Below are 72,089 nucleotides of genomic sequence, written 5' to 3'. Positions count from 1 at the left end.
CCTTTTCACAGAAAGTGTCGGCAAGCCTGCTTGCCTGTAGCTGAGGCATGCTGAACTTGTTCTCATTGTGACTCTCATTGAAGGTCCGCACTTTTGGGTCCAGATGAATTTTATTGTGAACACTGTATAAGTGGGGCAGCAGGAATAGTGTGGATCTTCTTCTTCACATACTCTATTGTCCCATCAGACTTCACTTATAAAGTTCATATGCAAAATAATTATTTTGAGACAGTTTGGCTTAAAATTAAGCATGAGGACTTCTAAATGCTGAGTTCTGTGCCACTGCACACATGGCTTGTCTAAAAATCCAACTCTAGGGTATCTCTGCTCAGGACTACACAGACAAGGGTCTTAGAACATCACATGGGTCTCCCCAAATGACAACGGACCTGGCACCTACAGAGCGAGTAGAGAATGTCAGGAAGATGCGACACTTCTCAGAGGCTATGAAAGCAACACAGAACTGCTGGCCTGGGGCTGGGTAGTTAGAGATGTTACAAAAGAGACTGAAAGATGGGAGACTACCAGAATGGAAAGGGTGTAGGGGCTAAAATCTGGGAGGAGAAAAAGGTATGTGCTGCTGAAGTGAAGGGACTGGAGGGATAGACTCACTAGAGAAGGAGAGGGTGGTCAGAGGATAGAACCGTCAGAGATTTCAATAGACTCATCAATCGATGGGAGTTATGGCCTAAAAGGAGCAGTCCCCCAAGGATAGGTCAAAGAAAGTCCTAATCTGTAGAGGGTTTTGAGCACTTGTGGAAATAATGTGTATGGCAAGTATAGATGTTTCCCAAGAAAGAAAAGACCAAAGAGTAGGCTAGTAACATAGGATTAACAAAGTGAAGTCACATATGGTTGACTATCCTGGGGTCATTCCTCAGAGCCTGGACATCAGGTCATATCATGGAGGCCTACATAAGGAAGCAGATAGGACCTAGAAACAAGATTGAGGCCCATTTCTGACAAAGAAGTGTATGGAGATTCCTTGTTTAATGGTACAAAGTTTTTGTTGTAGATAACAGGAAATGTGGGGTTTAAATGTGGGGTATAAATGATGGTGTTGGTTACATCGCATCATGCATATATGTGTGTACTGAAAAGTCAACATGATGTTATATTTATTTTATTACAATGTGCAAGTGTGTGTTTGTGTGTGTCTGTTTGAGATGCTGAAGCTCAGATTTGGGGTCTCAGACATGAAAGGCATGCTCTCTTCCACCCACCAGAATTCCATTTCAATGCATTTTTTAAACTGGAAAGAAAGAAAAAAGGGAAACAAACTGTACTATAAAATTTGCCAGATGATGCACAGAAAAGTTAAAAAATTAGTATTTTTGCATATATTATTAGGAAGTTCCAATTTTAGTGTATGTGCTGCTGAAGTGAAGGGACTGGAGTGATAGCACAGAGGGTAGAGTGTTTGCCTTGCATGTAGCCAACCCAGGTTCAATTTTTCCATCCCTCTGGGAGAGCCCGGCAAGCTACCCATGGCATATTCGATATGCCAAAAACAGTAACAACAAGTCTCACAATGGAGACGTTACTGGTGCCCGCTCAAGTAAATTGATTAACAACGTGATGACATTGCTATTATTTGGAAGATAAAACGGATGTCAAATTCCACATCACATGAATTCAAAATCTTACTAACTATCTATTTGAGATGATACAGAATCACCTAGGAACTACTCGTGTTTCCCTCAAGAAAATCAAAACCTCAGGAGTGGAGAGATAATGCAGCACATAGTTTTCTTTGCATAACAGCAAGCTGGGTTCAATTCCTGGCACCCTATTCTCTCCCCCTAGTCCTGCCAGGAGTGGTTCCTTGGCACAGAGCTGGGGGTAAGCCCTGAGCATCACTGGTCTATCGCCTCCCCCCCTCCCAAAGAAAAAGTTTAAAAAGAAAAAAGATGAAAATCAAATTCTGGAGGCAATAGCTGAGATCTGAATGGGGATGCAGGACTAAATTCTTCCTCATCCTCTTTGTAGGGAGGAAACAAAGCAGCTTGATGTGGGCACCTCTCTCTGGTGGGATTTTTGATTGCTGGGCAGATTCCCTCCTGTGAGAAGCTGCTGTTCAAGGTCCTTGGGTGGGACATGATCAGAAGACCAAAGTGTTTGAGCAAGGTGGGGATCAAATACTGACATGTCAGAGCGATGTCCCTCATACCAATCCCAGGCTGGTCGCAGTTAGAACATCTCTGAAGCCACAATGCAGCAATATCATGTGTTAAGTATGAACTTGCCTCTCAAAATCCCCTGCAACCTGCAGAATCCCACCTTAGGTACTATGTGGGACCCTGCTTCAAGTGTGGCCAGAGAAAAAAGACCTGAGTTTCCATTTCATTCTCCTCTTAGGGTCAGGTTCTTGGTCCTTGAGAAGCTGGTGGAGTATATCCAGGCATCCTTGACTTGGGAATGAGGCATACAGTGGAAATGCATAGGGGTCGGGAAGGGTGCATGAGGTGATGGATCAAGGTGAGAGATGATTGAGTTGTCACTAGGCATAGAGGAAAAAAGGATGGGTTAATCAGATTTAAAAGTTGGCATATGGGTAATATATAAAGCAGAGAGAAGGGCAAAGATATGAGGGAAATGCTGTTTAAATGATCCTGTCATCATGAATTCACAAGTGTTCATGGGTACTTCACATGCAGCAGACACTGAGCTTGGGGTTGGGTAGCAGTGAGCCAGACTGAGGCTCAAGGAACCCGTGTCTAGGGTTGAGAATAGAGCAACCCGTGATGAACATTGTGAAGGGAAACTAGGTTGAGGAAGGAAAACGATTTACACTTAGAGCTAGGTCTTCTTGTTTGTAATAGACAACTGACATAAGTGTTGCTGAAATGAGATCAAAGTTTATTTTTCACTTGAAAGAAATAAAAATCTGGGATGGCATAACCAAGGGTCATCAGAGATTGGAACTATTGTTTTTTGTTCCTCCATGCTAGCATCCATCTTTCAATTTCACTGTTGCCTCTTAGTCGGATGGGTGCTGGAGCTCCAACCGTCATTTTGGCTTAGGGCTGCAAAACAGAAGGATAAGAAAAGGACCCTCTAGTATGAATCAACTCTCCTTCCTAGAAGTACCATGCAATTTAATTTCTTCAGGAGCCTCATAACTTATCTCTACCCAATTTCAAGACCACGAACAGTGGCAATATGGCGGGCAAAAATTGAGTTTCTTAAAATAAGGAAGAAAGAGAGTATACTAGGTTAACCAGATGTTTATCACATATATTGTATTCTTATGTTGCTTTTCAAAATCATGAATATTGAGTATCTAATATTTAGAAATATTATCCTGAATTTATAAGATAATCGTTTTTGATACAAAATGTTTTAATAAAATGTAAAACATATAAAGATATAATTATAAATTATATAAGTCTTTTCTTTTAGACCAAGATTAAGACTGTTAGGCTTGGATCCCTGCTCTACTTCAAGCTATGTTTTATCCCCATCCTTGCTTCAAGATGTTTATTCCTGGAAAACATTACTTTTTGATATATGCTTTAATTTCCCCTTACAAAATTGCAATTCTTGTAAGAGGAGAATACATAAAATATCTTCTTCAGGTGAAGTTAAAATGTGATTGGTTAATAAAGTTTAGGGGAGGATAAGATAGACTAAGTGTGACAGTGGTGGAGGGTCTTGAATACTTTGTATACCAAAAGCATATGTGTTAACACTATTATAAGTACATTACTTGAGCCTGCAACCTTTTAAAAAATAAAGAAAACCTCTTGTCAAACTACTCCAACTCTATTCTTGCACTGCAAGTTTGTTTTATATTTCTGAAGAGTTACCTAATAAAGATTTCTCATTCTAATTTCAATGGAAATATACCATTTATCTCAACCTAAATCACCACTTACCTGACCTGTTTGATATACTAATTATTGTATTTTTAGTCTTTCCACATTTCCCCTCTTTTTCACCTAAGCTGCCTTCTCTTGAATCTCCTTTGCAGTTTCCAAGAAAAAATATAGGGGCACGCAAGTGAATTGAGCATTTGCTGGCTGAGAGCTGCCTCCCAAGGTTGGTCCATAGCAACGATAGAAAGACGAAGGACCGGGGTAACAGAAAAACAGGGCCCAGGCCCCAGGCTGTTAGCAGTCATTTTATTTCTCTTGCCCAGCGTAGTCCAATCTCTCCCCTTATGGTGCAATCATGGTCATAGTTTTGGTCGTAGTCCCAGTCACCATAGTTCCATCATCCTCGTCGACATCAAAGTCCTCTCATTCATTATTTCCTTCCTAGTCTTGTCGTAGATTCATAGTTCTCTACTTCCAGTCACTGTCTTCCTTCTAGTCCTCACAGACCCTCTAGTCCTCAAAGACCTCAAAGTCCCAAAGTCCCTTTCTTTTCCCCTGAAGAGCATAGTTATATAGAAGTCATGAAGGGTGGGGGTACACATAGGTGGGGTTGAACATTGCTATAACAACAAGCAGAGGTAAAGCCACTCTTTCTGGGGACATTCTAGGAGATTAACTCATGGGCAAAAATTTCATCTGAGAGTTCAGCACTCTAAATTACTGGGAGACCTGTTCAAGGCAGGATTCCATCCAGGGTGTATTATTTTATCCTGGCCTCAGCTAGTAATCCATTTAAACAATCACAGTAAATTTATTTGTTATAATATTTCTCGTCATTTTGTATGAACACAGTATGAGGTATATTAAGCTTATAGTTTGATTCTTCCTGGGGACATCTCACTGTATATCCCAGACCAAGTTATGATTTCCTAACCCTGCAGGGTTCTTATTCAATTACTTCTTTTTTGGGTCATGACATAGTTTGTTCCATGACTATGCTTATTATACTTATGGTGCTTAGCTATGATGTCAGGTAGCTTAGAGCTTGCCCTGGCTCCATCCAGCCCCTTTGTCAATACATTTATTTTGGGGGTGTTAAGAAGTAAAGAAACTGAGGTTCAAGTCAGGTAAATATCATGGATGCCCAGGAGTACATAGTATTTGGAGTCAATTAACTCCCCTATTACAAAAGCATAGAATCAACTGTATTCCCATGTCTATACAAAAACATCAAGGCCAAACCATGCAAATGACATAAGTTGGAGGTAAGATCTTAAAAGATAATTGAGTCATGAGGGTTTAGCTTGTAGCAGTAGAATGAATGTACTTACGAAAAAAGGACATCAAACATTTGCTCATCTCTTCTGCCATGAAAGATTATAGTGAAAGGTTGTGAGCCAGAAAGGTGGTTCTCACCACATACTAGTTTGCTAGTGTTTTTATCTTGGACTTCCATCTTTCAGAACTGTGATAAACTATCACAAAACGCTGTCCTTCTATACTATTGCATGTAGCAGCTCTGTTTGACAGTCCAAGACACAGTAAATTACAACTTAAATTTCTATGATTTGTTTTGATTGTAATGCTCTCACAGTTTGGAAGAACTGTGATGTGAATCATCAAATAAAAATAAATTACATTCACTGAACTTCAAAAAGCAAAGGGAAAGATGCAAACAAGGCTAAGACAAAAGGAATTTCAGTCACCAAAGTTCAATCATATTTCCTAAATTTTTAACATTTACAAATCACAGTTCTAAGATTTGTAGTCAGTGTAGGATTAAGTCAAAAAGGATTTGCCTTAATGGAATTTATTTTAAAAAGGAGAGAAATGCGAAATGTTTTTCACAAGGATGTAATAAATACTTCAATAAAGCATATACAACTTCTGCGTAAGTGCAGAAAAGTGAGTAGCAAACTATTGAGAGCCTATTTTTCAGACAAGTCAATCTCTACATGGATTACAAAAGCAATCTAACATGAAATGGGATTTAAAGACCATTTCTAGTAAAATATATGAAGGAGATTTTTTTTAAGTAAAGAGCTATTTCTGGAGCATATGTGCACAGTAGGGAAGAGAGGTAGGGATTGTGGAGGAGGCACTAGAGATACAAGTACTCTTGGAGAGAACATTATACAAACATAACTTTTGCTGAGCAGATCATGGAGAAGTGCTTAGGATGAGGAAGGAACATGACTTGAGGTTTTGTATTTTAATATAATCCCCTGGGCAGCTGTTTGGAAGCTTAATTGGAAAAGAAAGAAGGATAGCACTAGAGTCATGGAGAGAAAAACATCTGTTGCGACTTGCCGCAAACGTGTAACTAAACAAAAATGATTCACTTTCCAAATCTCTAGATTCACTACTTATAGTGTGTGTTTCTATGATAATATTTTCTCCTCTTATTTGTTATGTGGATAACTAGTGTGACAAAGAAACACCTAAAAAGATAGTATTCATTTTTAGACATATTTCTAGAAAACAATTCCTAGAAATAATAAAATCACTTTTTGAGTTTCCTCAAAAAGGAAATACAAATGGCCAAAAGGAACAAGAAAAAATGTTCCACACTGCTAAACATAAGGGAGATGCAAATCAAAATAACAACGAGATATCATCTCACACCACAGAGACGGTCACACATTCAAAAGAACAAAAGCAACCAGTGCTGGCGTGGATGTGGGGAAAAAAAGATGCTCTTTCCCTGTTGGTGGTAATACTGACTGGTCCAGCTTTTCTGGAAAACAATATGGACAGGCCTTAAAAAACTAGAAATTGAGCTTCCATAGGATCCCACAATACCATTTCTGGGAATATATCCCAAGGATGCATAAAAGCATAGTAGAAATGACATCTGTACCAATGTATTCATTGCAGCACTGTTCACAATAGCCAAAATTGGAAACAACCCAAGTGCCCTAGAAAAGATACTGGATAAAGAGACTTTGGTATATCTATACAATGGAATACTATGCAACTGTTAGGAGATATGAAGTCAAGAAATTTTCTTATAAATGGATAGACATGGAGAGTAACATGCTAAGGGAAATGAGTCAGAAAGAGAGGGACAAACATAGAAGGACTGCACTCATTTGTGGAGTATAGAATAACATCACATGAGGCTGACAACCAAGGACATTAAATACAAGGGACAGGAGGATTGCCCTATAGCTGGAAGCCAGTTTCATGAGCAGAGGGGATAAGGCAGATGGAATAGAGAAGGGATCACTAAGAAAATGACGGCTGGAGGAATCAGTTGGGATGGAAGATGTGTGCCGCAAGTAGATAATGGACCAAACATGCTGAACTTTCAGTGCCTGTGTTGCAAGACATAATGTTCAAAAGGAGAGAGAGAGTTTATGGGGAATATTGTCTGCCATGGAGGTGGGGGAGGGTGGGAAAGGGGGGTATACCTGGAATATTGGTAGTGGGGAATGTGCACTGGTGGAGGGATGGGTGTGTGATCATTGTGTGATTGTAACACAAACACGAAAGCTTGTAACTATCTCAGTGATTCAGTAAAAATTACAAAAAGAGAATGTCAGCAATCTGACTAAAGAAATTCAGGTGCATCTACACAATGGAATACTATGCAGCTGTTTGAAAAGATGAAGTCATGAAATTCACATATATATGGATCAACATGGAAAGTATCATGTTAAGTGAAATGAGTCAGAAAGAGAGGGACAGGCAAAGAAAATTGCAGTCATTTGTGGAATAATAAAGTAAGAGAATGGGAGACTAACACCCAAGATTATTAAAGATAAGTACTGGGAGGATTACTCCACAGCTTAGAAGCTGGCCTCACATACTGAGGGAAAAGGCCGTTCAGTTAGAGAAGGGATCACCAAGTAAATGGTGCTAGGAGGGTCTGCTCAGGATGGGAGACAAACCCTGAAAACAGACTATTGACCAAACATGACGGCCACTTAATACCTCTATTGCAAACCACAACACCCAAAAGGAGAGAGAGAGCAAAAGGCAATGCCCTGCCATAGGTGTGGGGTGGTGGGAGGAGGAACAGGGTGGGGATGGTGGGAGGGATGCTGGGACCATTGGTGGTGGAAAATGAGCACTGGTGAGGGATGGATACTTGACCATTGTATGACTGAAATGTTAGCACAGAAGTTTGTAAGTCTGTAACTGTACCTCACGGTGATTCACTAATAGAAAAAAAAAGAATGTCAGTAGTCTGCAAAATGTGGGGGTCGAGAGGGAGTTGTTACTTAGTTTCTTATATTCAAGCCACAGTCAATCAGGGGCTACTCACAACATGGTGTTTGGGAAACATTCTTTGTTGTACTCAGAGTACATGGAAGCCAAAGGAAAGAATCCATGCTCTCTGCATACAAAACATGCATTCCAGCCTTCTATTCTCCCTGACCTACATTTTAAATATCTTTATTATTGATAGAAATCTCTAGGGATCATTGGGAATATTTAATAAGATTACAAAAGCTGTGTTGGGAGAGAGCTAGAAGGGCCGGAACTCATGCTTTGCATCTTGGAGACCTGGATGTAATCTCCTGAATCTGCATGGTCTCCCAAGCACCACAGTGATCCAGGAACCCCAACAGATAAAAGAAACAAAAATATTACAGATACAAAGACCTTGTAATGATACTAAACTAATAAAACATGTTTAGCAACTGTTATTCGTATTGCTATCAGTAAATGTAGCTGAGAAGATAAATGTGGCTATAAATGCATGTTTCCCTTTATTCTGCCATAAAGAGAAACACAGCCATCAGCTGGTTCAAAGTCATACCAAGTATCGGTAATCAGCATTTACTTAACTCTTTCTATGGCATTTTTGTCTGTTTCTTCATCTTGATAGGTAGCCATGTTCAATGATGAAAATGCTACCCAGGCTTCTGATTGAGTTTCTATAGTAAGAGAAATTTTGCGAGGAGTGTGTGTATCTCTATTTGGAGACCGATGAATTTGAAATGAGTTGGGAAGGAAAGAATCTTCTTGTTAGATTAAACAGTGTCAGTGTCAGATTAAAGAGGAATTCAGGCTGGCAAGGGTATTTGGGGCTACCCGGAGCTGATTGCCACACTTTTCTTGAATCTTTAGGCAGACTGAACCAGACACTAATTCTGTCATCTGATCTCCTGTGACAAAGTAATAGATGAGGAGACAGGGGCTGAAGGAGCCATGTGCTGAGTTAGGGTGAGTTTCAAAAGGTGGGACGATAAATTTGGGAGCTTCTTCTCTGAACCGAAGTTGACAATTTTGCCCTTAGATGAAATCTAAAAATAAGCAACAATAAGCAAACATCAGAGTGGGTTGAAAACTGAGTCAATAGCAGAAATATTTTCATAGAGATATTTCTCTGCATTAAGCCCTCATATGAATTTATACACGTGATCATCATAACATTATTTCTTTATCTAAACCTTTCAGTAACATAGAAATTGAGGTTCACAGATACAAATGATTTATTAGCCCAAAAGTTGCTTCTCTCAGAATCAATAAACTTCTTGCTTATTTAAAAAAAATGGCTCAGCCACCATGCACAAAAGTCAGATCAAAGTGGATTAAAGACCTCAACATCAGACCACGGACCATGGGGTGCATTGAAGACAAGGTAGGCAAAACCCTCCAGGATATTGAAGATAAAGGTATCTTCAAAGATGACACGGAACTGAGCAATCTGGTAAGAATAGAGATCAACAAATGGGACTACATTAAACTAAAAAGCTTCTGCACCACAAAAGATACAGCGACCAGAATACAAAGACTATCTACAGAATGGGAAAGGATATTTACACAATACCCATCAGATAAGGGGTTGATATCAAGGGTATATGGAGCACTGGTTGGGCTCTACAGGAAGAGGGCATCCAACCCCATCAAAGGATGGGGCGAGGAAATGAACGGAAACTTTGCCAGGGAGGGGATACGAATGGCCGAGAGGCACATGAAAAAGTGCTCTGCATCGCTGATCATCAGAGAGATGCGGATCAGGGCAACCATGGGATGCCACCTCACACCACAGAGGTTAGCGCACATCCAAAAGAACAAGGGCAACCGCTGTTGGAGAGGATGTGGGGAGAAAGGGACCCTTCTACACTGCTGGTGGGAATGTCGGCTAGTTCAGCCCTTTTGGAAAACAACATGGACAATTCTCAAAAAACTAGAGGTTGAGCTCCCATTTGACCCAGCAATACCACTCCTGGGAATATATCCCAGAAAAGCCAAAAAGTATAGTCGAAATGACATCTGCACTTATATGTTCATCGCAGCACTGTTTACAATAGCCAGAATCTGGAAAAAAACCCGAGTGCCCTAGAATAGATGACTAGTTGAAGAAACTCTGGTACATCTATACAATGGAATACTATGCAGCTGTTAGAAAGAATGAGGTCATGACGTTTGCATATAAGTGGATCAGCATGGAAAGTATTATGCTAAGTGAAATGAGTCAGAAAGAGAGACAGACATAGGAAGATTGCACTCATCTGTGGACTATAGAGTAACAGACTATAAGACTAACACCCAAGAATAGTAGAAATAAGTACCAGGAGGTTGTCTCCATGGCTTGGAGGCTGGTCTCTCATTCTGGGCAACTCAGAGAAGGGAACACCAAGTAAAATGTGATTGGAGGTCATGTGGGGGAAAGATGATGCAGGCCCAATATAGAATAGAGACTGAACACAATGGCCACTCAACACCTTTATTGCAAACCACAACACCTAATCAGAAAGAGAGAACAAAAGGGAATGCCCTGCCATAGTGGCAGTGTGGGGTGGGGGGAGACGGGACTGGGGAGGGGGGGAGGGGTGTTGGGTTTACTTTTGGCAGAGAATGGGCACTGGTGAAGGGATGGGTTATCAAACTTTGTAAGGGAGAAACATGAGCACAAAAATGTATAAATCTGTAACTGTACCCTCACGTTGACTCACTAATCAAAAATAAACTATTAAATTAAAAAAATGGCTCAACAAATAAGATGTTATCAGTCACTGAAAGGAAGAGACCTTGGAATTGTTTGTATTCAAAGGTTTCCTTCTGAAGAGGAATTTATCTAGAAAATGACCGACCTCTGATCATTCAGACACAGAGTCCAAGTCTTCTTTTAGTAGAATATCATGCTATTTGCATTGCTAGCATGTACTTCAATTTTTTTTCAATTTTTCACGTTCCCCTGCCTCTAATATGGTTATTATGATCTAGTCCAGAGCTATATACACCTGGTTATGATGATTGCCAGGGTATCAACCCTAGTTTCAGTGCTCTCACCTTTTGATTTGTGATATACCCGCTTTAATACACCATGCTATTGCCAGAGATCCCAAATAACAGTCCACCAGGATGGCCATTGGTATATGGAGTTGTATTTGCCATGGAAACCTCAAACTCATACCTGCAGCCTAGGTACTGCACCATGACTTAACAAAGCCACCACTAGTTTGCATTTTAGATAGCAACGAATAATGCCTGGAAATACTACATCTTTTTTGAATACACAGTTAATATATTCCTTTTGTCAATAAGGCATGTTCTTAAAGAATGTTATGGTCCCTATGAGTCTAATCCCTGGTCATGTTCTTCATTCGCCAGGACCAATCTGGAGACTGAATGAAGGCTCTGATCAGACGTCTGGCTCACACCACAGATTATAAATCTAAGAGTTAGGAGATATCAAACACAATCTCAAAACTACCCCTGAGTACCCGTGACCAAGGCAGATTATAGATTCTCTCTACTCTACAGCGCTGTATTATGGAGTTCAGGGAGGAGTTCTGAGCCTCTGTTAGGAAGATGATTGTGAATGTGCTATTTAGACTGTAAACGGTTGTGTAGGTGTATCTACACATTCATTAAATATCACTTAGGTGTTTTTTGTCTTAGGTGATTTATTGGTTATTTACATTAATGTTATTAGTCATTGGTTATTAAATTAATGGTTACACAAAGAACTGTGGCAAGAAGTGACCTTACCAGGTAACTGTAATGTGTAATTCTGTCAACATAAGGACTTTTAGGAGTGACAGTTATGCTGAGATGTTCTCCCACAGGCAAACTCTTGTAACTGTCAGGCCAACTGAGGAAAAGGAAACTTTGGCTGTGTGTTGAGTAAGCCACTGCTTGATAGTCATTGCTAGCCTGATATTCCTCTGGAAGCTTTGGATCATCTGTTCTGACCTAAAGAACACAGTAACAAAAATGTGAAGACCAGAGTGATAGTACAGCGTGTAGGGCTTTTGCTTTGGAATCGGCCACCCTGATTTATTCCCTGGGATCCTATATGGTCCCTCAAGCAGGCCAGGAGTGAACCCGGAGCGCAGATCCAGGAGTAAGCCCTGCGCACCACTGAGTGGGGCCTCCCCAAAACAAAACAAAACAACAAAGTTCTGACACTAAACTCTGCATCAATGATGACCAGAATGAGGGTGGTGATGGTGTTAGTGATCCTCAACATTTTTCTAGCTGTCACTGGCAGATCTGCTTCTTATAATAGCTTAATAAACATATCTGGACTCACAAAGTCTTGTGGAAAGAATACCATACTAAGTTGTGGTCTGACATGTCTACATACTGTTGATTAAATACAATAAATTTAAGTATGAACATCTGGAAGTTTGAAAGAGTTCCAAATAAGTCAGAGAAGAAGGGGAGATCTGACATATGTACTCTCCCCTTAGATTACCTAGAAAAACTAGGAGTGGGGCTGGCAGGAGTGCTTAGTTTTGCATAAAGTAATGCTCATATATTTTTTCAAATATCCAATGAAAAATGTTCAGAACCAATATGCACAGAAGGGCCCTCAGTGTACGAGATGAGTCTTTAGCATCACCTTTCAGATTGGGCTGGAGGCAGAGTTCTTGCCCTCGTGACTGACCAGGGTTTGATCCCAGTACCTGATATGGTCCCCTGGGCCCTAGTAAGACTTATCCTTGAACCCAAAGGAGTAATCTCTGAACCACTGGGTGTGACCAAAAAATATTAAACAAAAGAAGTAAGCAAACAAGAAACAAAACAGACAAAATCACTGTATCACTGTCGTCCGTTGCTCATCGATTTGCTCGAGCGGGCACCAGTAATGTCTCCATGGTGAGACTTGTTGTGACTGTGTTTGGCATATCGAATATGCCACGGGGAGCTTGCCAGGCTCTGGCGTGCGGGTGGGATACTCTCGGTAGCTTGTCGGGCTCTCCGAAAGGGATGGAGGAATCGGACCCAGGTCAGCTGTGTGCAAAGCAAACGCCCTACCGCTGTGCTATCACTCCAGCCCCATACAGACAAAATATAAAAAATAAAAATTTGTTTCATAAGAAGAGAGGAGAAGCTGAGCAGAACATTGAGAATCACCCATAACTGAGAACAGTCCAAGGATTACTGGACAAAGTAGAAAATTAAAGAAGCGATCAAAGAAGAAAACTTAGAAATAAGGAAATTTACTTTTTAAAAGGCTGGTGAGACCTAACCCTGGCAGTCACAAACGTCCAAAACCCAGCCACCACCATGCTCAAGGTCTCTCCCCACATGCTCAGAACTGAGCCATACACACAAGTGTACCTATTCCTGGATGGCGTGGTCACATCATAAGACACTCCCCAAACATTCTCCAAGAGTATCACATCACATTCGATGAGTTTCAAATAGAAGGCAACAAGTCATAGAGGGAAATATGTGTGTTTGTGTGTGTCTACCTAACCAGAATATAGGATGAGTCATTGGAGGCTGACCTACAAGCGGGCACAACCCTGGACTCCACTTTCACGAGTGGGCAAGCGAAGGCTTGTGAGTTCGGCTGATCTGGAAATGGTTAAAATTTCTTCCCTCAACTGCCTTGGCCTTACTCTAACTCCTAGTATAACAAAGCAATCTTCCCTTTCTCACAGACCCATAACCAAGCTGGGCCTTGGAATGCAGACATTCTCTCACACCCCTTTATCACCCCAGGTGCAGGGCTATAACCCATGGTTGCAGCCTAGGTTGTTGACCATTGGGATTACAGATTCAACAAGAGAAAATATTCCTTGGTGTTTTGTTCTGCCTCCTGTAAACCCTTTTCCCCTTTAATGACTTCTCTATATTGAGTGCATTAGGTGTGTGTTCATAAAATGGTAAATATAAGGGGTTGAGGAACGCTTCTCTATGCTTCTCAGCCAGAGCAAGCAAGAAGCCTCTCCAGCAAATCTCATTTCTCTCCCGCCTCTTATCTCAGCACAGACTGAAGGAATATTTAAACAACATATATCAGTGTATCAGTCTATCACTGTCATCCCGTTGTTCATCGATTTGCTTGAGCGGGTGCTGGTAACATCTTCATTTGTCCCTGTCATGTGCTAGTGTACACCAAAGCAGACGAACATATATGTATATATACACATATATGTGTATATCTACAGATCTATATATATATGAAAGTTCACAACACTCAACCTCTAGCAACATGTTAATGATATCTTAAAGACGGTTGTAATGGCCCCTGCCAAAATAGAACAATCTTCACACTCTTTCCTCTATGGATTCACATGAAGCTGTGCAAGCCTAATATAAAAGAACACATCCTTTGAAGCTGCACTAGAGGCCTCACATACGTCACAGAGGAGCACCTAAGAGGAAGTTAGTATTCTAGAAGGGGGGAAAGGTGACCACCATCAACTGACCACCATCATCCAGAATCCTTTCCTTGCAGGAAAAGGGGCATACTGATAGTGAATTGTAAGGTCCCACCTCCATATTACCACAAAAGCATGATGAAGAAACAGCAAAAATCCCCACCACAAGAAGAGGATGAAGAAAAGAGTTCAGAAACCTCAACAGGGGTTCCCCACAAATACAATCTCTCTAATAAAGAATTCAGAGATGAACTTTTGAAGTTGTTCAATGAATTCAAAGAAACGGTTGAACAAGAACCCAGTAAATTAAAGGAGGACATAAGAGAAGCAATGGAATGGACAGCCAAGAAAATATAGGAAGAAATGAGAGCAGAAACAAGAAACCTACAAACAGAATTGTCATTAAAAGAGGACTCAGTAGATGAAATAAAAAAAAAAACTCAGGGGCTGGAGTGATAGCACAGTGGTAGGGCATTTTCTTGGCATGCAGGTGACCTGGAATCAATTCTCAGCATCCCATATAGTCCTCCAAGAAATGTAAGGAGTAATTTCTGAGTGCAGAGTCAGGAGTAAGCCCTGTGCATTGCCGGGTGTGACCCAAAAAGGAAAAAAAAATAAACAACTCAGTGGGTGCCCTCAGCAGTAGAATGATTACAGCCGAAGACAGAATCAGCGAGCTTGAAGATGAGCTGCAGAAAGCTTACAGACAACAACAAGCAATGGGGAAACGATCTCAAAATAGCTCAAGGGCAAATCAGAGACCTCGTAGATGAACTCAAGAGCAACAACATAAGAATTATCGGAGTATCAAAAGGACAAGGAGACAACCCCAATGAAAAATCCACCGTTAAAAATATCATTGCTGGGGCCGGAGTGATAGCACAGCAGGTAGGGAGTTTGCCTTGCACGCGGCTGACCCGGGTTCAAATCCCAGCATTCCATAGGGTCCCCTGAGCACCGCCAGGAGTAATTCCTGAGTGCAGAGCCAGGAGTAACCCCTGTGCATATACGGGCGTGACCCAAAAAGCAAAAGAAAAAAAAATTATTGCTGATTCAGGTGCACCTACTCCCCTCACTGAGCATCCCAGCCTTCCCTGCCTGGGCCCTCTGCACAGGGCCCCAGAACCAGATCTCAAGTCAGCATCCAGTGGAGAGAAGGGGCGTGACCTCGTGGTCATGGGTGTGGTCTCGGTTGCAGGGGGTGTGGTCTCTGGGGGGGGCTGCAGTTATTTTCCCCTGTTCTAGTATACTTGACAGATGTCTCAATCCCCATTAACTAACTTTGTGGAGATCTCCCCAGCTAATTCAAACACAAAAGCCAAATAAGCCACTAGCCTACTCTAATTGCACCAAAATATCAAAACCTCACAAAAAGAGAGAATAGCTCTAGTGAACTGGAAGATCCCACCTCCATACAACCATGACAGCATGAAGAAACAGCACAAATCCCCACAGCAAGGAGAGGACAAAGAAAGAGTCCAGAAGCCTCAGCAGGGGTTTCCCACAAATATGATCTCTCCGATAAAGAATTTAGAGAAGAAATACTGATAATATTCATAAAACTTAAAGAAACAGAACCTGTGGGACACAGCTAAAGCTGTGTTAAGGGGAAAATTTATAGCTCTGCAAGCATATCTCAGGAAGGAAGAAAGGGCCCACATAAATAACCTGACCTCACAACTCAAGATCTTAGAAAAGGACCAACAAAGCGAGCCCAAACCAGGCAGAAAGAAAGAAATAATAAAACTTAGAGCAGAAATCAATGATATGGAATCCCAAAAAACAATCCAAAAGATCAATGAATCTAAGAGCTGGTTCTGTGAGAAAATAAATAGGATTGATAAACCACTAGCAAGACTCACAAAGAAAGAGAGAGAGAGTGAACTCTAATAAACCGAATCAGAAATGAAAGGGGGGGGCATCACAACAAAAAACAAAGAAATTCAAAAGATCATCAGAGAGTACTTTGAAAGTCTGTACGCTACAAACAAGAGACTTTAGAAGAAATGGATAAATTCCTGGATTCTTATAACCTCCCAAGGCTGAACCAAGATGATTTGGAATACCTGAGTAGACCCATAACTATTAAGGAAATCAAAAGTGTAATCAAAATTCTCCCCAGAAACAAAAGTCCAGGTCCTGAAGGATTGACTGGTGAATTTTTCCAAACATTTGAAAAGGACCTATTGCCAATTCTTCTCAAGATCTTCCAGGAAATCGAGGAAACGAAACACTCCCAGACAGTTTCAATGAGGCACATATCACCCTAATACCAAAACCAAACAGAGACACCACAAAAAAAAAACCTACAGACCGGTATCTCTGATCTCTGATGAACACGGATTCGAAGATCCTCAACAAAATATTAGCGAATAGAATCCGGCAACTGATCAAAAAGATCATACACCACGACCAAGTGGGATTCATCTTGGGAAGCAAGGATGTTTCAACATTCGGAAGTCAATCAACAAAATCCACCATATCAAAAAAAGAAAAGATAAAAACCATATGGTCATATCAATAGATGCAGAGAAAGCATTTGACAAGATCCAGTACCTGTTCAGGATGAAAATGCTCACCAAAATGGGCATAGAAGAGAATTTCCTCAATATAGTCAAAGCTATCTACCACAAGCCTATAGCAAGCATTATCCTCAATGGGGAAAAGCTAAGGGCCTTTCTTCTAAAATCAGGGACAAGGCAAGGATGCCCACTCTCACCACTTCTGTTTAATATAGTGCTAGAAGTATTTGCAATAGCGATTAGGCGAGAAAAAGACATTAAGGAAAGGAAGAAATCAAGCTCTCACTATTCGCAGATGATATGATATTATATTTAGAGAACCCCAAAGCCTCTACCAAGAAACTCTTTGAAACAATAGACTCATATAGTAAAGTCACAGACTATAAAATCAATACCCAAAAGTCCATGGATTTCCTCTATGCAAATAATGAGAGAGAAGAAAGTGATATGAAAAAAGCAACCCCGTTCACAATCATGTCAGAGAAAATCAAGTACCTCGGATTCAACTTAACTAAGAGGTCAAATCAACTTAACTAAACTAAAGGACCTGTACAGAGAAAATTACAAACTGTTACTTCACAAAATAAAAGAGGACATGAAGAAATAGAAGCACATCCCCTGCTCATGGATTGGGAGAATTAACATTGTCAAAATGGCAATACTTCCCAAAGCATTATACAGATTCAATTCTATCCCTATAAGGATACCCATGACATTCTTCAAGGAAGTGGAACAAACACTCCTAAAATTCATATAGAACAACAACCCCCCACAAATAGCTAAAGCAATTTTGGGGAAAAGGAAGATGGGGGCAGCACCTTCCCCAACCTCAAGATCCACTACAAAGCAGTAATAATTAAAACAGCATAGTACTGGAACAAAGGAAAGCAGTAGACCAATGGAACAGGATAGAATACCCTTACACAAAACCTCAAATATATGATCATCTAATCTTTGACAAGGGAGCAAGAAATGTAAAGTGGAGCAAAGAAAGCCTCTTTAACAAATGGTGCTGGCAACACTGGACAGCTACACGGAAAAAAATGGGCTCAGACTTATACCTAACACAATGCATAGAAGTCAGATCAAAATGGAATAATGACCTCAACATTAGACCAGAATCCATAAGGTACATTGAAGACAAAGTCGGAAAACCCCTTCATGATATTGAAGCTATAGGTATCTTCAAAGAGAACTCGCCACAGACCAGGCAAGTCATAAACAAGTGGGACTATCTTAAACTGAGAAGTGTCTGTACCTCAAAAGATACAACGATGAGAATACAAAGACAGTCTACAGAATGGGAAAGGATATTTACCCAAGGATAGGGATTAAATCAAGGATTTACAAGGCACTGGTTAAATTTTACAAGAAAACATCCAACCCCATCAGAAAATGGGGCGATAAAATGAACAGAAACTTTCTCAAGGAAGAAATCCGAATGGCTAAAAGACACATGAAAAAATCTCCTCATCACTAATAATCAGGGAGATGCAGATCAAAACAACAATGAGATACCATCTCACACCACAGAGACTGGCCCACATCCAAAAGAACAAAAGTGACCAGTGTTGGCGCGGGTATGGGGAGAAAGGGACTCTTCTTCACTGCTGGTGGGAATGCCGACTGGTTCAGCCAGTTTGGAAAACAGTATGGACGCTTCTCAAAAAATTAGAAATTGAGCTCCAATTTGACCCAGCAATACCACTTCTGGGAATATATCCTGGAGATGCAAAAAAGTATAGTAAAAGTGATATCTGTACTTATATATTCATTGCAGAACTGTTCTCAATAGCCAAAATCTGGAAAAAACCCGAGTGCCCGAGAGCAGATGACTGGCTAAAGAGACTTTGGTACTTCTACACAATGGAATACTACGCAGCTGTTAGAAAAGATGAAGTCATGAAATTTGCATATAGGTGGATCAACATGGAAAATATCATGTTAAGTGAAATGAGTCAGAAAGAGAGGGACAAACATAGAAAGATTGCACTCATTTGTGGAATATAAAATAACAGAATGGGTGACTAACACCCAAGAATAGTAGAGATAAGTACCAAGAGGAGTAATCCACATCTTGGAAGTTGGCCTCACATGCTAGGTGAAGAAGAAGCTATGATAGCAAAGGAATCACCAAGCAAAGGTGCTGGGCAGGCCCACTAGGGATGGGAGATACAGGCTGAAAATAGACTATAGACCGAACAAGATGCCTACTTAATACCTCTGTAGCAAACAAAAGCACCCAAAAAGAGAGAATGAGCAAATGGGAATGCCCTGCCAGAGGCAGGGTGGGGTGAAGGGGACAGGGTGGAGGTGGGAGAGGTGGGAGGGATGCTGGGACCATTGGTGATGGAAAATGGGCACTGGTAGAGGGATGGGCACTCAATCATTGTATGACTGAAACGTAAGCATGAAAACTTGTAAGTCTGTAACTTTGTCTCACGGTGATTCACTAATAAAATTAAATTAAATTAAAATGAACAAATAAAAAGAACCTCATTCTTGGGTTTCATGTGGGATTTAGTTTCTAGTGTGACCAGAAAGAAGACAGGCTTGCATATTATTCTAGATCCTGACACTTCTGACGAATTGATGAAGTACATCCCAGATATCCTTATGGTGATGAGGGTGAGGTACTGGGATGAGTTGGACAATTGAGTTGTCATTAAAGATGGAGAAAGAGAGAGAGAGGCCAGAGAAACAGTATAGTGAATAAGATGCTCATTGCACATGCAGTTGACTTGGGTTTATACTCAGACACCATATAGTTCCTTGAGTACTGCCATGAGTCAATCCCACATAATGCCCCGAGTGAGCTCTGAGTACCACTGAGTGTATTCCAAACCAAAAAGCAGTAATAATGGAGAGAGATGAAGGATAGTTTAATCATATGAAGAAGTTTGGCATATGGTATAATATATACAGGAGAGAAGGCTAAAGCATGGAGGGGAAATACGGTTTCGATGCTCCTGGATATATTTATGTAACAAATATTCATTGGATACCTCAAAGGTCAGACACAAAGCTGGGCGGGGAGGGCTTGACATCAGAGAGATGCTCAAAGAGCTTGTGGTCTAGGGCTGAAAATAGACCACGTTGTGATGAGTATTATGAAAGGAAACTAGGCTGGCCAAGGAAGAAAATGAATTTATGCTTAGAATTAGGTCCTATTGTCTATACAACAGACAACAAAACAACTGTTGGTTAAATGAGACAAATGTTTATTCATTTCTCACATGGAAAAGAATTGAAGACCGGTATGTCAGCCTCAAATGTCATCAGGGTCAGGGATTAGAAGGGGCTATTATGTTTTGATTCTTCCATGTTGGATTGATGTTCCATCTTCAGAATTATGTCGTGGTCAAAATGGTTGCTGGATCTTTAGCCATTCTCTCTCAGGGCTGCAAAAGCTAGGGAAAAAAAGGGGATCACTTTCTGTGAATCAACTATCTTTATCCTTCTCTCCGACAAGGTATTTAGAAGAATATGAATTAGGAAGCATATTTGTTGTTTTACGCTCTACACTTAGATTGTTTAACAATCAATTTTTCTTCACATTTTTCAGATCTATGATCCTATTTGATTTCTCCGAATCTCAACATGGTAGTTGAGTAAGGGTTGGATACAGAAAGTTTCAGTGACTTTCTAAGGGCTGCTCAACCAAACATGAGTGATTCCTGAGTTGGAATCCAGGATGAGCACTGCTTGCACGGATAACTAGTGTGGGTCCTCTTCCACTGGGCTGTGTGCTACTGTTGAGGAGCAAACACGGAGACACAGCTGCTTTTGGGATCTCCCATGGGTGGGCTCAGGAACCTGACTGGTAGGCTTGGGTCTTGTTTCTGCCTCAAGCTGATTCACCCTGGGAGAATTAATTTTGTGACTCGAATATCCCATTGTTTGGGGAAATAAATAAAACATGTACTTCACAGGATTGGGCTGGAGCCATAGCACAGTGGTTGGGCATTTACCTTTCATGTGGACGACCCTTGTTTGATTCCTCCGTCCCTATCAGACAGCCTGGCAAGCTACCAAGAATATCTCCCCCACCCGGCAGAGCCTGGAAAGCTACTCGTGGCATATTCGATATGCCAAAAACAGTAACAGCAAGTCTCACAATCGACACGTTACTGGTGCCAGCTCGAGCCAATCAATGAGCAATGGGATGACAGTGACAGTGACTTCACAGGATTGTCATGACAATTAGATCAATACATTCCTGTTAAAAGCTCAGTGTCAGGGATAAATTCTGATGTTAAGTAAGTCCTTTGTAACAGATATGATTAGTGGAGAGGCAGATAATAATTTAATAAATATTCTGGTAACAGACATTACTAAATGATGTCTTGGAATACTAGATGTCTTAGGAAAGAGAAGTTTTTTTTTAATTAAATATCCAGTGTTCTTTCTCTTCAGTCACAAGAATCCCTCAGTCACCCAACACCCAGGGTCTGCACCATTGCCATGTTTCTCTGCATGAAAAGTAATTTGAGGGTGAATAGCAGTTCTGTCATCACTTTGGTTTTGAGATCACTACATGTCCCCCAAGAAAATGGCCTTGAGAGTAGCTCAGAATTTGTTATTTTTATGTATTTTGCTTTTTTGGATCACACCTGGCGATGCACAAGGGCTACTCCTGGTTCTTCACTCAGGAATTACTCCTGGCGGTGCTCAGGGGACCATATGGGTTGTTGGGAATCTAACAAACGCCCTACCCGCTGTGCTATTGCTCCAGCCCCTAAATTTAGAGATGAATTCTTATCAATTATTTTCACACGAGTAATTCTCATAACAAAAGTAAGCATCCAAATACATTTCCAAATTTGCCTCAAAGTGAGCAATTGAGTGGTACTGAGTTCACTGACAGTGTTGTCATGTTGTACAAAGCGCTATCTCATTTCACTCCTAAATACTTTTATCCTTAAAACATAGCCTCTTACACATTAAGCAATTATTCCCGTTCTGTGAACCTCCACCTACGGACACCACTAGCCTGCTTTGTATTCTTAGGGGATTACTTGAGAACTATTTCTCTCGCTTCTCATAATTACCCAGAAAATGTAAGGTTTGTCTTCAACTAAAACTTCAATGAGCTCCCTGTTGATACAAGATGACAGTTATCTGCATTTTGACAGTCATTGCTACCTCCCTCTCCAGTCGATGCCGAGTTAACTCAGATACTCTGATCATTCAGGACGGAATAGTGTTTATTTCTTATTTCACAGCTACTGAATCTAGTGTGACTGATTTAGGTGCCATGGTGCAATTCACTTACCTACTTAAATTCTGGAGTCCCACTCAGGTGGCTCTGTGACATTATTGTTCCTGACTCACTCGTCCCTGCAGCACATCAGCAACACACAGACCTAGCAGAGGCAACAGTACACAAGAAATTTCAGGGCTCCCAGAGTGCTGTACCACCCCTAAAGGACTTGGATTTGCTTTAAGGAAAAAAATGCTCTCATATAAAGTTTTTTTCCCTCTTCTCCTCTTTTTCTATCTTCTGGAAAGTTCTGTTTAGTAATCCCGTCTCAAAATCAATTAGTACTTTGAATGACTGTATGCACAGCCCCTATTCACTATGAAACAAAAAAAAAATCTGCTTACTGGTAAAGGAGACATAAAAAAATACGTGATAAAATGTAAGCATGCAATATAAATACTATAGAGAATGTAAGAACAGAGGAAAATAGTACATATGGTCAAAAAGTACAAATTCCAGTACAAGATAAAAACTGAAATAGTTTGGTCATAGGAGTAGACCAAACTTACTGCACAGTAGTAAAGATACTGTATTTATATTTGAAAGATAATAAGATAGCAGGTCTTTTCCCCTTTTGTTTGCTTTTCCCCTTTTGTTTAGCCTGGCTTTGCCAAGGGGTAACTCCTGGCTCTGTGCTCAAGGATCACTCCTGATGGCCTCAGGGGACTATATAAGGGTATCAGGGATTGAATTTAGATTGGCCAAATACAAGAAAAGCAGCTTACCTGCTGTATTATCGCTCCACCCCAAGATAGTATATTTTAGAAATTCTCACACAAAACATTTGCATTTGTACTTGTGTCTAGCATACACATTAACTAGACTCAGCGAGGTGACCATTTTGCAACTCAACATGAATAGAATCATCACTTTACATAACATAAACTAACATATGTATGAGAATTCTAGCTTCATAACAAGAATTAATAGGGAAATTGGGAGAAAGCATGACAGAGCTTGACTTCTGTTTCCCCCCCTTGATTCAGTTTTAGGTATTCCCTGCAGTGCTCAGGGGTTACTCCTGGCTATGTGCTCAGGGATCGTTCCTATTAGCTCGGGGGTACTGTATGGGATGCTGGGAATCAAACTTCGGTCAGTCATGTGCAAATGCTCTACCTGCTATACTATTTTTCTACTCTCTCACTTCACCTTTGATAAGCCATATTCGTTTTCTTTTTCAAGTAAACGCTATATTTTTGGTCAGAGAGTAATCTTTCTATTTATTTATATGGTCCCAGAGAGGGAAACATCTTTAAGGTCTTTTTAACTTTATTTCGATTGTTGTTCTTTTGGTTTTGTTGTGAATTTTTAGCTGCAAAGATTCATAGATTTGTTAGCTATGTCTTCCAATTCTTTATGTCAGTGAAACAAAACCTTTTTGATTATTATGGAACTCAGACCAATAAAAGCTGCAGCATTGTTAGAAAAATCAAATTTTTAAATTTAAACACACTTTGTAGTAGTACTGAGTTGCACAGTTACCCATATTAATTGGGAGAAAATACATTGAATCCTACTTTTAGCCTCCACATCAATCACCTAGAAAATCAGAAAGTTTTTATGCAAATAGGAACAGGAAGGCATGCCTCACCATGAGCTGTAGAAACATTATTTGGGCAGGACAGATAATAGATCAGCTAAAGCACTTGTCTTGCATGTAGCTCACCGGGGTTCAATCCTAGGTACTATATATGGTACCAGGTGCTGGTCCCCTGAGATTCACTAGGAGTGATTCCTGAGAACTGAACAGGAATAATACCTGAGCACTGTCAAGTGTGGCCCCCAAACAATAAATAAAACACTGTATTGCTGTATAACTGTCATCCTGTTGCTAATCTATTTGCTCAAGCAGGCACCAGTAACATCTTCATTGTGAGACTTATTAATGTTTTGGGCATATTGAATATGCAACGGGTAGCTTGAGTAAACAAAATATTTCAATGACATATTTACCCTAATTGTATTAGTTTAAAATATACACTGCTGACAATTAAATGATACAAATAAAATCTGCTCCTTAGTATGCAACTTACCTTTATTTGAAACACCAACACCATGAATTTCCCAGGAAGTTAGAAACCGGGGTAATGTCAAATCCAGCTTATAACTAGAACATAACATAGTTTATGGCTGTCAAATTTTTGGAGCCTGTCCCTCTCCTTCCCCTCCCCCGTGCGACTCTGTGATGACGCCCACGAACTGCCCCCAGCTACTTATTAAGCTCCTAAACGGCCATGATCCAGAGAAACACAAACAACAGATTGTTTAGCACTGCCTTTTCGGCAGGTTTGAGTGGTGGTGTGAAAATTCCACATAATAATGGCGGAACTGGTGTCTAAATATTGAATGTAATCAAAGTAGAGAGAGAGTATTGTGGAAATTGTCTGCAACATAGGCAGGGAAGGGTTGAGATGGGGGGGTGAATACTGGGGATTTTGGTTGGGGAAAACGTGCAATGGTGAAGGGATGGGTATTTTATCACCATGTGACCGAAACTCAGACATGAATGCTTTGCAACTGTATCTCATGGTGATTCAATAAAACATAAAATAAAAAATAAAAAATAAATGCCTAAACCTGGCGGCTTCTTACTGAAATGCACCTAGACTGTGAACTGAGCTACAACCCCAAGCAGCCCCAGGAAAGGAAAGGTTTTTCTCTTTCGACTCTTTCTTTCTATAGGGGAGGCAGTGGTGGTGGCGGCATCCACGTGGTAACCGCCATCTTCTAGAACTCAGTAACCAGAGGTCTGAGCATGCAGTGATGTGGTGCGCAGGAGATCTCGGGGAGGAGGGTGCTATTGGCGTGCTCTCCGCCCCAAACGAGATCTGGAGTGGCCGCACATGAAATGGCTCCCCTGCTCCTTAAAGACTATGATCCTGGATTTCTATTAATCCCTTTTGGCACCCAGAGGCTTCTTACAGAAATGCATCTAGACTGTGAACTGAGCTACAACCCCAAGCCGCCCCAGGAGCCTTTATCTCTCGGCCTTTTTTCTTCTTTTTTTACAGCGACTTCTAACAGAAATCTCTCTGGACTTAATTACTAAAATATCAGAAATGCAAAACTGCGCATCTGTAAGAGCAGCTGCATGACTCCATAATTTTTTTTCATTCTCAGCAATGGAAAACAAATGATCAAATGTTACCTTTTCAGCAGGTTTGATTGTTGGGGGAAAATTCCAAATAGTAATAGCTAATCTTCTGTTGAAATATTAAATGTATTCAAGGTATAGAGAGAATAAAGTGAAGATCATTAGCCACGCAGGTGGGAAGGTGGGTGTGGGAGGGGGAGTATACTGGCTTTCTTGGTGGTGGAACGTGTGCATTGGTGAAGGGATGGAGGTTTGATCATTATACGACTGAGACTTAAACCTGAAAGCTTTGTGACTTTTTTCAGGGTGATTCAATAAATTAATAAAAATTAAAAAAAACCCAAAAGATAAATGCCATAATGTAATATGAAAAAAATTTAAACAAAATATGAGGGCGTATGTTGCCACCAGCAGGTCCACCTATACGTGTGGGCGAGTGCATCAGCAGCCTGATGGTGCCTTCAGACTTCCAGATACTCCAAAATTGCTACTGTGCCTCTGGCCAGACCCCAAGAACTTGGGGCCATGTTTACCAAGAAATTAAATGGCCAAAATTTAGGTATGTGGGAAATACACCACAAAACCACCTCCAGCTCAGCTCTATAAGCTCATTTATTGGCCTTATTTCAGAGACCCGTAAATCTCAAAAGAGATCAAAAGACGCAGGTAGGGCTGTAGCGCAGAGGTAGGTGGAACCTGTGACTGAGAGCTCCAGGCCCACTTGGATCGGGACTGGGCCTCCACCCCCCAGGTCCCCAGTTTTCCAGTAGCTTGGCAGTCGCACCGACAGACTGCCCCAGGTGCCATGTAATTTCATTAATGGCAAGACCCCGGGACTATAAACAAACTCCTGAAAGAGAGGGTCGCCGAATGTCCTGACCAGGGCGCCCCAGAGGGGGCCAGGGGAGAGCCCTCCCTACCCAAAGGGACCCAGCTCCGGCAGCCGAAAGTCTCCACAACCCAACCACTGCCATGTTCAAGGCTACCCCCATGTGTTTTGGCTGAGCCTCACATATGAGTAAACATAGTCCTGGACCGTGTGACCACGAAAGACATCATAAAACACTTCCTTACCCATTTCCCATAATTACCACACCACATTTGATGGGGTTCAGATAGTAGGCTACAAATTATAGAAGGAAATATATATATGTTATATACATATTTTCAGATATATATACCAAAGCTAAAATCAACCAAACTTTAACAACATGTTAGTGATATCCTATAGAATGTCTTAATGGCTCCTGCCAAAATAGAACAATCTTCACACTGTTTCCTATAAGAACACTACTTTGTAAGCATGTTCAGCAGTTCTTCATAACAGACAATACGAAATATATTATTTCAGTTTGAGATTGGGGTTTGGGATGAAAACATCCCAAATTTAGTGGTGGGAAGGTGTAATGGTGGTGGGATTGGTGTTTGAATATTGAAAGTAATCAAACATTGTGAACTAATTTATAAAATTAAAAACAAAAAGTAATGTGGAGTTCATGCCCAATTCAATCAACTTAATCAATGGCTAAATAAATAGCAGTGCTCTTACATTATAAAAAAATTAATAGGCCTTCAGCCCAGATAAGATCCGGAGCTGCGGCGAGAGAAACTGACCCTCTGCTTCTAAAGACTATGATCGAGAGGTTTTCTAGCCCATTTTGGCACCCAGAGAGGCTTCTTGCAGAAATGCATCAGGACTGTGAACTGAGCTAAAATATCAGAAACCCAAAACCGTGCAGCTGCAACAGCTCAGAGTCTTTACTCTCAGCAATGAAAAGAAATTGTTAACTGATGCCTTTTCAGCAGGCCTGATTGTTGGGGGAAAATTCCAAACAATAATAGTGAGTTCTCTATTAAAATATTGAATGTCTTCAAAGTATAGAGAGAATAAAATGAAGATTATTAGCTACTTAGGTAGGGGTGGGTGGGAGGGGGGTATATTGGGGTTCTTGGTGGTGGAACATGTGCACTGGTGAAGGGATGGGGGTTTAATCAGTATATGACTGAGTCTTAAACCTGAAAGCTTTCTAATTTTTTTCACGGTGATTCAATAAAATAAAAACTTAAAAAAATAATAAAATTAAAAAATGTTGTTCCACACCTGGTCGTACTCAGGGAGTATCCTTGGCTTTATCTTCAGGGATTACTTCCAGTGGTGCTCAGGGAACAGGCAGTACTGGAGGCTGAACCCAGATCTCTGCATGCAAAGCATGTGCTCCATTGAGCTATCTCTATGGCCCTAATCTTTAAATCTTTCCCCCTCTTCCCTTCCCTGTATTGCTGTTGTCACTGTCATGTGGAGGAGACTTACACTCTTGGTTGTGGTACACCAGAGACTGTGCAGCTAGGGGTCACACTCAGGGATGTGGGCAGTGGCAGGAGATAAATTTAGGGTCTCACGCCTACAAAACAAGCACTTGTTTGTGAGCCACATCCCCCAGATCCTAGATAATTTCTTTACTAATTGAATATTTTAAAATAAAATTCAAATGAAAAAAGGGGCATTCTGCAAAGATGGTGAAATCTGCAAAGATGATCACATTTTCACTTAATCTTGGTACTGACAGAAAAACCGAACCAAACTAAACCTACCAACAAACCAAATTAACCTTCATCAATGTGAGCACCATCCTTAGTTACCAAGGAAGCTTTTAGTAGAATAATGAACCATTTATCATTTTAATATTTTTCAGGTTTTCTAAGCAAAGAAAAATGAAGTTTCAGGTTACCTTTTAGGAACATGATAAATATTCCATAAATGCTCTTCCGAAGGCACTAGTGAAAAGTCAGGGACTAGTAAATTAGAAACATACAACACAGTAATTATCATCATAACATAAGATAGGTTAATATATAAAAGCATCTTGGCTAACTTTTATTGAAGTACTTTAAGACATTTGGTCATGCATTTAATGTTTATAATGTCAAAACTGAAAAGAGGGGCTGGAGCAATAGCACAGCAGGTAGGGCATTTGCCTTGCACATGGTCGACCCGGGTTCAATTCCCAGCATCAGAGCCAGGAGTAACCCTGTGCATCGCTGGGTGTGACCCAAAAAGCAAAAAAAAAAAAAAAACTGAAAAGAAAAATATTGATTTCAATATCTAAAATATCGTGGTACAAAGCAAAGTGAAGATGAGAATACCTCATAAGTACAATACAAGAATTATACACAGAGCCAAGACTGCCTTCCCCACCCCTTGGAACCAGATTCCACCCTCCTCACACACACACACCCCGACCCAGCCCCTGAATCAGAAGTGAAAAGGGAGACATCACAACAGACACTAAAGAAATCCAAAAGATCATCAAAGACTACTTTGAAAGTCTGTATGTCATGAAACAAGACAACCTAGAAGAAATAGATAAATTCTTGGATTCCTATAATCTCCTAAGCCTGAATGAAGAAGAAGTGGAATACCTGAATAGACCTCTTAACTATCAAGAAAAGTGAAATGCTAATCAAAAGTCTTCCCCCCAAAAAAAAGCCCAGGTTCAGATTTTTTTCTTTTGCAAATTTTACCAAACATTTAACGAGGACCTATTGTCAGTTCGTCTCAAGCTTTTCAAGGAAATTGAAGAAACATAAACTCTTCTAAACAGTTTCTAAGACACATATGTCTTTGCCTCAAAGACACCACAAAAAGAGACTTTTACAGGCCGATATCACTGATGAACACGGATGCGAAGTTCCCAACAAAATATTTGCGAATAGAATGCAAATAAGCATCAAAAAGGTTATACACCATGACCAAGTGGGATTCATCTGGGGATACAAGGATGGTTTAACATTTGGAAAACAATCAACATAATCATCATATCAACAAAATAAAAGTTAAAAATCATATGATCATATCAGTAGATGCAGAGACAGCACTTGACAAGATCCAGCACTCGTTTATGATGAAAACTCTCACCAAAATGGGTATTGAAGAGACTTTCATCAATATAGTCAAAGTCATCTACCACAAGCCTATAGCAAGCATTATCCTCAATGGGGAAAAACTAAAAGGCTTCCCTCTAAGAGCAGGGACGAGATAAGGATGCCCACTGTCACCACTTCTATTCAATATAATACTGGAAGTACTTGCAATAGTGGTTAGACAAGAAAAAGATATTAAGGGCATCCAGGTAGGAAAGGAAGAAATCGAACTCTCAGTATTCACAGATGATATGATATTATATTTAGACCCTAAAATATTTAGATGCTAAAGTCTCTACCAAGAAGGTCCTAGAAACAATAAACTTGTATAGTAAAGTTGCAAGCTACAAAAGCAATACCCAATAGTGCATAGCTTTCCTATATGCAATGATGAGGGAGAAGAAAGTTACATGAAAAAAGCAATCCCGTTAACAACCATGCCTCAGAAATTAAAATACCTCAGAATAAGCTTAACTAAGAAGGTAAACAACCTGTACAAAGAAAACTACAAACTGCTATTTCACGAGATAAAACAGAACACAAGCAAATGGAAACATATCCCCTGCTCATGGATTGGGAGTATTAACACTGTTAAAATTGCAATACTCCCCAGAGCATTGTACAGATTCAATGTGATATCTATAAGGATACCCCATGACATCCTTCAAAAAATAGATCAAACACCCCTGAAATTCACATGAAACAGTAAGACCCCACAAATAGCTAAAGCAATTCTTGGGAAAAAGAAGATGGGAAGCATCACCTTCCCCAACCTCAAACTCTGCTACAAAGAGGTAATAATTAAAACAGCATGGTACTGGAACAAAGGCAGAGCCGCAGTACAATGGAATGGGATTGGATATCCTGACACACAACCTCAAATATATAATTATCTAATCTTTGAAAAGAAAGCAAGAAATGTGAAGTGGAGCAAAAAAAGCCACTTCAACAAATGGTGCTGGCAAAACAGGACAGCTACATGCAAAAAAAAAAAAAATGGGCTCAGACCTCTACCTAACACCATGCACAAAAGTCAGATCAAAATGAATTAAAGACCTCAACATCAGACCAAAATCCATAAGTTACATTAAAGACAGGGCCGGCAAAACCCTCCACGATATTGAAGTGAAAGGTATCTTCAAAGAGGACATGCCACTGACCAACCAAGTGGAATCAGAGGAAACAAATGGGACTATCTTAAACTAAGAAGCTTCTGTACCTCAAAAGACACAGTGACCAGAATACAAGGGCAGTCTACAGAATGAGAAAGGATATTCACCCAATACCCATCTGATAAGGAGTTGGTATCAAGGATGTACAAGGCAGTGGTTGAACTCTACAAGAAGAAAACATCCAAACCCATCAGAAAATGGGGCAAAGAAATGAACAGAAACTTTCTCAAAGCAGAAATCTGAATCGCCAAAAGGCACATGAAAAAAATGCTCTTCACCTCTAATCACCAGGGAGATGCAGAAAAAAAAAACAATGAGATATCATCTCACACCAGAGACTGGCCCACGTCCAAAGAACAAAAGCAACCAGTGTTGGCGCGGATGTGGGGAGAAAGGGACTCTGCTTCACTGCTTAAAAGTGTAAAATAAACTGGGACTGGAACAATAGTACAGTGGGTAAGTCATTTGCCTTGCATGTGGCCCACCCATGTTAGAACCCCGGCATCCCTTATGGTTCTCCAAGCACTGCCAGGAGCAATTTCTGAATGGATAGTCACAAGTAAGCCCTAAGCACTGCTGGGTGTGCCCCCAAAACAAACAACAACAATAAAAAAAAACACAAAATAAACTAAACCTGCATTATATTTTTCAGTTTTGCTCTGCTTTGATTTGCTATTCTCCATAGTAATGTAAATAGAATTCAGAGGAAACCAAAAAAAGTATGTTGAAAAGTAAACCTTACAAATAAAAAATATTTTAAATTGTACATATTACTATTTTGCATGTTTTGCATTAAAATGACATGTTTGAATAATTCTTTTATGTAGCCTCATTGAAATTCCTTCTATATCTTATACTCTTGTTGACTGGTACTTTGTGAAAGGATCTAGAATGATATTTTGATTCTTTAAAACATGCCAATATCTTTATGCAAAATTGTAAGTATCATGCATGGGTACTGACCTGTGTATGAATATCACGGAGTCATTTGGCTAATTTTGTTTAATATAGCAGGATTTAAAGGATGAATAATGACAGCAGCCACTGCATGAAGACTTAGTGGTTAAGCTGGGTCCAGAGGTATCTAAAATATTATTGTTGCTGCTACTGGATCTGCATTTTCCCACTGAGTTACAGTAGCCTATACTTATTTTTCTATATTTGCGCAAATTTGGAAGTATTTATTCCCATGCAGCTCACGTTCTTTCAACATGATGCTACTCACTGCAATGGAGAGAAGTTTTTATACATACGAAGACGTGCTATTCCTGAGTACATATGAGAATTCCCGGACCGCTGTCTATTTGCTTCATCACAACAAAGAGTGAAAGCCTTTACACAAAGGGCTCCATGTTCAATTCGTGCAGCTCTTTCCTCGCATCTCTCCTCGGATTCATGGGCTCCATCAAAACAACATTTCTGAACCATCTGGTGTTTGTATTTGGATGCTGAAACAATAACATAATGGTCAGCCAGGTACAGATGCAGAGGAATTGACTGGTCCAGCTTCTTCCCCGGTGTCCTGATCCCCTTCTTGTACTGACAGTGACCAGAACCAGGTGGAGTAGCTCACTGAGGAGGTAAGTTCCTCCCTTCCCAAAAGCTCTTCTGTTTTATGGAGTTCCAAAGCTGGAAAATTCTTCTTGGCCTCTAAATCAAAATCTAACTTCTATTGCTAGTACCTACTGAGTTCATCCTCTTTCTCAGAAAAAGTCACAAATCGCTGTTTGGCGAGTAACTGCTGAAATGGTGAAGTAACTACCAAGATCATCATCATTAGTAAAGACAGTATCCCTAATTCCTCCAATCACTATTATTAAAATTCATATTGAATTTAAGTCGTATATGAAATCATTGGTCCTTTCAGATTCATCTTTCAAATATTCTGTACAAGTCTTAATATCTATAACTCAAAGGAAAGAGGAGATCAGAGGACACAGGGTAGAGATCCCCAGTGCCATGGATTCTGTCTCAGTCTCACCTGGGTTTACATTTGCCCTGTACCATTCACCATGCTAGGGCATTGGGTATGCTAACTCATCATATATCATCATTATTACTAATTTTTCTTTGTGCTATATGTTGTCATATGGAAAATGCAATCATAAGGTACCTTCAACGTGTCACTAGAGTAAATATTGAAAGAGAAAACTATGAAGCAGATTATGAGGCTTTCAAATAGCCTTTCACATAGTAGGTATTCCAAGTTACAACTTACTATTATTTCATCAAATGTAAGTCTTCTATAAAATTATTTTTTTAAAGGCATGCATTTGGGGCTGGAGTGATAGCACAGCAAGTAGTGTGTTTGCCTTGCATGTGGCTGGCCCGGGTTCAATTCCCAGCATCCCATTTGGTCCCCTGAGCACTGCCAGGAGTAATTCCTGAGTGCATGCGCCAGGAGTAATCTCTGAGCATCGACGGGTGTGACCCAAAAAGCAAAAAATAAAAGTAGATGCATTTGATAGAGTAAAATCTATTAAACAATTAAAAACTATATTATAACTATAGAGAATAGATAAGATGTAGACCAATTTCTTTCACAGCAAGGCAATATAAATTTTTTAAACCCTGCGTTTTTGATCCTAAGGAAAAGTTTAGTGTCCACAGATTTTTCAACCTGATCTATGTCAATTAGCTAAAAAGAAAATATTGCAGATGCTGGGTTATTTCCAAAATACGTATAAAAACAAATGAAACCTTAGAATACCTATCTTATCAATCTCCTGTTTCAAGTCTCTTTTTGATCTGAGCACTTTCTTAAATGATCCACCTGTTAAAAGAAAGACAGCAAGAATAATACTTAGAACAAATACTTCAACTAAATTATATACAATGCCCAAAATAGTCACAGATCTGAGACTAGAGACAATTCCCAAAGGGTTGGGGTGCAGATTTTGACTCCAAAAGGCCTCCAGTCCGACCCTCAGCTCTTTATAACTCCCCTGAGCACCACCAGGGGAGAGTGACTAGGGATCACCAGTGCATCCTTGTTCTTCCATCTCACCTCTGGAACCAGTACATGAGAGGCATGTGTGACAGCCTATCTCTGGGCACATAAATATTTGTTTTTGATTATAAGGGTAAATTTAAAAATAATGTTAAGAAGATAAGCTCTTACTTCAGTAAAAGTTTTCTGTTTGATTCTGTTTTGGCACCATACTCAGCAGTACTCAGGGATTATTCCTAGCTTTGCATTCAGAAATCACTCTTGGCAGAGTTCAGGGACCCATACTGGTGCTGGGAATCTAACTGAGTCAGTCATGTGTGAGGCAAGGGCCCTACCTGCTATGCTATATCTACAGCCCATTTCGATAAAATTTTTAATGAAAACCAGATCATACTATGGGTATAAGAAAGATTTTTTAGGGAGAATGTATGTGGTGTCAGCAAAAGCAATATATTCTTTTGAAATCATATCCAGGTCAGAGCTTGGAGATAGCTGAGGCACTCAGGAGAGCACGCCGCCTTACACTCACAAGCCTGAGTTCCACCCTGGCAACTCATCTCGCACTCCTCCCCCAGAACTAGTTTGTATAACCAGGGAGGTCCCCTAACATGCCTGAATGTGCTTGTGTTGTCGCCCAACTTTGCCAGGCCATAGTACTGAACCAGTTATCCCATCATTGTGAGGAGTGATCCCTGCAGCCCCTAATCATTGTTTTGGAGCCCACCCCGAATAAAGAATTCTCCGGTGAGTTTCAAATGGAATGAGTTACCATCTTGTTGGGAGCAGCCTGTGTCCACGTTGCTAAGGACAGTGAGTCCCGTGGAGCAGAGCACCTCGGTATTATTCCTGCCACCGCCTGCCCCACACTCCTGGCCAGGTTTGTGTGAAGACTGAAGTATCTGCTCAGAGAAGAAATCATTTCCCAAAAAACAACAGTTAGTGACCCTTATGGGAAATAGCAGAACTGTAAATAATGGTAGCTGTAAGTAGCTTGCTAAATGCTAAAACTTAAGTTTTCAGTTTTCTCAAATATTTTCCCATTTCCTATTTTAAAAGTAATTTTTAAAAAGTTAAGTTTTACTAAAACACTGTGATTTACAGAGTTGTTCATAATACAGTTGTATCGGGCATACAGTGTGCCACAACAATTTATAAATTATTCCTATGCAAATTTACTCCAGTACAAAACCTCAAATATATAAAATACTTGATATGAAAGTATGAAAAGAAGCTAAAAATAAAACACCAAAATTCCAGTGCCGTTGCTACCAGAATAACTCCTCTGTGAGAGGACTGGTTTCCAGCTCCAGCATTTTGGGGCCCCAGCACTACTAACTGTGACCCCTGATTCTGCTTGGAGTAACCCCCAAGAATTTCCAAAGTGGCTGAACAACAGAAAAAATTAGAAAATGCAAATTATGACCACTACCCAATCCCTGCCCAATTCTTCTTTTTTCCCTCTGGAAATTCCTGCTTTTTACACAAAGATCATTTTTTTTTACTTCCCAAGAGGGAGATAAAAATTTGAGAAAAAATGCTTAGAGAGTCATTTTGATCAAGAGAATTCCTTAATAGTGCTGATAACTATTATTGAATGGCCTGTGGTTAGAGAGGCAGGAGAGGGGAAATGGCAAATCCCGGATGTAGCTATTTTGTTTGTAGCTATCTAGTCTCCCCACCATCGCCCTGTTTCTGCTGCTCTTTCATCATTGTCCCATGGACCGAGTATACTCATTCCACAAGAAAACCAGTTTGTAGTTATCTACATTCCTTGGAATGAGCAAGGAATCTAATTTTATACATGAACTTAGAAGATGCTCTATAAATAGACTTATTAAAGTGGCAAGAGAAACAAGGCCTCATATACCTGGGAAGAAATATGATTCACACAAGATTTTGTAACTAAAATTCTATACGCAATAAGAAAGTGCAATGATGTATTCAAAGTATTGAAAGAAAAGACTCTCTAGCTAAGAATCCCAAACCTGAAAGATTATTATTTATATTTGAAGCAGTGATAAAAAAAATTCTCAGACAAACAATGGCCGAGGTCATTTGCCAATCTAAATCATCTTTGCTAGGAATACTGAATGGCATCATAAAAAAGCTAAGGTCAATGGTATAAACAACAAAATTCTTCATATGGAATTGTCACAAAGTCCTTCCTTCATGTCAATAATTTCTCTAAGTGTCAAAGTGTTGAACTCTCCCATTAAAAAGCACAGACTTGTTAGTTGGATCAGGAAACAAAATCAAATTTCTGATTGAAAGAGACACACTAGAACTCTCACAATAAACAGATTCAGAGTTAATGGTTGGACAGTAATCTTACAAGATGAAAGTAAACTAAAAAAAATCAAGGACAGTTATACATATATCACATCAAATAATATTCAAGATAGAGAAATTAAGAGATAAGTGTGAATAATATTACATACTCAATAAGCGATTACTAAATTATTACCAATAGCAATATACCAAGTGAAGTTTAGTTTGAAAAGCAAAGTTTATAAAGCAAATGTTGGTAACCCTGAGATAATACATAGGTGGCAGCACACAGTGGGAGACTTTAAAACCCCATTATAATCCTGTTCAATCTATAGTCTACTTTCAGCACACATCTCCCATCCTGGGTGATCCGTGCAATTATCATTTACTTAGCAGAGGAACATTAATTTTTAAAAAATGTATGCACCTCCATAAATGGATCAACATGGAAAGTATCATGCTAAGTGAAATGAGTCAGAAAGAAAGGGACAGACGTAGAAAGATTGCACTAATATGTGGAATATAAAGTAACAGAATGGAAGACTAACACCCAAGATTAGTAGAGATAAGTACCAGGAGGTTTGCTCCATGGCTTGGCAGCCAGCCTCACATGCTGGAGGAAAAGGCAGCTCCGATAGAGAAGGGAACACCAAGTAAAGGGTGTTTGGAGGACCTGCTCAGGATGGGAGATGTGTGCTGAAAGTAGACTATAGATCGAATATGATGGCCACTCAATACCTCTATTTCAAACCACAACAATCAAAAGGAGAGAGAGAACAAAAGGGAATTCCCTGCCACAGAGGCAGGGTGTGTGTGAGGTTGGGATGGGGCTTGGGAGTTGGGGGGTTGGGAGGGATACTGGGATCATTGGTGGTGGAGAATGGGCATTGGTGAAGGGATGGGTACTTGGGCATTGTATGACTGAAACACAAGCATGAAAGTTTGTAAGTCTGTAACTGTACCTCACGGTGATTCACTAATAAACATTTTTTAATAAAATGTATGCACCTCTACATTCAGCACTTAGTATAGTAGCAAGGATATGGAAACAAATCAAATGTCATATGTCTTGTAAATGTATAAAGAAGTTGTGAGATCAATACACAGTTGGACACTGTACTGTTCTGTAGGACAGGATGGAATCCTGCAGTTTGCTGCAACTGGATGTAACTGAGAGTATCATGTTATGTAAAATAAATCAGAGGAAGAACAAATATCAGGTGACCTTAGTCTTCTTGTATATAAAGAAACAAAGCAAGGTAATAAAGACATCAAATGAGAATAGACTAAGAATACAAAACTGTGAGGGCAAAGCAAAAAAGGATGAGGTGGACTGGAAGTGATCTAGGAATAGTGATAATAGTGTCTTACACATTCTGGAGGAGGTAATGGCACAACTTTTTACATCAAAATCATGAAAGCTAACACCAATGTAACCAAGTCTTTTAAACTTAAGGAAATTAATTGATTTAAATGAAATAATCTGAGTCAGTAAGATTATTGCTCTTTCCAGCAAATGTTTTAGTAAACAAGATGTTTTCATTAATTACTGATAGGAAGATAGTATGAAATTAGTTGTGATTGGTTTGTTTCTGAAGTGCATGTAATTATATTTTAGCTTATTCCATTAGTAAATGGAAATTTGGCATTTCACCGGGATAGTCACAAAATGATAATATAATACAAAAATAAATTGGAGAATAGACTTGTAGGATATATGTAATATATATGGGTAAATATATGGGGTACCTTGACCAAAAAGTTTTCTTAATTCTAGCTGCGCTGGGATTTAACTCATTTAACTCAGACCATTAGTCACCAAATATTCCTAATTCAGTTTTCTTCGTCAAAGACATAAGAACTGCACTAGTGTAAAATATGTTTTTAAATTCTTGGAATGTAGACCCACCCAAGCAATGAACAAAGGCAGTTCCAAATCCAGTGCTTGGGGATTGCTCCTGGCAGTGCTCAGGATTTATACAGTAGTAGAAAATCAAAGCCAGATCTTGTGCATACAAAACTGCTCTTGAGCCCTTTGAGCTATCACCCAGCCCCATGTTAATTATCCTTATTATTGATATTCTTCTCAAGGTGTTGTTGTGGATATTGCATTTGTGTGCAATTTGTATGCAGAAAACCTTTACTTAATGCCCCTGCAATACATGGTCACTTAAGAACCACTGGGAGACACTCTAGAATCTTGCGAGGCATGGTCCCCAAATCAAGCAAACTACAGATGTAAGTCTTCACAAAGATACTTAGAAATACTAACGATGTCGAAAATGTTATTTGTATTCCTATCCTTATATCTAACTGAATTATCCTTTAATCTAATTAAATCTAATTAAATCTAAATTATATGTATACCAATGAGCAGCTAACCATTTCCTTAATCTCTCTTCTACCGGCAGCCCACAGTGTCTGACAGAACATTGGCGGTCACTTGGCCCTGAGTCAAGTCAAGTGTCAGTAATCACAGCAGTTATTTTACTTAACTCTTTCCATGAAACTTTTGCTTCTTTCTTCAGAGTTATATGTAGCAACATCCACTAACGATAATGCTACCCATGATTCTGACCGAGTTTTAACAGTCAGAGAAAGACGTTCACTTGGTGAATATACATCTTTATTTGGAGACAGATGTATCTAAAATATTTGAAAAAGAAAGAATTTTAGTATCAGGTTAAACAGCCTTAGTGTTAGAACAATGAAGAGGAATTCAGGCTGGCAGATGTCTTTGTGACTTACCTGAAGCTGATTGCCACATTTTTTTTGAATCTTTAGGCAGACTGAGTCAGACACTAATTCTGTTGTCTGATCTCCTGTGACAAAGTAATAGACCAGGAGACAGGCTGTAGGAGCCATGTGCCGAGTCAGAGGAAGTTTCAAAATTTGGGAGGATTTGCCTGGGAGTTTCTTCTCTGTTCCAAAGTGCACAACTTTTCCCTTAGAAGAAACCTAAAAATACACAGCAGTCAGTAAACATCAAATGGGCCTAAAAGCTGGGTAGAAGTTGATGAAGAGAAAAAAAATTAATATTTGTGAGTTTCAAAAGGAATAAGTGCGTGGGTGCACATGGGACTTGAACGGTCAGTGGCTGAGAGCCACCTCCTGGCCAACACAAGGCGATGGACAGATGTGGACAGAGAGGAATGGACGGGAATGAAGAAACAGGCCCCAAGTTGTCAGTAGTCAGTTGATTTCTCCCTCCTCCCTCTCTCTTACTACACAGTCACAGTCATAGTTTTGGTCGGAGTCCCAGTCCCCATTGTTCCCTCATCCTAGTCTCTCTGTAGTCTCAAAGTCCTCTCTTTCTTATCTCTTCTTCCTCATCACTTGTGGTCTCATAGTCCTCTTCTTCCAGTCATCATTATAATCTAGTCCTTCTTTGAGTCCCAAACTCCCAGAGTCTCCGTTCTCCTCTAGTCTTCAACGTCTTGCCCCCTCTTACCCCTCACAGCATAGTTATATAGAAATCATGAAAGGTGGTGATACACAAAGTTAGGGTTGAACATTATTATAACAACAAAGAGATGTAAAGCCAGTCCTTCAGAAGACTAACTCAAGGACAAAGTCTCATCTGAGGGTTCAACAATCCAGATTACTAGGAGATCCACTTAATGGCAGAATCGACCCACGGTGTATTACTTTATCTTTGCCTCAGCTAGTGATCCATTTAAACAATCATAGTAAATCTACTTCTTAAAAATATTTCTAGTCATTTTGTATGAACATAGTAAGAGTAAGTAAGTAGGCTTAAAGGTTGGCTCTTCCTAGGGACATCTCACTATATATTCCAGACCATAGTCCTCAGGCCAGGTTAGTCTTTGCTAACCCCAGCAGGGTCCTTATTCAGTTACTTCTTTTTAGGTCATGACTAAATTTGTCCATGATCGTGCTCTTAACTTATTATACTTATGGAGCTTAGCTTTGTCTCCTTTTGATGCCAGGGTAGCTTACAGCTTGCCCTAGGTCCATCCAGTTCCTTCACTAGGACCCTGCTTTTGGAGCTCTAGGAACCAAAGGCAACTGAGGCTTAAGTCAAGAAAATATGGATGCCCAGGAGTAAATATTATTTTGGAGTCAATTAACTCCCATGTTACAAAGCATAGCATCACTGTCTTCCTGTACCTATACAAAAAGGACATTGGTAAATAAACCATGAAAATGACATAAAGGAAGGATAAAAGCAATATAGGATGATTAGTGCTTGATGGAATTGGGTGTGCCTCAGGGGCACTGTTGTGGGAGTAGCTCAATAGACCTTAAGCTCCCTGCAGGAGGAGCTAGGACAACCCAATGTTATCCAACAAATATCCATTTGGCATCTGCTCTGAAAATGGTACATATATGAACATAAAAACTCATTGTGATCAAATTATTATGGTTTTATTAAACTCATTGATTAGTTAAAAATTAAGTTTCAGGTATAGATACAAGGTATTCATTTGCTCAGGATGAGTGATAGTGCAGCATTTTTCCATGAGTGAGGCCACAAAAGTTCAATTCCTGGCACCCCCTATGGTCCCCCATACTTCACCAGGAGTGATGCCTGAGCACAGAGACAGGAGTAAGCCCTGAGAACCATTAAGTATGACTCAACCTCTAGCCCTGATAAAAAAACAAACAAAAAACAAAAAACCTGTCCATTAGCCTAAATGTGCTTTTCTCAGAATCAATAAGGTTCTTACCTAGTTTTTAAAAAATGGCTTTGTGAATAACATGTTGTTAGACACTGAGAGAAAGAGAGTTTGGAACTGTTTGCATGAATTGTTGCTTTCTGAACAGATATTTATCTAGGAAATAACCCATATCATGATGATCCATTTTTTAATAGATCATGATGTTGATCTTGCTATTTTACAATTAAATGGGTTAAATAGGTATTTTTTTTTCAAATTTTTCCTCTTCCCTTCCTATTGTTGTTGCTCTGATGACCTAGAGTTGTCCACATTTGGTTGTGATACTTGCCAGGATTTCACACCTTAATTGTAGTGCTCTCACTCACTTGGACGTGCTACAACTGATATCACACACACAGTACTCACATTGTGGTGGGTCTAGGATGCTGAACAATAGTGCCAAGATTGCCCTAGTATATGGGACTGTGTTGAAGATGAAACTTTAGAACTAATGTCTGCAGGGCAGATGCTCTACCATTGACCTATCCCTGAGTCCAACTGTCACTGTCATCCCCTTTCTCATCAATTATTTTGAGCGGGCACCAGTAACATCTCTCAATTGTGAGACTTATTTGTTATTGTTTTCGGCACATCCAATATGTCATGGGTAGCTTGCCAGGCTCTGTCATATGGGCACGATACTCTCGGGAGCTTGCCATACTCTCCGAGAGGTGCGGAGGAATTGAACATGGGTCGGCCGCACAAAAGGCAAACACGCTACCACTATGCAATCGCTCCAGCCCAACTACAAAAATTTTTTTCAGGGACCCAACATTCATTATTTAATAAGACAAAGGGAATTATTTTTTTTTATTTTGTTTGTTTTTTTTGGGGATCAAACCCAGTAGTGCTCAGGGCATAGTCCTGGCTCTGTACTCATAAATCATTCATAGTGATGGGGAACCATGTGAGGTATTGGCCACATGCAAGGCAAGTGCTCTACCCACTATACTATCATTCTGGTCCCAGGTGAAGAGAATTGTTTTTATATGCATAAATAAAAATTAGGACATCAGCTGATTTTAAGATACAATGAAGACACTCACCTTTATGTTACTTTTTATTTTAAACAAGAATGATTGCCTAAAAATGCTACATCCTTTCTTGAATATATGGTAAAATTCTTTTTAATTGTAATTATGTCTTAGTGACTAAATTCTTTGTAATGGCCATGACTACTATGAAGACTGAACAAAGGCTCTCATTAAAACTTTGTCAACACAAGATCCAACACCCATTTATGATGAAAACTCTCACCAAAATGAGCTTTGAAGGAACTTTCTTCAAGATAGTAGAAGCCATATACCACAAACCCATGGCAAGCATTATCCGCAATGGAGAAACACTCTAAGATCAGGGACAAGACAAGGATGCCCACTCTCATCACTTGTATTCAACATATTACTGGATGTACTTGCAATAGCAATTAGACAAGAAAAATACATTAAGGGCATCCAGAGAGGAAAGGAAGAAATCAAGCTCTCACTATTTGCAGATGATATGATTCTACACTTAGAGAATTCTAAAACCTCCACTAAGAAACTCCTAGAAACAATAGACTTTTATAGCAAAGTTGCAGGCTATAAAATCAACACCTAAAAATCCATGGCCTTCCTATACACAAATAGCAAAACAGAGGAAAGTGACAGAAAAAAAATCCCACTCACAATTATGCTTCAGAAAATCAAGTACCTCGGAATCAGCGTAACTAAAGGATCTCTACAAAGAAAACTATAAAACGCTACTCAATGAAATAAAAGAGGACATGAGTAAATGGAAACATATCCCTTGATCATGGATAGGGAGAATTAACATTGTCAAAATGGCAATACACCCCAAAGCATTATACAGATTCAATGTGATCCTTATAAGGATACCCATAACATTCTTCAAAGAAATGGATCAAGCAATTCTGAAATTTATATGGAACAACAAATGCCCATGGAGTGCTAAAACAATTCTTGGGGAAAGACGATGGGAGGCATCACCCACCCCAACCTTAAACTTTACTGCAAAGCGGTAATAAAACAGCATGGTACTGGAACAAAGGCAGAGCCGCAGATCAATGGAACAGGGTGGCATATCCCTACACACAACACCAAATGTATGATCATCTAATCTTTGATAAGGGGCAAGAAATGTTGAAGTGGAGCAAGGAAAGCCTCTTTAACAAATGGTGCTGGCACAACTGGACAACCACATGCAAAAGAATGGGCTTAGACCTCGACCTAACACCATGCACAAAAGTCAGATCAAAATGGATTAAAAACCTCAACAGCAGACCACAAACCATAAGGTACATTGAAGTCAAGGTCGGCAAAACCCTCCACAATATTGAAGCTAAAGTTATCTTCAAAGATAACACGCAACTGATCAATGAAGTGGAAACAGAGATCAACAAATGGGACTATCTTAAACTAAGAAGCTTCTGCACGGCAAAAGATACAGTGACCAGAATACAAAGGCAATCTACAGAATGGGAAAGGCTATTCACCCAATACCAATCTGGTAAGGGGTTGATATCAAGTGTATATAGGCACTGGTTGAACTCTGCAAGAAGAAAACATCCAACCCCATCAAAAAATGGGGCGATGAAGTGAACAGAAACTTTCTCAAGGAAGAAATGTGAATGGCCAAAAGGCATATGAAAAATTGCTCATCATCACTAATCATCAGGGAGTTGCAGACCGAAACAACTGTGAGATACCACCTCACACAACAGAGACCAGCTCACATCCAAAAGAACAAAAGCAACTGCTGTTGGTGTGGATGTGGGGAGAAAGGGACCCTTCTACACTGCTCGTGGGAATGCCGACTGGTTCAGCCCTTTAGGAAAACAATATGGTCACTTCTTAAAAAACTAGAAATTGAGCTCCCATTTGACCCAGCAATACCACTTTTGGGAATATATCTCAGAGAGGCAAAAAAAGTACAGTCGAAATGAAATCTGCACCTGTATGTTCATCGCAGCACTGTTTACAATAGCCAGAATTTGGGAAAAAAACGAATGCCCAAGAACAGATGACTGGTTAAAAAAACTTTGATACATTTACACAATGGAACTGTCAGAAAGGATGAAGTCATGAACATTGCATATAAGTGGATCAACATGGAAAGTATCATGCTAAGTGAAAGGAGTCAGAAAGAAATAGACACCGAAAAATTGCACTCATATGCTGAATATAAAACAACAGAATGGAAGACTAACACCCAAGAATAGTAGCAATAAGTACCAGGAGATTTGCTCCGTGGCTTGGAAGCCGGCCTCACAAGCTCGGGGAAAAGGCAGCTCAGAACTGAAGTGTGGTGGAGGATCCACCCGGGATATGACAGGTAGGTTGAAGGCAGATTATAGATTGAACACAATAGTCACCCAGTACCTCCATTGCAAACCAAAACACCCAAAAGGAGAGAGAGAACAAAAAGGAATTCCCTGTCACAGGGCGGGGTGGGGTATGGCGGCAAGATAGGGATGGCGGTGGGAGGGACCCTGGGGCCATCCTTGGAGGAGAATGGGCACTGGTGGAGGGATGGGTACTCGAGTAATGTATGATTGTAACACAAGCATGAAACTCTGTAACTGTACCCTCACGGTGACTCATTATAAAAAATAATAATAATAAAAAAGAAAGAAAGAAAATTATTTTCAAAAGAAAAAACAAACAAACAAAAAACTTCATCAACAACATTCATAGTAACGTGGATGGTACTAGATGATATCATGCTGAGTGAAGTCAGTCAGAAAGAAAAGGACAGATTTCTCTCATCTGTGGGTCTTAAAGACACATAGCAAGTAGCAACAAATGTCCAAAAGCAGCATAATGAGAGAATTGATCCACGCAGTTGGGGAGGGGAAGGGGTGACAGGGAGGGATGAAGGGGTATTGGGGAGGAGGATGCATATACTGGTGATGTGTGTGATATTGGAATTATGTGCATGAGAAACTATTAATATCACAGAAAACTATGAGCTTTCATTCAATAAAAAAATAATTTTAACCCCTTGACATCATGCCATAGGCTATCACTCCAAGAATTAGAATACGTTCCATGACATTGAAGCTAAAAGAATCTTTATGCCGAAACAGCACAGACCATGCAAGTGGAAGCAAACATAAACAAATGGGACTACATCAAACTAAGAAGCTTCTGCACTTCAAAAGAAACAGTGACCAAAATACAGAAAGAGCCCACAGAATGGGAAAGAATATTTACCCAATACCCATCTGATAATTAATATCCAGGATACACAAGATATTTGTAGAATTGTATAAGAAAAAAACTTCCAACCCCATCAAAAAATGGGGAGAAGAAATGAACAGAAGTTATCTCAAAAAAGAAATACACATGGTCAAAAGGCACATGAAAAAATGCTCCACATCGCTAGTCATCAGAGAGATGCAAATTACAACAACAATGAGATATCATCTCATACCACAGAGACAGTCACACATTCAAAAGAACAAAAGCAACCAGTGCTGGCTTGGATGTGGGGAAAAAGGGACGCTCCTTCACTATTGGTGGGAATGCCAACTGGTCCAGCCTTTCTGGAAAACAATATGGACAGTCCTTCAAAAACTAGAAATTGAGCTTCCATATGACCCCACAATACCACTTCTGGGAGTATATCCCGAGGATGCAAAAGAACACAGTAGAAATGACATCTGTACCTATATATTCATTGCAGCACTATTCACAATAGCCAAAATATGGAAACAACCCGATGCCCTAAAACAGAAGACTGGTTAAAGAAACTTTGGCACATCTATACAATGGAATACTATGTAGCTGTTAGAAGAGATGAAGTCATGAAATTTGCTTATAAATGGATAGACATGGACAGGATCATGCTAAGTGAAATGAGTCAGAAAGATAGGGATAGACATAGAGGGACTGCACTCATTTGTGGAGTGTAGGGTAACATCACATGAGACTGACACCCAAGGATGGTAGATACGAGGGCCAGGAAGATTGGCCCATAGCTGGAAGGCTGCTTCATGAGCAGAGGGGAGAAGGCAGATGGAATAGAGAAGGGATCACTAAGAAAATGATGGCTGGAGGAACCAGTTGGTATGGGAGATGCATGCTGAAAGTAGATAATGGACCAAACATGATGACCTCTCAGTGTCTGTGTTGCAAGATATAATGCCCAAAAGTAGAGAAAGAGCATGGGGAATATTGTCTACCTTAGAGGCAGGGGGAGGGTGGGAAAGGGGAGGATATACCCTGGATATTGGTGGTGGGGAATGTGCACTGGTGGAGGGATAGGTGTTTGATCATTGTGAGATTGTAACCCAAACATGAAAGCTTGTAACTATCTCACGGTGATTCAATAAAATTTAAAAAAATAGAAGACACTAAAGGAATCTCAAAGTGCACACACTCATTCACTAACAATGAGCACAGCCTTGTCTCAGGAAAGGAACTCTTTCAAATATTTTTTGCATAGTAGGTTTCTAGATATAAGTTAGATATTATCAACCTTACCAGGTAATTGTAGTGTGTAATACTGTCAACGTAAGGACTTTTAGGTGTGACGGTTATGCTCAGAGTTTTCCCCACAAACAAAGTCTTGTGACTATCTGGCCAGCTGAGTGAAAGGAAACTGTGACTGTGGGACGAGTAAGCCACCGCTTCATAGTCCTTGCTGGCTTGGTATTTGGCTGGAAGATCTGGGATAGCAGTTCTGACCTAAGGAAGATAAGAGACAAACATGTCAAGTGCTGACTCATAACTTGCATCGATAATGATCAATAAAAAAGATAAATATTGATTATTATTGAATATTGATCATTAGGGCTGGAGCAATAACAGCAGGTAGGACATTTGCCTTGCACGCGGCTGACCTGGGTTCAATTCCTCTGTCCCTCTCGGAGAGCCTGGCAAGCTACTGAGAACTTCCCGCCCATAGGGCAGAGCCTGGCAAGCTTCCCGTGGCGTATTCGATATGCCAAAAACAGTAACAACAAATCTCATTTGGAGACATTACTGGTGCCTGCTCGAGCTAATCGATAATCAATGGGATGACAGTGATACAGTGACAGTGAATATTGATCATTACTGATGATCAATATGAATGGGGCTGGTGTTTGCAATCCTCAATCCTTTTCTAGTCAGGTATGTAGCATGGGCATTCCATTCATTGTGAATAGAAGTGGAGGTGAATAACAGTCTCTCTTCTTGGGAGATACAGGAAGAAGGGAAATAAAGATAATCTGTTTAAGAGTAAAGTCATGGTGAATTCTTGTAAATATAAGTGCCATATTATACCCATCCTTTAACCCACACTTGTTTGGCCCATCTATGTTTTATTTGAAGCTGAAGAATTAGATGTTATTTTCTGAAGATATTATTGTGGAGGTAACTTGGAAACAGTGAAATACAATGGGGAAAATACTCTGAGAGAAAAGAGACATGTATTTTAACCCTTTTTTAGTTTTAGAAATATATATATCCATTCTGGCAACTAATATTTTCTTGTCCCTAGTTTGTCAGTGTGTATACTAATTGACAGACACAAAGGTGATGAGGATATATTTTTGAGAAATTTGAAGGCACTTGAAATTTCTATGATCTGAGTTAATGTTGATGCTCCTGGCCCTTGCGTCAAGGCTCAGTGAAAAAAATATAAGTTTTGTCTGCATGACACCTGTGTTAACTCCCTGGATTGAAAGGGCTGGTACTGACAGAGAAGGAAAAATAGACATCCCCCATAGGCCCCCAAAGTAAGGCACTAAGGACTCAAAGAATAGGGAGAGTTCAAGGAAGAGTTTCAAAGACCTTACAACAACAGAGAACAGGATATTTAGGAGCTGAAAACTACCTCAGATGGCTGAATTTGAGGTAGCATGGGCGGGCAATACGCAATGTCTATGGAGGGGATCTAGGACAGGGTCAGTTGAGATCAGAGGTGACTGAGAAAGAACACTCCAACTCTCTGGCCACATGTGAAGAGAGAAGTAGGATTAGCAGACCATTTGCTAAAACAAGGCACCCCGGAGGAGATCTAGACTAGAGGTGGAAGGAGGCGTGCAGTTTTATACAAACTGAGTCTTGTGGGAGCCAGAGTGTTAATACAGCATGTGGGTTGCTTGGCTGGAGTGCGACCAATCTGGGTTTACTTCCCAGCACCCCATTTGGTCCCTGAGCCCCACCAGGAATGATCTCTGTCCACAGATCTAGGACTAAGTACTGAGTACTGATGAGTGTGGTTGAAAAATTAAGAAAATAAGTCCTATACTTTTGAAAAAATATGAGAAAAAGTGGGGCCAGAGAGATTGTACAATGGTTGAGGTAGCTGCCTTCACTGGCTTAGCAGGGCTTATTTTCTGGCATTCCATATGGTCCCCTGAGTCAGTATGGAGTGATCCCTGAGCTCAGAGCCAGGAGTAAATTGCCAGGTATGGCCCCCCAAAAAGAAAAGATAGGAAAATATTAATCACTAGAAATGTCTTGATTGCATAGAATAACTATAATATTAGATTTGAGAATATTAAATCACAGAAATATTTCAACTAAAAATGTTTCATATAAGAAGAAAAGATAGGGCGAACACAACATGAGAATCACCCCAAAATATCCAATGAACAAGGGATTACTGATCAAAAGTGAAGGCTAGAAGAAAAGAGGAAAGAAGAAAAGTTTTAAAGTAAGGAACAAATAAAATTGTACTGAGAGTATAACAGGCTACACATGTGTCTATGCTTCATCCTGGTCCCCCAATGTCACTAAGGGAGACCCTGAAGAACCAGTAGGTGTGTTCCCAAAAAGACAAAAATAAATAACGAAGCTCAAAAGCAAGTGAAGTACAGAAGGGAATAATAAATTGTTTAAAGGGAAAAGGTCCCTTGGCCCACCAGTATTTGCCTTGCAGAAAACTAGAAAGAGAACTAAAAAAATTACTGTGAACTAGGAAAACACACAGATAACTCTGATGAGAACATTTCCAATACTGTAGCATGTGCATAATCCAGATTTCAATAATTTGAGGAGATGTGGGAGGGGGAAAAGAGAATGCAAAAAAAATTCTGATTTCACCTGTGAATTGAAGGAGAAGATGAAAATAGGAAATAATGGAGATGACTCTAATTCTTGTATTCTATTGGCAGTTTGGTTTAAATTTGTCACTTTAAATAGTACAATGTTTAGAAAAAGACACAAAAACTTAACTCCTAGATACAGAACTAATAGGATCATGCCCTTCATGGAATGTTCAGTATGTGAAATTGTACTCCTTGTGATGACGGGTCAAATGTTCCTGAGAAGTTCATGAGACATGCAATAAAACGTTCCCTTCTATCTAGCATTCTAATTACTGCACAGGCTTATGTACATTTGAAGTACAACACATCATAATTCTGCTCACATGAAAATCCAGTGTTGCCGCATCAGAGGGAATGTTTATGATAAATGAGGCTACTCCATCAGAATTTGTGGTACTTTGCATTGTTCCCAGATTCAGGGTTTTATCAAATATTCCTTCCAGTATTACTGCAACCCCTCCTGTAACGTGGCCAGGAGCATTCACCTGTACCTATTGGAACAAATCCATTTCAATAGCTAGTTAACACCATTAACTATAACAATATAGCAAATTGTATAATAGCTAGCACTGATTTTAATAGATTAATCTATATTTTATGATAGCAAATAACGTAATAGAAAATAACACACATCCTTTATATGGTCAAGACTCTTCTATTAAAAATTTCCCATTTTTTTGAACTATGATTTATAGGGGCCAGAGCGATAGCATAGCAGTTGGGCTTTCGCCTTTCACAGGGCCAACCCATGTTCGATTCCTCTGCCCCTCTCCGAGAGCCCGGCAAGCTACCAAGAGTATGGAGCCCGCACGGCGGAGCCTGGCAAACTATCCATGTGTATTGGATATGCCAAAAACAGTAACAATAAGTCTCTGGATGAGAGACGTTTCTGGTGCCCGCTACAACAAAATCGATGAGCAATGGGATGACAGGTATGATTTGTAGTAGTATTAGTAATAGTTTCCTGCACACATTTTCCCAATATCACCATCAATAAGAATGTCTGCTGCCCAAGAATGTTCCAGGAACCCCTACACCACCCCTCTATCTCCACCTCTGATTCATTTATTAGCAACTTTTTAAAAAATTCACTCTTTCACTACCAGGCACAAACTTGCTGAATTTAAGATAGTAATCAAATGCATTTCTACTATGCTTGTGTTTTAAGAATTTCAGATATATAAAATAAGTACATTCAGTTCAAAGTCTAGTGACTAAATTGTTAGATTAATGCTTGACATAGATTGGTAAAACTATTGCCAGACCAGTAACTAGACAAATGTTTGTTGTTATCACTTTTGCTCTCCTCTTTGCATTACAGACTTTATGATTGCCTTGTCTTACTCTTTGTCTCCTCAATCTCTACCTTGTAGTCCACAAAGGAGCAATAGCTCTCAGAGATTCTCTGCCCACCAAATACTCAATATGTACCATATTTGATTTTCTCGTCATCTCACCTTGATGGGAAATGGATTTCCAGGCTTCAGGAAAAGAGGAGTGGCAACCAAATCCAGACTGTAGGGTGAGATGCTGTATTTGATATCAGTTGTTTTGTATTCCATGAAATAACCTGGTAGAATAATATGCATTACTCTGAAAATATGGCACACACAACGTAACATCTTCATGTTCTTTGGTTCCCACTCTGTGCTTTTCTTCATTTGATTAAGAATATGTCATTCATTTATTCCCTGGTCATTTAATAAAGAATTACAAATCTATATTTGGATGATTTCTCTGCTCATCCCGAAAGAACCTGACTCCTCCCTGAGCCAATAAAGTTTGATTGTCAGGAGGTTGGCCAGACTTCCATTCATTAGTTGCAATAACTGTGTTCTTGTCTAGACCATTTGAATTATCAAATCATTTATCTCATTTTCTCATTGAATGATATAAATAGAAAATAGAAATAGTCTCATGTCCTGAAGTATACACTTTCCTGTGGGAAGATTCATGCATATATGTTCTCACAGCTTGTTATTATTTCCAAAGAGACAGTTAAAGCATTTCCGTGCAATGCTGAAGAGGGCAGCCTCAGTTTCCCCTTGCCAGTGAGAGAGAAAGTCACAGTTTTCTCTTGCCTCTCTCCATCCACCTAACACATGCTTCATCATCCCCAGGGTTCTGACTTAACATTCCAGGAATTACCTAGGACCATAAAATTCTGCCCTGGAGTTTAGGCTCATAGGGAACTCACAATGACTGAGGCAAATGGCAAGAAAGCTAATCCAGTAAAGTCTTTAATAAATAAGAAGCATAAATATCCCAATTTCCATCTAAAAGGGTCTACAGGAAGAACCTTTATCTTCCTGTAACTTTACCTGTAACTTTTTTGCATCCTCTGTAATATTTATCAATTGAATACCAAAAGAAATTCGATTGACCAGAGAGCCTTTAGAAGGGGTTATACAAAACTCCCTTTTAACTTAGTCCAATACGAAATTTTTCTCTACTTGGGGAACTCCTTTTCTTTTCTCTTCTCCAATCCAATAAAGTTTTCTACTTTCCAACTCTGAACATCTTTATTATTCAATATTTTCATTCTTGAAAATATTGAAGAACCCAGGAATAGCGAAGGAACACGGAAACCTGCCATCATGCTTCTGCCTTTCTGCCTCATCAGTGACAGCGTGGTTAAAATAATATCTTGTGATAGATAATTCATTAAAAATTAAGAGGGCATCCAAATGGCAGTGAAGTTTTCATAATTTTATTAATTTTTCTATAATTGTCTATAATTGTTGAAGTAAAATTTCCTGGTAGCACCATCACTTATTCTTTATGATAAAAGGTTACCTTTTTCAGGCATAATTTGGTGAGTCACTATTAGAGACAAAAACTTTTATTTTAAATTTAATTTTTTTTTATTTCATAAGGTAGTTCAAATATTAAGCACTCCATCTCCAAGGAGCTCATGGATAGTATTTTGATAGAGTACCTCTGCTTGCCAAATACTGAATCAATGTCAGTTACTGATTAAAATGTAAACTTTGAAATGTGAAAGAACTATAAGATGACCCCGGGGTCATATCATTGCCACTACCTATTATCAGAAATTGCACAAGTTTCTGCCAAAATTAATATGTATGAAGGAGAGTTAGCCTCAAGGCCAAGCGCATTCACGTCAAAACCAGAACTGTGATTTCTGGTGTGGGTTCCAATCAAGTTTGCAGAACCACAACGCAACCATACCTGTGACCTAGTTCAGGGCAAAAGAAACGAAGAGAAATAAAGGGCAAAACAAGGAAAAGGAATTAGAAATGAATTTACACAGCACTGTAAGAACTTACCTGCAATTATGTCCACAATAATATTAAGGTACTTGTTATTTAAATCTTCTGGACTTATATTTAATTTTTTAATTTCCTCTGTAGAATTAAAACTGATTTGTGCAGCACCATCAACCAGCTGTTTTTATTTTTTTTTAAAAAAAAGGACAAAAAGGGAGAGGCAATAATTTATAGAACTCTGAGAAACAAACTCACAGAGAAACAAGTTCTCCTTTCATAATCTGCAAATCCTTCACTTGAAAATAGCATTGTTTGGGGCAGGTATGGCATTTGCCTTGCACACGGCCCACTAGGGTTCAACTTTCCACATTCCATATGGTTCCCCAGCATCGCCAGCAGTCACTCCTGAATGCAGAGCCAGGAGTCACCCCTGAGCTTCTCAGAGTGTGGTCCCTGGTACCCCCCCAACCGCCTCTTCCCCCCACACCACCACCAAAAAAGAACATTGTAGTTATTATTGGATCATTCCACATAAACCTTAAGCTTCAGGTCATGTTCTTTCTTCCTAGGAAAAAAGATTTTGATGGGACTGGTAATGTCTGATGTCTAATCATGTTAAAAATTTGAGGCTGCTTTTGGAAAACAATATGGACGATTCTCAAAAAACTAGAGGTTGAGCTCCCATTTGACCCAGCAATACCACTGCTGGGAATATATCCCAGAGGAGCAAAAAAGTATAGTCAAAGTGACATCTGCACTTATATGTTCATCGCAGCACTGTTTACAATAGCCAGAATCTGGAAAAAACCCGAGTGTCCTAGAACAGATGACTGGTTGAAGAAACTTTGGTACATCTATACAATGGAATACTATGCAGCTGTTAGAAAAAATGAGGTCATGAAGTTTACATATAAGTGGATCAACATGGAAAGTATCATGCTAAGTGAAATGAGTCAGAAAGAGAGAGACAGACATAGAAAGATTGCACTCATCTGTGGAATATAGAATAATAGACTAGGAGTCTAATACCCAAGAATAGTAGAAATTAGTACTAGGAGGTTGACTCCATGGCTTGGAGGTTGATCTCTCATTCTGGCCAACTCAGAGAAGGGAGCACCAAGTAAAATGTGGTCAGAGGTCATGCGGGGGAGGAGTGACGCGTGCCGAATGTAGACTAGAGACTGAACACAATGGCCACTCAACACCTTTATTGCAAACCACAACACCTAATCAGAGAGAGAGAACTAAAGGGAATACCCTGCCATAGTGGCAGTTTGGGGTGGGGTGAGACGGGACTGGGGAAGGTGGGAGAGACCCTGGGTTTACTGGTGGTGGGGAATGGGCACTGGTGAAGGGATGGGTTATCGAACTCTGTATGGGGGAAACATGAGCACAAAAATGTATAAATCTGTAACTGTACCCTCACGTTGATTCACTAATTAAAAATAAAGTATTAAAAAATTTTAAAAAAATTTGAGGCTGTAATTGGGTACCACCATATCTGATGGATCCAAATTTAAAGTGCATAATATCAGGTCCACAAAATGATGAGGCTTATTTAGAAAGCAGTTTTTGGAAACTGAAGTCATATATATTTCCAAAGCCCAATGGCTTATTGGTTTGGCTTAGTTCTGTAAACCCTTAAAGAGGAAAGCCCACTTTTATTCTATACATTCTGGTTAGCTTGCCCCAATTCTCCATTTCTGTAAAGACTGATTTATCTCTTCTTACCTTTGTCGTTTGTAGTCCTGCAGGCAATGTTTTGTTTTCATCGTCATCTAAATCTTCTTTTATTTCAAAAAAGACAAAAACATCCCCCTCAGGAATATTCCTATTGTAATATTTGTTAAAAGAAAATATGGTTAACTTCCTTTTGGGTTTTGTTATTTTATGGGGCATTTGGGTCCTTGGGGAGCAATCACCAGCAATTTTCAGGGCTATTTCCTGGCTTATGTGTAAGGACCACACACAGTGCCTGGGAATCAAAGAGAAGCCAGCTCCGTGCAAAGCAAGTGCCATAATGCCTTTATTTCCAGCCCTTAATGCCTTTTTTAAAAAGCAATTTTTAAATTAAAATCTAATGTAACCGCTAGAAATTTGCTTCTCTCTTGAAACAGAGTTGATGTTCACTAATGTATTTCATTCAGAGTCCACCAGTGCTGAAGGAGCAGTTTCTATTATTGTTGACAAATGAGGAACTTGAGTCTCATGATGACAGAAAGAACTTATTCCACTTCCATATATTTTAAGTTCATAATAAGTTAGCACAGAACTATGTTTCGACCCATGTGTCTGTATAAAGAGCCATTAAACTTCTGTTGCCCGTTTAATAAAAGAATTAATATCACATTGATCCCAAGGGTACTGGAGGTAAATTGTTTGTACATTAGCTGTGTATTCCAAAAACGAATACAAAGCCTGCAAGTCTCTCACAGCCTGCGTTTGGTGGTCTCAGGCCGCTTCCCCCACCTTGGAAGACCAATGGCAATGGGTGGACAAAGGAAGAACCGAGGGTCAGGCTGGTTGGTATCAATTGATATTAATATCAATTAATCAATGATATAAATATCATTAATATTAACTACCACAAATAAAAAGAACTATATTTTTTAGCATCACATTTCATTACCTGAGTAATTGGAGTCACCTAGTCAGTGTGATATTCAAAGTTTTTGATTATTTATTACAAAGTTATAAAACACCTCCAACTACCAGATCAACAAATATACTTCTGAGAGTTATTGAACTCACCTGCAGTAACCATGGCAGTTATTTTGGGTTGGAGCGATAGCACAAAGGGTAGGGCATTTGCCTTGCACGTGGCAATCCTGGGTTTGATTCCTCTGTCGTTCTCGGAGAGTTTGGCAAGCTATCGAGAGTATCCCGCCCACATGGCAAATCCTGGCAAGCTACCCATGGCGTATTTGATATGTCAAAAACAGTAAAAAGTCTCACAATTGAGACGTTCCTGGTGCTCACTCGAGCAAATCCATGAACAATGGAACGACAGTGCTACAGTGCTATCATTTTAAATTTTGAATCAGTCTTTTTCAACACAAAACCCGCTGGAAATCATTATATTTGACTCACTCCCAAAGTTAAATACTTTTGCATACAAAGGCTTGATGAATCAGAAAATGAAAATTTTCTTACCTAGATTTTATATTAATCTTGAAGTCCTCTAGGTTTTTATGGCTGATAACATTGTTTTCTGGTTCTATTAAGACATCATCTAGTTCTTCTAAAACTAAATATGAGCAAGAAATAATACATTTGTTATTATAACTGCTATTCAAGTAGAAATTTTTTGCTTCAAGGGGATGATAAATATCAATAACATTAATGTCCTTCCCCTGGTCATGCCCACTGTTCACACACAGGGAGCCTCTTTATCACCTCACAGAGACGAACCTCATCTTTCCTCTAGCAATGCTATCTTCACTGAAGCGCATGTGCTAGTATCAAAAGTCTGATAAAACCAAGATTCAGTTTTGCTTATTGTGTAAAGGTCTTTTCCTATGACTTTTATAGAGGGTTTGATGATCTCCCAGGTATTCATGAAATTGAAAAGAAGTTGATTCATTAGTATCCATGGTGTTTAGCGATTCTCTTTCACTCTATCCAAGATCCGAACATCGATCTCAAACTCTCACCATGGCAAGACATGATTATTTGGAGAACATAAATTAATTTTTAAATGAGAACTAAACCAAGGGAGTGAGGGCAAATTTGGTACCAAGGTGAGCAGAGCAGGTGGTAAAAGGCAAAGCAAGTATATCTTCAGGCTGCTTCTCTCTAGAGACAAGCAGAGCAAGAGGCTTATGATTTGACTGGAGTCCAAGACACTTAATAAGTAACTCCAAATATCGACTTCAATTATGTCAGGGGGTATTCTGCTGCATGTCTTTTTTGAGACATTACCATTCATCTTAATCTCAAATTGCGTAGTCCCTGTTGTTGTGAAGTCCTCTCTGTGCTTAGCATAAATTGTCCATAAACCAAGCCTGTGAAAACACAACATTCAAAAAATGTAGGTCCCATCAAATCATATCTCTAATTCACCCATTGATTATATCTACTCTTCAAATGGGCTCTTAGTAAGGATAAAGCACTGTGCTCATTGCTTTGTGTGTTAACTCATTGAATCCTCACATAAATAGTCAAGAATATATTACATTATTGGGTTGGGTAACCAAATTACTTTATTCGAGAGAGCAGATGCCGTTGGGCTACACTAGCACACAACAGGGACAAATGGAGACATTACTGGCGCCCACTCGAACAAATCAATAAACAAAGGTTTGACAAGTGATATAAGTGATATGAGTGATTATGCTATTATCTCAATTTTATCATCAGAAAAATCTCTCCCAGAGATATTAATTACCTTGCCCAGGAACAAAAATATAGACTTGGACTTTTATTGATCATTCTGACTCTTAAAATCCTTGGCCAAAATTCTGTGCTAGTGGGACAATGACCACAGTGGAAAACCTAATATACTATGTCTCAGTATTTTAAAATTATAGATAAAAACATGCATTTTAAGAAGAGTTGTATGCATACTGTAATTTCTTCATTGCTATACATTGTCTGGTATGCTATAGTATATATTTAGCTGGAAAATATTTAAATTTAAAGGCAATGATCAACCAACCACTTCTGAAGTTCTATCATATTGCTATACAACATAGAATATACTATAGGACAGAAATATGGATTATGTGTTTAGGACCATTTGATAAGATGAAGCTTGAATTGATCAAATGCAGTTTTGAAGACTTGACAACTCAAGGCTAGTTTGAATTTTTTTCAGTGTCAGGAATGAGATATGAGACTTCACACGTGCAAAGCATTGACTGTACCCATGAGCCTCATCTCCAGCCCCCAAAATAATTTTAGAGGGATCGTATGGATAAAGGAAAGAGCAAAGGATCATCTAGTCATCAGGTGGATCTGGGTTCCCATTTCAGCTAACTTTTTTAGAGCTACATGGCCTGAAGAGGCCTATAAATTTCTCTAATACTTAATATTCTTAACTAGAATAGAGAAAAATTAAGGAACTGAGTTCTTGGGACACAAAAATTCATAAATGCTCATTTTCTCTATATGTGGAAGTGTTAGCGTTTCAAAACACTATGCAATATGAAATTATCCATGATATCTCAGAATGTCCTCGGAATTATTGTCTGAAGTAATTTGAATGTTTTTGCAGACTCTGAATCACATACTTAGTCCATTTGCAACATTTTTCTATTCTATGAAACTCTTAGAAACTTGGGGGCAGTGTCTGTCTCACAGTGTCCCGGGCCTGTCTTTTTCTCTGAATCAGACAGAGCAGACTGGCTTGGTGCTGGTGCTGGCCATGTTGTCAGGCCCTGTCCTTGCTGCAGAGAAGCCCATGCCGATGTCCCTATAGGAAGAGGAGAAAGGACACTCACTGGCTCTGAGAAATAGTAGGAAACAAACTTTCTTTACATCAGTTATTTTTTTGTCTTAAATAAATGTCTCCAGAAACCCATGCCATAACTCCAGGTACATCAACTGCTTATAGACAAAAGAACTTCAACAACAAATATGTTTAAATACTTATTTAAAGCACGTAATGGAATGTCGAAATCAGGGAAAGTTACAATTCCAGGATTTGTAGTATTTCCTACCATGTCAGTTTCTTTCCCTTTTGGGTCCTACAAGTAAGAAGAAAAATGTGAGTTTTACTTTTTCAGACAACCTATAAAACATGGCAATTAAAAAGGTTTATATTTAGAACAATCATAAACAGAATGATGAATATTCAAGTGTGTTAAAGTCCTTACTTTCCTTCTCCCCACGGGAGACTTCTAGGATAATTTTCAGGAAAAGTCTCCATGCTATGCTCAAAAGGTTTTCTTGATTTCCTGTCATATTCAAGATCAACTCACAATCACAAATCACGAAATCCCGTTAATCACTGATTTCTCGGGCAGGCTCAGTAACCTCTCATTTCGTCCTTTCCCTGAGATCTTAGAAGTCTATCTCGACTCGGCCCTCCTAAGGATGTTGCACTGGGGGCTCTTCAGGGTCAGGGGTATGAGATCCAGCTTGTTACAGGATTTTGCATGTGAATACACCATGGGAAGCTTGCAAGGCTGTCCCATGTGGGCAGGAAACTCTCAGAAGATTGCCAGTTTCTCCCAGAGGGAGAAGTAGGATTCTGAGAGCTTGCTTTTAAGTCTCTCTCTGGATGTTGGCCGTTGATGGGATTACACACACCTGGGTTCCTCTGCCAGTACCTTCATGCATGAGGCCTGTCCGAATGTGTGGAGAGCGGCCTCCAGCATGGCTGTAGCTAGGTTTCAGTGGTCTTCGGCCACCAGGAGCTCTGCTCGGGGTGAGGAGGGAAGCTGGAGCCCATCCCCTCCGAAGGGTCCCGGGGAAGACAGCCAGCCGTGCGGGCAAGAGACACACAATACATCAGGAAATGTCATAGCAATGTCCTCTGACCTCTTCAATATCTCCTCTCCATGGAGACTCCTAACAAGGATCCACAAGGCTGTGTGGAGCCATTTACCTTCCCATCAAAACTACCTGAACCCAAACCTGTCTGTCCCAGACAGTATCTCTTGATGCAAAGTAACATATCAATGCTTCCACTCTATCATTCTGGAGTGTTTCTGAGACATTCCTCTGTGATCAAGACATTATTTGGTCCAGCCCTACACCTTGATTTTCATGTCTCCAAACCTCTGATTCTTCTCAGATGCCAAGACATAGTCCAGCTTCTACCTGTCAATCTTCCCAGTGGTATTCTAAAAGACCAATATCAGAACCTGCCTTCATTCTTCAGCACATTCTTCCAGAATAATTAGTAGCTATCTTTTCTTAGATCTGTTCTTCAATTGGTCCTGTATTTTCTTTGCCTGGTTTACTGTATTAAACTGAAAAATCAGTTATTATCTATATGATCATGGTGGTGACTAAAGTTTTCTAAACTTCCACTATCTCATGTAAATGGAGAGGTGAAAATCACTGTAAGGTTGTCATGACAATGCATGTCATGGTCCTCTTACATAACACACACACTTGTTTTACCTGCCGATGCTTCACAGCTACAAGAGGACACACATTTAACAGAATTGCATAAAGAGTCTTCCACCTTATTCCACTTCTGAGATACCTTTATTCCCAGAAGTGGAATTACTGTGTCAAATGAGAACTCAATATCTAGTTTCAGGAGGAATGTCCATATTGCTTTCCAAAACGGTTAGACCAGTCTGCATTCTCACCATCAATGAATGAGAGTCCCTTCCTCCACATCCATGCCAGCACTGGTTTATCTTGTTCTTTTTGATGTGTCCCAGTCTCTGTGACATGAGTTGATATCTCATTGTTGTTTTGATTTGCATCTCCCTGTAGATAAAATGTAGAGCATTTTATCGTGTGCCTTTTGACCATTTGTATTTCTTCTTTGAGGTAGTTTTTGTTCATTTCTTCTCACCACTTTTTGATGGGGTGGGATGCTTTTTTTCTTGTGAAGTTCTACCAGTGCTTGATATATCTTGGATATCCACTCCTATTTGATGGTTATTGGCTGAGTAATGTTTCCGATTCAGAGGTCTGTCTCTGTATCTTGGTCACCATTTCTTTTGAGATGCAAAAGCTTCTTAGTTTAATGGAGTCCCATTTGTTTATCTTTGCTTTCACTTGCGTGGTAGGTGCTGTTTCACCTTTGAAGATGCCTTTAGCTTCAGTGTCAAGGAGGGTTCTGCCTACATTTTCCTCCATGGAGCTTGTGGACTCAGGTCTGATATTTAGATACAACTGAAATTCAACCATGAACAGCTTTGGAATCATGTACCTCACAATGATTAATAAAAATAAATATATTTTTTAAAAAAGGTTGCCAATTGGATAAGATAATACTAAAATTGGGGGCATTGAGGAGTGATCCCAGAGCACAGATCCAGGAATAAGCCCTGAGCACAGCCAAGTATGGACCCCAAACCAAAATAAATGCATAAACATTTAAATTGCTACCTTGTACACATAATTGATGTACTATTGTAGCTTTGAAATAAGTTTTGTCACATTTGACCAGAGATTAAAGAATGAAAACTCTTTATTAATATGATAAAAATCATCCAAGTGAAATTTTTATTTAAAATTTAAAAAGATTAAATATTCAGTCACGTTAATTACAATGTTACTTGTGATTGCATTTCAGGCATTTTATATTCCAACACCAATCCCACCCCCAGTGCCGACTTCCCTCTGCCAATGTCCCCAAGTTCCCACCAGCCTGCCTCCTTGACAGGCACTGTTTTGCTTGTTCATTTGTTCAGGCTTTACCCAGTGCTGCTCAGCATGTACTCTTGTGTCTGTGCTCAGGATCATTCCTGGAAGCCTGAGGAACTCTATGTGGTGCTGGGGATCGAACCCAGGTGGCTTCACACAAGGAGAATGCCCTATCCACTGTACTATTGTTCCAGACAGGCACTTTTTTACTTTGGTTGTTGTAGTCCCAATCTCATACTTGCAGTATGTTTGGCTCTGTAGCATATATGTGTTAATGCATACATATATGCGGAAAATATGATTCGGCTTATCATAAATTATTTTTGTATTTAAGCCAGGTATAGCACAGCAGGTAGGGCGTTTGCCTTGCATGCAGCCGACCCGGGTTTGATTGTTCCATCCCTCTCACAATGTAGACGTTACTGGTGTCTGCTCGAGCAAATTGATGAAAAAAGGGAGGACTGTGCTAAAGTGCTACATCAAGGTTAAATTTTGATTTTAACCACAGGCAGTTCATTGCAACTTGGATGAAATTAGGGTTTCTTGATCAGGGAAGTAAGTCAGAAGGAGCAGAACAAATACTGAATAATACCTCTTTTGAGGTATATAAAGAAACAAGACAGGGGAACCTCAAGTATCAGATGATAATAGACCCTTATTCCTGATGACAGATCAAAGAATGTCAAATAAGTGGGGAGACATACTAGGGAGAGATAGATAAAATGGACATAATGACTCTGGTGGTGATTAGGTAAGGTACTTTTCCATTAAAACCATTAGTGTTGACACTGTTGCGATATTTTTTTAAAGTTTGCCAATAGTATAATGTGGCAGGCTGGGAGGGAGTGTGTGTGTGTGTGTGTGTATGTGTGTATATGTGTGTTGGGGTGAGGGGTAGTGTGGATCTTGAAACCTTGGTGGAAGGATACTGTTACTGTGGCTATAGACTTGTAACGTTTGTATTTCTAAACCTAAGTTATTAACAGTATTATATATCACGGGGCCCAAATAAAATCTCAAAAGAAGAAAAAATTTAAAATTAATGCCATACTCACTATAAAAGTTAAGATAACTTCTCTTTGAGCTGGTTTTAGGTCTTCATCAAATGTATAAGCTCTAACTTTTACTGTAAAAGAAAAGTCATAATAAAAAACTTAAATGCATTTTTAAAAAGTTTTTAAAACATTTTGAAAAAAGAAATTGACATCATCCTAAAGTTGTTTTCTATTTTATACTGATATGCTTCTCATATTTTGCTTTTATAATTTATAACTTAACCTTGGTTCATCAATTCTTAACTATTCTATATGGTATAAGTTGAGAATTAACTACATTGATGGGGGGCAGGGAGAACACAAAAATAAGTCATTGTCCTGATTTATCCATTGATCAACCATCTTTCACCCAACACCATCCCCCAGATTAAAATTTACTCTTAAACCTTAAAAGTCTCCAATAAAATAAGTATTCACTGTATTCCTCTTATCCCGTTGCTCATCGATTTGCTCAAGTGGGCACCATAACGTCTCCATTGTGAGACTTGTTGTTACTGTTTTTGGCATATCGAATACGCCACGGAGAGTTTGCCAGGCTCTGCCATGCTGGCAGGGTACTCTCGGTAGCTTGCCGGGCTCTGTGAAAGGGACGGAGGAATCAAACCCGGGTCGGCCATGTGCAAGGCAAGCGCCCTACCTGCTGTGCTATTGCTCCAGCATTAAAAACAATAAACAAAGCAAAATAACAGATTGGAAAATCAACACACAAAATGCGTAGCATTGTATATGCAAATAAAGTACTTGAAGAGAAACAAACAACAACAAAAGCAGTTCAATGGTGGTGAAGAATCAAGAACCTAAAGTCAATTTACAAAAAAAGTGACACCTATGATACTGATGAGAGGCATTTGAGGCCACTGAACATGGCCAGAGTAACCTGCATGGCAGTGTCCAAGCACCCACATCCCTGGACACTAGCACTGTACCACTCGCCTGACTGAGTATCACAGGGAATAGTCCCAGCACCCCTGAGCACTGCTTGGGAGCCCCGACCCCTGAAGAAGATACAAGACTTATACATAAACAGCTTTAGACACATTTAAAAGACATAGCCCAGAACAGACGGAAAAGGAAGAGAAATCCCACACTTATGTATTGGAAACAATGAACAAAATTAAAACGACCATTCTTCACAAAGCAATACACAAAGTCTGTGCAATCCCTATCAAAATGGAGGATATGGTGTGAGAGGAAACTTCAAGCACTGTTGGTGGGAATGTTGTGATCAGGTTGTTTCTATGAAAAACAGTTTAGAGACTTCTCATGAAGTTAAAAAGAAAACTCTCATATAACCCAGTGATTCCACTCCTTGGCTTCTATCCCAAGAACACATAAACGTTATATGCATACTTTTGTCCAAAGCAGCAATATTTAAGATAGCTGAGATTTAGAAAGAACCCAAATATCCAGCAACAGTCAATGATTTAAAATGTGGTAGCAGAAAACTATTCAGCTATAAGAAAAGATTCTATCATGAAATTTTCTGCTATGTGCATGGACCTAGAAAGTATCCTACTGAACAAAGTCCGAGGGAACAGGGCAGAGACAGAATAATCTCTCTCATGTGTGGAATATAAGGAAGGACAGTAGGAGTATAGCAAGTATCCAGGGAGTAACAGAAACTCAGAACTGGTCTTCCTGAGGAATTGGGTGAGTAAGGTGGGGAAGGGAGAATGCATGGACAACAGAGGAGGGAGCAGACACTCGGGCATAGGGGTGGTGTTTATACACAATCATCTTCATTAAGAATATTGTAAACCCAACAGTGAATGGCACACATCCAAAAGAACAAAAGCAACCGCTGTTGGAGAGGACGTGGGGAGAAAGGGACCCTTCTACACTGCCTGTGGGAATGCCGACTGGTCCAGCCCCTTTGGAAAACAATATGGACACTTCTCAAAAAATTAGAAATTGAGCTTCCATTTGATGAGCAATACCACTCATGGGAATATATCCTGGGGAGGCAAAAAAGTATAGTCGAAATGACATCTTGAACTTATATGTTCATCGCGGCACTGTTTACAATAGCCAGAATCTGGAAAAAAACCTGATTGCCCAAGAACAGATGACTGGTTAAAGAAAATTAGGTGTATCTATACAATGGAATACTATGCAGCTGTTAGAAAAAATGAAGTCATGAACTTTGCATATAAGTGGATCAACATGGAAAGTATCATGCTAAGTGAAATGAGCCAGAAAGAGAGGGACAGACATAGAAAGATTGCACTCATCTGTGGAGTATAAAATGGCAGAGTAGGAGACTAATACCCAAGAATAGTAGTATATAATACCAGGAGGTTGGCTCCATGGCTTGGAAGCTAGCCTCACATTCTGGGGGAAAGTCATCCCAGATAGAGAAGGGAACACCAAGTAAAATGTGATCTGAAATCCTGAAAAGGGAGTGAGATGCACGCTGAAAGTGACTAGAGACTGTACATTATGGCCACGCAATACCCCTATTGCAAACCACAACACCCAAAAGGAGAGAGAGAGAACAAATTGGAATGCTCTGTCACAGAGGCAGGGTGGGGGGGGATAGGATAGGGGGGTGGGAGGGATACTGGGTTCATTGGTGGTGGAGAATGGACACTGGTGGAGGGATGGGCTCTCAAACATTGCATGAGGGTAAAACAAGCATGAAAATGTGTGAATCTGTAACTGTACCCTCACTGTGACTCACTAATTAAAAAATCAATAAATTATAAAAAAATATTGTAAGCCCCCATGCCAAAAATAAAATTTCGGAAAAAATTTTGTGGTTTCTCTATAGCACCACATTATCTGTAATCTCCTGGCACAATGAGGAATAATCCCGGAGCACAGAGCCAGGAGTAAGGCCTGAGCACTGCTGAGTGTGGCTCAAACAACAGCAACAAGTTGTGGCATTTTCCTGCAATGAAGGGCGGGAGCGATAGCCTAGGGGCTAAGGCGTTTGCCTTGCCTTGCACGCAGCCAACCTGGGTTCGATTCCTCCATCCCTCTCTGAGAGCCCAGCAAGCCACAAATAGTATCTCGCCCACACAGGAGAGTCTGGCAAGCTACCCGTGGCATATTCGATATGCCAACAACAGTAACAAGTCTCACAATAGAGATGTGACTGGTGCCCGCTCGAACAATTTGATGAGCAACGGGATCGTAGTGATACACTGAAATTCTCTCTGTAGCACTGTCACACTGTTGTCCCATTGTTCTTCGATTTGTTTGAGTGGTCACCAGTAATGTCTCTATTGTGAGACTTCTTGTAACTGTTGTTGGCATATCGAATACACCATGAGTAGCTTGCCAGGAATGGCCATGAGGGCTGGATACTCTCAGTAGCTTGTTGGGTTCTCCAAAAGGGACAGAGGAATGAAACCCTGGTCGGCCACGTGCAAGGCAAACACCCTAGCTGCTGTGCTATCGCTCCAATCCTTAAATTCTCTCAACTATAATAAAACATGATATCTTTCTTTATTTACAGCACAAAAGGAAGTAGTCTCATATTCAATAAGTCACAGGGAGGACAATGATAAATGATTTCATTTACATTATTTTGTAAGGAAGAGAAGCAATGGAATAGACAGTACATACTAATTACAAACTCTTAAGTTGAACTACGGAACTGAAATTACCAATCAGTTGTGAGGAAAGGCTTGGATGGAAGGAAGAAATGGTCCAGAAGTCACATCAGGACACTGGTGGTGGTGGCACGGTGGGGGAGGGGTGCGGGGGGAGAGGTCATGTCTTTGGCACTTTGGTGCTGGTAGAGGTGCAATAACTCTGCCACCAAAATCATAGATATTTGCACTTATTATAATTATATTACCCCAAGTATAACTTTTTAAAAATCCCACCTCATACCTGATGTTTCATCTGAAGAGTAAATAGATTTATCTGTCTCAATAAAGATGAATCCATTGTCATAACGTAGTGGAATTTTTTTTGTTTTTGAAAAATGAGCACACATAACTTCTAAGAACACATACGAAATTGCATTTGGTTCTCCAGGCAAATCTTTTCGTTTTATCTGTTAAAATATCAATATTTTAATGCTAATTGTACAAATATAATGTATGTGGGGCTGGAGTGATAGCACAGCGGGTAAGGCATTTGCCTTGCACGCGGCCGACCCGGGTTCAAATCCCAGCATCCCATATGGTCCCCTGAGCACCGCCAGGGGTAATTCCTGAGTGCATGAGCCAGGAATGACCCCTGTGCATTGCCGGGTGTGACCCAAAAAGAAAAAAAAAAAAACAAATATAATGTATGTGGCCCTTTTCAGACATACTGATATGGTCAGAAATCTATACTAATAGGTTCATGGATATTTGTTTCATATTCCTTGAAAATATGCTTCACATATTTGTCTGAGAAAAAATTTGCTTGCTTTGATATATTTTTTAGCAAAATAATTATTTTCCAGAATCAAGTATGTTTCCTAAAATATTAGTATAATTTAGTAAAATATAGGTACAGTAAGGAATGTTCTCCATTCTATAAATATTTTGGAACAAGAGATACATCAATCTATATATCTCTCCAGATGTATTTTCCTTCTAATATTAGATAAAATTTCATTATATAAAAAGTCTTTCCCTTAAATTTATCATGTAACTTTCAGACACTTTCAAAATTGGTATTGTTTTCAAGTCGCCAAACCTTTTCTCATCAATAATTTTTATCTGACACATTCCAACTTGTGTATATTTACATGAACCACAAATCAAAAGCAAATTCTCTAGCATTTTATTCTGACCAGAATATATAAACATGGGATTTTTCAACTCACCAACGATTACACACACTTTTGTACTGTGTATCATATCTTTATCTATATGTACAACAGATGAGTGCTTTGGTGATGCATGTGCTTTACATGAGAAATTAGACATGATGAGAAAATATACATACGATTAAGCTTGCAGAGCCTTGAAACTTATTTTCTGGAGATAAATTAACTTGCCCACGGGAATATATGGAATTTTTGTCAGGATAACTTTTAATAGCAACAGACACAGAAAACGGTTCTGTATATCCATGAGCTTGAATCACTACTTTCTCAGAGGCACCAACACAGAAAGCTTTAGGTGCGAAGACAACATACCTGTTGAAAGAGCTAAATTATAGACCTTTTTTTTTGAGTCTCCAAACTTCCATTCTTTTTTTAATTAGTTTTAAATTTTTTATTACTGAATCACCATGGCGTACAGTTACAGATTTACAAACTTTCATGCTTGTGTTTCAGTCATACATTGATCGAATACTTATCCCTCTACCAGTGCCCATTCTCCATCAACAATGTTCCAGTATCCCTCCCACCACCCTCACCCCTTATCCCCCACCCTAGTCTGCCTCTGTGGCAGGGAATTCCCTTTTGTCTTCTCTTTCCTTTGGGGTGTTGCAGTTTGCACTAGAGGCATCGAGTGGCCATTGTGTTTGATCTATAGTGTGCCTTCGGTTCACATATATAGATATATTCTTTTAATAAAACATAATATTCATTTTTTTACCTAAGAAAAGCAAGACACATAATCAATGGTTCATGTACTTAGCAGTAAATATTTTATTTCTCAAAATGTAACTTTTCTATGCCAAAATTAGCAGACTCCAGAGAGTATCCTAAGATGATTTTTTATGGAAGCAGATAAAAGGCAGTTGGCTCTCTATCTCCAGGAAAATGTTCAATAGAGTCCCCTAAAGATGCTGCAGATAGGGATTATGATATGGGTGGCTCATGAGCATGAGTTCATAAGGATCCAGAGATGCCCCCGGACCTTGCACCAGGACGATTTCACCTGGGTGCCTCAGATTGAACAGGCATTGACCCTCCACCTGTCCCCTTTGGGTTCTGGCAGCCACAAATTTCCAGAACCCAATGAAAACACCCGGTACGTGGGACCAGTGACTTCTAACTCCAGGTCTCAAGGGACCGGGAACAGGCCACTCCTTCCCATCTCCATGAAACATTTGAAATCAAAATACTAATCAGCAAGTTATGCCTCTTGAATACCTGGATACCATCTTACATTAGGACACAAATCATGCCAGGCCAGTAACAGCATTGATGAATAGATAAAAGTGGACATTTTCATAAGTAGGAGGTTAATTTTTAGAAGTAGGAAGTTAAAATTTTAGGGCATGAACTAAATTTTGCTTCCTATATAACTACTACACAAACATTTGCAAATAAAATATGAAATCCTTCACTTACGTTTGCTCCTGTCCCCAACTTCTTCCCAAGTAGAAAAATATACATATTATGCTTAAGATATCCATGGCTGGAATAGTATCAAATTGTGCTTGCAGGGTATGTCTTTTAGTGAGCTCTATTTAAAAGGTGTATTTAAATGAGTGTTCAGGTTAATAATTAATGTCTGAGAGTTTGTTTACTTAAGTAAGAAACCCAATCATTTACGGGATAACCTCTTAGTGTCTCAGCAATTTTGGAATCTGAATCGAGTGCTGTTTGCTCATCTGTTTGTTTGTGATGAGTCTGTTTGACTATGATGAATCAAACAGAAAAGACACCCAAACAAAAGTTTCTTAGAAAATGTTTCAAAACTGGACACAGGCACAAAGTTCTTCAAGGCTGCCTTAGCTTCCACAATTTCGGGGAGTAGACTATGAAGCTAATGGCCGAACTATTGCCTTTACTGGTTCCAGTGCATGGATCCCACAGATGTAGGGGCTGATGGCTAGTTTCCTTATTGCTTTGTTTTTCTCATTAAGTCACCTTGGCCGCTGGAAACAGCCCACAGAAGCCTGGGAAGTCTTGTCTTCACACTATAATTTGACCTCAGTGAACTGTTAACCTACTCTGGGAGACATAACAGTTAGGTTCCAAATCTCAAGGTAGAAAAACCTTGCGCCATAATTCAATCAACTGAGCCTCCTCAACAGAGCTGTATGAAGTAAGAACCTGATTTGTTTGTTTATTTGTTTGTTTTTACCTTCCTTTCTGCCCTTCCTGCTTTCTATACTACTTCTGTTGAGTTGAAAGAAACTATATTGGGTTTAATGGTTAGCTACTCACTTTTGACTTTTGTAACCTCTCTTTGTTCTGCTTCTGTAACCATGCTTACGCCCTTGAGCTGTACATAACAATGCACTGTACCGAAGTCCTGTCACATACATCCTGCCATATGTATGCCAGTCGGCTGATGATCACATACGAGCCTAAAAGATAAGGGAACATCTGACCCGCTCACCGAAGGAGTTACTGAGAACGCAGAGCCTAGATAGTGACTCCGGTCCCACGGCTCCGCAGATAGTGACTCTGGACACAGTTACGTGACTGGCCCTGAGCGCAGATAATGGTTCCGGACACACGGAACCGGAGATAGTGACTCCGGACGAGACTACGTGTCTACGTGACTGGCCCAGAGGACTCAAACCCTATAAAAAACTGCCCTAACTAAAGCAGGCTGCTGCATCCACCTGAGGTGCAGCCCCAGCATGTTGGTCTGAATAAAGATTTTCTCTTGCAAGAGTCTTCTCGACTATTCCGTCCCTCTCTCTTGCGGCTCGGGTCCCAACACTTCCAAATCTCTCATGAAAGACGTGTCACTAAAACTGCTTGTAAGAGACTGTCTTAGGTTTTTCTCTTGGAGACAACCACATGTAAGAATCAAGGGAGAAGATTGTCAACCAGGACCGCCTGTGGGGAGTCTCTGAAGCTTCCCTGATATAGGTGGGGTTTGAATTTGGATCCACCAGGCCTTTATCAGATCCACTTGAAAACACACCTGAAATCCCAAGGCAGTCTTCCAAATGCTGAGGTGTAACCAGGAACTCTAGGACCAACAATAACGCATCAGTGTTCAGAACGTGGGCACAAAAGCTGAAGCTATTGCTGCCTTAGGTTTCCTTAAGTCTAAACTCAATAATACGCATAGATTTATTCTGAACCATAAGTCCTCTGTTTCAGATGACTAATAATTAGATTACTATTTCAGACATTCTTCTGAACTGAAACGAATGGGCTAATATTTAGCCATTGTATGAGTTTTTAGCCATGTCAAACAAAATCAAAGATTAGAAAATTATGAAGCAACAGTAGATTGTAAAGGATGAGTTAATGTAAATGAATCTTTCGTTTGCAGCAGGTGCCATAAGTCTGCCATAAATCTAGTGCAGAATATTCTCAGACCAAGAGTGTCAGGAGCAGATCACCTCTGATGAGACTGACTGACTGAATTTTAATTTTGTGCTGATTGTCTCAATCATTGAAGGGCTCTGAAGAAGAAGAAATTACCACACGGCACATATAAGCACATAGGATCCAGTTTTGACCATTAGAGGACACAGATCTCTGGTTTGTACTCAATCCTATGCAAATCTCACTTTGACATCAAAAGATCTCACCAAAGGAAAAAAAAATTCAGAGACCCAAAAGCTTTGAGATAATGCATATTATTGCCAGTAATGGTATCATTTTTAGCAGGCCACAAACATCCCACATTTTCCAACACTGAAATATTTATGGCTTCCATTCCTCTATATCTTTTCGCAAATGGTAGGAAATAATTGTTCAAGTGCTCTCATCTTTTAGCGGGGAGATAACTCTCAAGCAAGGCTCACTGTGCACTGAGACAGCTCCTAGTGATTCTCACACCTAGTGAGCTGAAAGGTTCCGTGTACCAGAGCTAGAAGGTTCAATGCTAGGGAATGAGGATGTGGTGTTGTTCAGGCCTCTGTGGTGATGGGGATAACCAGAGTCACCCCAGCAGTGCTTGGGGAACATGAGGTTCACATAGTGGTTTCTTAGGGGTGTCCTGTGCTATGCCCCCTAAGGCTCACAGATCCATGTCATGTGAGAATTTAATCTCAGGTCAGGCACATGCTTAAGTGAGGTTGTTTAAGCCAACTTGTTTCAACCACACTGTATTTTATTCTAATACACTCTGCTACCCTTGTACCCAAGAAGAACAATTTGATAATTATATAGTAAATTCAAAATTATTATCTGTTGCATGACTGATTTTAAACTGGAGGAGAAGACAAAAGAGACTGAAGATTCAAGAGCACTGTTTACATGGGATAGGGGGTAGAAGAAGTTATTGGAGGGTGGTATCTAGCTGATCTTTAACAAAAAAGGGAGAGAGAAATAAAAAGAATAGAAAAATTAAAAAAATAGAGGAAAGAATGGTGGGAAAACTCTTGGATTTTTATCTTGGTATGTAACTGATACTTTGAGTAGTGTCTGTTTAGCCCCTCTCCTACATTTTTCTATTGTGTTTTTTATATTTTTAAGTTTAACAAGTGCTTTATATACACTTGATTTTTACCCGTTGTCAGATGAATAGTGAGCAAATACACAGGGTCAATCTGTACAGTATCTTTTGATTCTACTCAGTGTTTCTTTTTCAATGAGATGCTTATTAATTTGATGTCATCCTATTTGTTTATTTATTTATTTTTATTTTTTACCTTGTTTTGCCTGGTCAATGACACTACATATCGTAAATGCCTCCAGATCCAATGTCATGAAGAGTCCTGTTTATGTTTTCCTGAATTCAGCTTGTGGGTTCAGGTCAAGACATTTCATCCATTTAAATAGATTTTTGTGTATGCTGTGAGATAGGGGTCTGAGTTCATTTTCTTGCATGTGACTGACCAGTCTTTCCCCACCATTTTTTGAATAGCTTTTTCTTGCTCCACTTCATATACCTAGCTCCTTCACCAAAGATTAGCTGTCTGCAAACGTGAGTCTGACTCCGGACTCTCAATCCTATTCCGTTGGTCTGAGAGTCTGTCTTTATTCTAGGTCCACACAGTCTTGGTTTCCATAGCTTAATAATTTTAAGTCAGGAGAGATACCTTTAATCTACTTTTTCTAAAAATTTCATTAGATAAACAGAGAGGTTCATAAATTCATACTTATCTGAGTAACATTTGCTCTGCATCCTTGAAAAATGGCATCAATATTTTAATAATGCTTGAATAGGATATTTTGACAATATCAGTTTTTCAAATTCCTGAACATGAATTTTTAAATTTTCCAGTGTTAGCTTTTATTTGTTTTCATTAGTGACTTCTAGTTTTCCATGTAGAAGTCTTTCACATCCCTTTTAATGTTGATTCCTAGGTCCTTAAGATTTTTTAATGCTATTTGAAATAAAGTTGAATTTCTATTTCTTTTTCTAGTTACCGTTTACATATAAATTGCAAAAGATGGGGGAGGGCATATTTTGGACCAAACCTGGCAGTGCTCAAGGCTTATTCTTGCTCTGTATGCAGGGATCACTCCTGGCAGGCTCAGGGAACCTCACAGATGCCAAGGATCAAACCTGGGTCGGCCACTTGCAAGGCAACTGCTTACCTGCTGTACTAATGCTCCAGCCCTATAAATGCAATGGAGTTTTGTATCTCTTTTGTAATCTAGTACTTTATTTTGTATGTTTATTTTAATAGATTTTTAGCAGAAGCTATGTATGATTCACTAATGCAGTGCCAGGAGTAAGCCTTGAGCAACGCCAAGTGGGCCCCCACAAAGAGCTTTTTGGTGAAGCCTTTCGGGTCTTACTTATTACCACACCACCCTCAAATAGTGAGATTTTATATGTTGGGGTTTTTACTTGGAGAATCTCAGAGTCTACTCCTAACTCTTTACTCAGGGATCACTCATCACTCCTCGCGGTGCTCAGGAGACCATATGGGGTATCCGGAATTGAATCTGGTTTGGCTACATACAAGGCTAGTGCCCTACCTCCTGTACTAATGGTCTGGCCCTCAAGCAACTGTTTTATCAAACTTTTTGATATGTGTGTATTCTTCCAATACTCTTTATATTTACCTATAATAAATTAGAAAAGCCTAAAAAATGAAAAAACTATCTTCTCCCTCAGTTTATGTCTAGAACAACATATTTTGTGTAACTGGGTGACTAATTCAGAGAAGTGATGGGAGCAAGGAAAAAAGTGAACAGGTTTCTCAGTCACGGGTATGTTCTAAGCACAGCAGATGTCTTTTCAAAAGTTCCTTTGCAACAGAAAGTGTCGGCAACCCTGCTTGCCTGTAGCTGAGGCATGCTGAACTTGTTCTCACTGTGACTCATCGAAGGTCCACACTTTTGGGGTCCACAGATGAATTTCATTGTGAACACTGTATAAGTGGGGCAGCAGGAATAGTGGGGATCTTCTCCTTCACATATTCTATTGTACCATCAGACTTGACTTATAAAGTTCATACGCAAAAATAATTACTTTGAGACAGAGTTTGGCTTGAAATTAAGCATGAGGACT

At 39.7% G+C, this 72,089-nt stretch overlaps 1 protein-coding gene across 1 annotated transcript; it reads right to left on the bottom strand.

The window, feature by feature from the left end:
- Positions 1–20,214: 20,214 nt before the first annotated feature.
- Positions 20,215–67,139, bottom strand: LOC129403471 (complement C5-like). Its single transcript, XM_055132103.1, has 21 exons — positions 67,058–67,139; positions 65,758–65,950; positions 64,708–64,873; positions 60,868–60,938; positions 57,128–57,225; positions 55,460–55,542; positions 54,692–54,785; positions 53,270–53,369; positions 51,599–51,716; positions 49,766–49,878; positions 48,632–48,799; positions 45,754–45,957; positions 38,334–38,543; positions 38,082–38,231; positions 34,087–34,216; positions 33,078–33,140; positions 31,621–31,815; positions 28,004–28,067; positions 24,214–24,287; positions 22,193–22,283; positions 20,215–20,327 (listed from the first exon to the last, which is right to left on the bottom strand). The coding sequence occupies exons 1-20, from the start codon at positions 67,120–67,122 to the stop codon at positions 22,234–22,236; spliced, it is 2,409 nt and encodes an 802-aa protein (XP_054988078.1). The 5' UTR covers positions 67,123–67,139; the 3' UTR covers positions 20,215–20,327; positions 22,193–22,233.
- Between the last annotated feature and the right edge of the window lie 4,950 nt (positions 67,140–72,089).

This window comes from Sorex araneus, chromosome 1 (assembly GCF_027595985.1).
Source record: "Sorex araneus isolate mSorAra2 chromosome 1, mSorAra2.pri, whole genome shotgun sequence".
NCBI lineage: Eukaryota > Metazoa > Chordata > Mammalia > Eulipotyphla > Soricidae > Sorex > Sorex araneus.
The sequence above is the reverse complement of the archived record's forward strand: the minus strand, read 5'-3'. Positions and strand labels throughout refer to the sequence as shown.

Bases quoted from the DNA above. Each gene is read 5' to 3' on its own strand.
- LOC129403471 (XM_055132103.1), bottom strand. From the start codon at position 67,122: ATGGATATCTTAAGCATAATATGTATATTTTTCTACTTGGGAAGAAGT. The intron at 57,226-60,867 runs GTGAGTATGGCA...TCTTACTTGTAG, and splicing joins AAGTTATCTTAACTTTTATA to GACCCAAAAGGGAAAGAAAC. The intron at 48,800-49,765 runs GTGAGATGACGA...TTGTTCCAATAG, and splicing joins GAAATCCATTTCCCATCAAG to GTACAGGTGAATGCTCCTGG.